The 72,089-nt window shown below is 35.4% G+C and overlaps 2 protein-coding genes across 2 annotated transcripts; one reads left to right on the top strand and one right to left on the bottom strand.

Annotated features, from left to right (window-relative positions):
* Positions 1–836: 836 nt before the first annotated feature.
* LOC107261777 lies at positions 837–1,388 on the bottom strand. Its single transcript, XM_015723372.2, has one exon. The coding sequence runs from the start codon at positions 1,386–1,388 to the stop codon at positions 837–839; it is 552 nt and encodes a 183-aa protein (XP_015578858.2).
* Positions 1,389–16,199: 14,811 nt separating this feature from the next.
* LOC8282949 (sorcin) lies at positions 16,200–21,997 on the top strand. Its single transcript, XM_002525755.4, has 10 exons — positions 16,200–16,336; positions 16,431–16,489; positions 16,590–16,630; positions 16,792–16,823; positions 19,060–19,088; positions 19,596–19,632; positions 20,775–20,831; positions 21,134–21,210; positions 21,528–21,601; positions 21,686–21,997. The coding sequence occupies exons 1-10, from the start codon at positions 16,253–16,255 to the stop codon at positions 21,703–21,705; spliced, it is 510 nt and encodes a 169-aa protein (XP_002525801.2). The 5' UTR covers positions 16,200–16,252; the 3' UTR covers positions 21,706–21,997.
* Positions 21,998–72,089: the final 50,092 nt, after the last annotated feature.

Below are 72,089 nucleotides of genomic sequence, written 5' to 3'. Positions count from 1 at the left end.
AGCAAGCTATTATCTTAATTTTCATTAAAGCCGCCCTTTTAGATTTTTAACTTAGCAGACTTTATTTTTTCTAAGCCGCCCTCTTGGGTTTTCAACTTAACTTTCCTTTTTCTTTATGTGTTTCTTTCTTTTTTTCTTTTCTCTTTTGTAGATTTGGTTATGTGAGAAGTTTTAAATATTTTCCATCCCGAGGGACATTGAGAAGTATGAGTCGAAGCATTCACTCTATTGTTGTGCCTTGAGGCCACAAGAATCGGATTTCTAGGACGAAGGGCATTCTAGACACACTCATCCACTAGACTTGCCCTTGGTGGAAGATTCGGCATGTCATCCTCCTTGTATAAGGCGACTGTGTTCCTTTGCCCCGGCTACGAGCGTCTACATTCTATACACCTTACAAGCTTTGTCGTTAATAAGGTCATAAGAAATTGATCCTAAAATATCCTTCTGACTTTGAAGGTTTCCCATTGAGGCAGGACTTCTTCATAAGAAACATGCCCTCCTAGTTAAGCCTGAACTATCCTCTCAGATTAAACGTCGTACGCCATGTGTGCTTTAATACCAAAACACTAGCTTGGATCTTTTCTAGTTTCACCCTCTTATTTCACGCCTTGGCTATCCTTTTCTAATACAACTGCATATGATATAGAGCTTTTATCCTCTTTTCATCAATCAAAGCCAGCTCACAACCCTCAGGGACTTTAATTCTAGCTTAACTGGTAGAACCGCTTCAATTCTGTAAACCATCTAATATGGCATTTTCCCTATCGATGTTCACTTAGTTGTTTGATATCCCCAAAGCACGAAGGGTAATTGAGATAACCAATCCTTTAGGTTCACATCATCTTCAAGAGTACCTTCTTTAAGTTCTTGTTGACTGCTTCAACCATGCCATTCGCTTGAGGTCTGTATGGGGAAGACCTGTGATGTTCAATCTTGTACTCTTCTAGGAAATTTGTCATCTCACCCATAAGTGGCATGCCATTGTTTGTCACAATGTGATACGGGACTCCATATCTACAAATCAGGTTCCTCTTTATAATCTGCCTTACCTCTATAGTAATGAGTGACTCAGCCTCAACCCATTTAAAGAAGTAGTCGATCACCACAACTATGGACTTATGCCCATTTGAAAGAGGCTTTATCTCTCTGATAATGTAAATTTCCCAAGCTGTAAAAAGCCATAGAGACATCAGATTATGAAGTTTAGTCGGAGGTAAATCACTTAGGTCACTGTACAATTGGCACTCACAGAACTTCCTTAACAAGGCTTCGCAATCCTTCTCCATCATCAACCAATAATATACTGGATGCATGATTTTCCTAGTCAATACTATATCGTTCATGTGACGCCTGCACGTCCCTTTGTACATTTCTTCCATTACCATTTATGCTTCTCCCTTAGTCAAACACTTGAGCTGAACACTTGAAGCGATCCTTCTACACAGTACTCCATCGTAGCTGATGTAGTTTCTAGCTTGAATTCGCAATGCATACCTATCTCACATAGATGCCTCTTCCGGATGTTCCCTATTTTCCATTAACTTTTGTAAATAAAAATCCAGGCTTCTCTTCTGGACCCATCTGAATATCTATTATCTGCTCCCCATAGTAGCAACGCACTCTAACTTTTATGATTACTAATGGTTTCATCGGGAGCTACACGGGGTTGTCCTATAAAGATGAAAAGATGGTCAACGTATCTGCCATTTAGTTCTCATCTCTAGGCAACTGTATGAATGAACACTTGGAGGAATTGCTCAGAAGTACTAACCATCGAGCCAAAATTTCCCATGAGAGATGGAGCTTCCAATAGATACTTCAACGGATCTATTTTCAAAATTGCTTGAATCTTATAAGACTAGAAATAGTGTCTCAACTTTCCCATAGCCCATATCACGACCAAGTCTTTTCTTCGAGATTGTACTTTGACTCATAGGGTAGCAACTTCTTATTGAGGTAATAGACTGCATGCTCCACATCATTGGGCCTACATTACGCCCTCATTGCTCTTATTTCTTCCTCTTCTAGAGCCAAGTAGAGGATCAACGGCTTTTTATCCTTTGGCAATTTCTGTTTGGATGGTCTAGTACCGGTTGAAGCATTAGTGAGGCATTGTTCCTCATTAGTCACCTCCATTTGAAGAGAATTTGACCTCGAATCTAGTTCTTCATAAGGTAGCTTGATATCCAGCAAGAATAATGACAAGTCAGTAATATTAAAAGTCTTGGAGATATTCAACCTATTTGGAAAATCCACCACATAAGCATTATCATTGATCTTTGTAATTTTGAAAGGACCATACTTTTTCGGCTTCAACTTATTCGAATGGCTTGTTGGTATGCGCTCATTCCTTAAGAATATCATAACTTCATCACCTGAATCAAATCCTTTATGCTTCTTATGCGTGTCAGCTACTGCTTTGTACTTTGCATTAGCTTTCTTAATCTTACGCTTCATACCCTCTTGCATTGATTAAATTGCTCTGTTAATTACTCAACTGCAACACTAACTTCAAGAACCTTAGGTAGCTTCACCAAATCTAAAGCATGATTATGAGCTTTTATATAAATAATAAAGAATGGTGATCTACCTATGGAACTATGAACAATAATGTTACAAACAAACTCTACCTGTGCAATAGCAAAGTCCCACTGCTTCGGTCTAGTATTGCAAATACTGCGAATCAAATTGCCCAAAGTCCGATCCACTATTTCATTGTTATCATTAATTTGTGGATGAACTGTGCCACTGAAGTTCAATGAAGAATTAAACAACCCCCATAATGTCTTTCAGAAGTGACTCAAGAATCAAGCATCACGATAAGATGTAATGGTCTTTGGCACTCCGTGTAGCCTATCAACCTCCTTGAAAAATATTTTGGCTCATTAGATTCGAGGTAATTCTAACACAAAATCCATGGACAAGTCCTCCCAAATAGCACTAAGCATTAGCAATGGTGTATAAATCCCTACGTTGTTTGATTGCCCCTTCGATGATTGGCATATAAAACACTTAGAAACAATAGTGTTGACATCACTGCACAACTTAGGCTGATGATACCGTCCCTTGACAGTTGCAACTATTTTATCTCTACCTAAATGCCTAGCTAATCCTCCACCATGCAAGTCTCGAATAATCTTCTCATAAAGGAATGTGCAAGGAACACACAATTAATTCCCTTTCATAAGAAAACCATCATTCAAATAGTAATATTCCAATAGAACATTAGACTTGCATTGCTTCCATACATTCTTAAAATCCACATCTCCTGTATGTAAATCCTTCAAGCACTCAAAGTCACTTATCTTCACACTAGAGTCTTGAGTAATGTCATGCGCCTGCTGGATGCATTTGCCACCTTATTTTGCTATCTTGCTTTATGCACAATCTTATATGTGAATTTATCAATAAAAGTATACCATTTAGCATGCATATCGCTCCTTATCTGCTTTTGACTACTCAAAAACTTAAGAGCTTGATGATCAGTATACATAACAAACTCTTTAGCAATTAAATAATATTTCTATATTTTTAAAGCTCGCACCACTGCATAAAAATCATTGTCATAAATAGATCACTTTCTTTTAGCCTTACACAAATTTTCATTAAAGAAGGCTATATGACGCTTCTCTTAAGGTAAAACAGCATCAACACCCATACCACTTGTATGACCCTCTACCTCAAACAACTTATCAAAATCAGATAAAGCTAATACATGTGCAATACATAACTTTTCTTTGATCAAAGCAAAACTCATCTCTTGATCATTACCCTACTAAAACTTACCGTTCTTTAACAACTCAATATAGGTGCAACAATACTACTAAAGTATTTTATGAAATGCTTATAGAAATTAGCAACCTATAAAAATTCCTCACATCACCCACATTCCTAGAAGTAGGCCACCTCTAATAGCTCTCAATTTCTCCTCGTCTACCTTAATCCCATCTTTACTAACCACAAAACCCAAGAACAATAAACTTTCGCTCATAAAAGTATATTTTTTAAATTAGCAAAGAGTTCATTCTCCCTCAACACAAATAACACTTCTATAACATGGCTAATATGCTCACTAACATATTTACTGTAAATTAAGATATCATTAACATATACTACAACAAAGCTACCAATAAAGGACATAATACATGATTCATCAACCTCATGAAAGTACTTGGAGCATTAGTTAGTCCAAATGGCATGATTAACCATTCAAACAAACCATCTCTTTTCTTGAAATTCATTTTCACTCATCTCCAACACAAATTCTAATTTGATAATAACCACTTCTAAGATTAATCTTTGTGAACAGTAGAGCTCCATTTAGCTGATCAAGCATATTATCCAATCTCAGAATTAGAAATTCATACCCTATAGTGATCTTGTTGATTGCTCTACTATCAATATATATCCTCTAACTCCCATCTTTCTTTAGTATCGATAATATTGGAACTACATATGGGCGCATGCCAACTTGGATATGTGCAATAGCTTTTCTACCTTCTCCCTCAATATCTCATTCTCCTTGGGACTCATTTGGTAGTGTGGCAAATTGGGTAGACTGGCACCTAGCACCAAGTCAATATGATATTGAATATCCCGCACAGGAGGTAACACATCTGAAAAATCACTAAATTTTTCCAAAAATTCTTGCAACTCCACTAGATTTTTCACTTATGGTGGCTCATTTACACTTTCTTCTTTTACAATCAATAAGTGAACCTCTCTTGACTCCTTACTATCTTCCACAGGCTCACCATGCATTTTTTATAAAGTCAGAATGTTTCTTTCCTTCACTTTAGAAGTTTTGGGGTGGATCTTTTCTAACATTGGCAAAAAAGTATAACGTACCCATCATTCTCTAATTAATAGGTATTTCTTCCTACCCGAATGTTTGACATCAACATCAAATTGCCAAGGCCTTCAAACAAAATATGAAAAACATCTATATTAATCACATCACAATACAACTCATTAGCATACTTTCCAATTAAGAACCACAAATAACATTGTTGATTAACTTGAATCCCACTAACTTCCTTGATCCAGCCAATATTGTATGGGTTAGAATGTTTTTCAAGTGTCAACTGCACTTGCTCTACAACTTCCCCACTTACTATATTCTCTTGATTCCCACTATCAATAATCACATCAAATTTTTTTCTAATACCATATATCTAGTGAAAAATAGCCTATGCCTTTGAGTATCATCATTACTCTTAGGTGTCAACATAAACCTTCTAACAGCACACACATAATTTTGCTCATCATCTTCTCCTTTGTCATTTCCATAATTTGGATCATAAATTACATCTTCCTCATAATATTCAGACTCCTTCTCCACCACATTCACTAATTTTCTATTTGAACACTCATTTTATCTATGCCTAGGCACAAAACGTTTAAAGCATTTAAATGGTGCAAGTTTAGCATAAGGGTTATTAGATTTTTAGCATTAGTGTTGCCTATCGGCTTAATGGTGTTGTTATCTTCTCCTTGCATTGCCTTCCCTTTGTCAACACTTGCTGTTATTCTATTATTGCCTCCACCATAATTTTTAGTTTTCGTCCTCTCTTGCAACATTAACTCAGCCTTCATTGCCAAGTTCCTTATTTCTTGCACACTAAAAATCATATGTACTCCTATCTTTTCTCGGATTGCTGGTTTCAATCAATCCAAATATCGAGCTACTTGTTGGTTTTTAGTTTCTAATAGTTGATTCTTCTCTGCCAACCTTAGGAATTCTATTATGTACTCAGTCAAACTCCTACTACCTTGAGCACACTTCTGATAAGACTGCAACATGTAGTGCTCATAATCATAAGGTAAAATTCTACCTCATACCAATTGTTTCATTCGTCTCTATGTAGCAATAGGATTTCTCCTTTCTCTTCACCTCCTCTCTTTCAACCTATCCCACCATACCGATGCACCTCCTTTCAATCAATAGCCAACCAACTTCTCTTGTCTCTCGTCACGAATTTTCATATATTCAAAAAATCTATCTACTTTCGTCATCTAATCAAGGAAACTTTCAATGTCTAATTCACCACTAAAATTAGGAAAATTTACCTTTGCTTAGAACTCATAATCTCATTGGTAATTCTGAAAATTTCTCCTAGGGCCTTTCTCCTCTTGCTCGCCTACTACAGGACCCAAGCCTATTTCATCATTACTTTCATCGTCTTATATGGGTCATTTAGGATTAATAGGAACTTGAACATCTGTTACTCTTTCGGGGTTAATTCTGCCAACTTGATTATTGGCTCCATTTAAGTTTTTATTAATGCTAACTCGCAATAAAGTGAATTGATTGACAAGTACTTTCAATTATTATTGCAAATTACGAGTTGTCTCTTATTGTTCTTCAATTGCTCTCTAAACTACATGCAAGCCTTGATCTTCATCACAGGTTTGGTTACTATTGTTACCACCAATGTTGGACATCTTGGATTAAGCGAATTCCCGCTCTGATACCACCTGACACAACGTGAATCATAGATTTAATGTGCTCTTAACACTATATTAAAACACAAAGAAAACAAGCTTTTAAATCCAAGAAATTAAAGAATAATTTAAGAGAATCCTCAAAAGAATTATTTTGTTAAAGTAATAATGAAAAGTTATTGACCAAATAAATAATAAAAGTATTTGTAGTGCCCAAATCCTAATGTCACTCTTGTAAATAATAAACTAAATAACTAAGAAATTAACGTTCTAATAGAATTAGAAAACACAATAAAATATCTTATTCTAGGCTCCAATGGTCTTTTGGACCCTAACTGGTGGTCTAAATGACTCATTAAACAACCGGTTAAATCGATGTTAAAATATCATTTGCATAGCCCCTAACTGGTTCTTCAACCAATAATTTGTGCTTAGGTGGCCTATCACTGGTTAGACATTGTTTGTCACGACCCCACCCGTAGGCCCGTGACCGGCACTAGGGAATGGGTAGGCTTAAGGCCACCGAAACCCGTAGTAAGCCTGACACTCACTGATTTAAACAAATCTCATCTCAAATTAATATTATTAAAGCCATAATTTATCTTAACAGCTACATTCTACATAAATACTTCGGTCTCCCAGAAAAATTAGGCGAGACCCGAAACTCATAAAATTTACAACTGATACATCTACTATTACTACTGCGGAGAATCTAAGATTTACCAATTTACATACCAAATCAAATACATCACCCGATGATGAAGGAGTCGGGTTACTGAATAAGAGTCGCGAGAGGACTATGAATCAGAAATGAGATCGGCTACTCGAGAGTTAGTTAAAGTCAAATAATCTGGGAACTATTGCATTCTTCTCAGAAAACATAGATTGTTCAAATCAGTATATCAAACCATGCACATAAATACCAATCATACTATAATCATACCCTATTACTTTCTTCACAGAAAATATTGATCATTCGAATCAATATATCAACCATGCACGTAAATACAATCCATATTATAATCATACCATAATAAATAAATAAATGAATAAATAAAAATATATTTTTACTTTTACGGGACGAGTGGCTCGGGTAGAACCCTAACCCCAAATTCTAACGACCATTTTGGCTCTCTTAATCCAATAAGACTGGCCAGGAGCAATGCTCGACCGGGGACCTTACCTCCGACCGGTCACTTAAGTATCCAAATAAGAAATCTAGTAGCCATTCGGCTCTCTTAATCCAATAAGATCGCCAAGAGCAATGCTCGACCGGGGACCTTACCTCCAGTCCGGTCACTTAAGTATCCAAATAAGAAATCTAGTAGCCATTCGGCTCTCTTAATCCAATAAGGCCGAGAGCAATGCTCGACCAGGGACCTTACATCGCCTTGATCTGATGTAACCCATCAAAGGCATGTTCTACGAAAGCCACATCCCCAAATCGAAATCATCACATATAATAAATATCATTGTATAATGAAATCATTCAACCATATCAAAATAACAATTAACAATTAAGAGTAAGACATCAAGCAACTCATGTGGAAAACTGATAATATTTGGTATTATCATAACATTACTATAATAATACTTATATTACCTTTAATAACGAATAATTCAGTGAAATTATTTACGTTGCGAAACTAATAACCATATTAAGCATGAACTTTCAAAATAGCATATTAAAATCAAACTTAGCAATAGCGCAATGATTAAATGACTTTAACTCATAGAATTGGGCGACCTCCTAGCTCTGCTCCGGTGCCTCGGTTGGAGCGAGCCGAACAGACAGACAATCTAGTCATGGAAAACAATTTATCAAAACGCTGAAACAATCGATCATTAATCCTAGGTCTAGACTCCTAGGACTGATTGTCTAAGAATCTCGACTCAGGAGAATTCTAATCGTGAGAACCTCCCCTACAACACGAACATTACCCCGTAAAAGCGGGTCCGGGACTGCGGAAAAACACTCCAAATATCCAACAATTTAAACAACGGCAGTCGGGTCCCCAAACTTCACTATTTCCGACCTCATACACAAAATACTGAGGGCAAACTAACATACAATTATTTTTAACTCATAAATATCATCAAATACTCAATACCATCCAATAGACACAATTAAACCAAGAATTTCTAAAATTAACGGGGCAAAGAAAATTACAGGGCGCTCGATCGGATCGGCGATCCGAACACACCATCGAACTCGAGAAGGCGATCCCCGCCCGATTTTCGATCCGACACCCGATCATCCGGAGAGATTTGCGGACGATCTCGTGGTCGATTCATAGCGAAGCCCGATCGCCACGGTGCCATTTGAAGCTTGGTGAGGAGAGTCGGGATACGTCCTCCGATCTTCCATAGCTCACGGGAGCTCACCGGAAAAATCTAAAAACCTCGGCTGCCTCCATTTTCTCTCTCCACCGGATCTTCCGTCCAAGCCACCCGGCGGCCAGCAAGGAAGCTTCGGCCATCTTCCTCCTGCTGCGTGACACTGTACTTACTTGGCCCCGGACAGACGGCCCCAGGACTCCTCTCTCTCCCCCGACATCTCTCTTCCTCTCTTCTTCTTCCTCGACTTCCATTCCTTTCAATATCGACATTAGGCCCCCGAACGTTTCCTTATTACAACTTGGTCCCTCAACTTTCTTAATTACTTACAATTTCATCCCGCAGAATTCCAATTTGACCCCCAAACTTATTTTTAGCCTTTCAATTAAGCCCCTAACTATTTAATTTGGGCCAAATCCGAATTATTGAAAATACATAATTACATAAATACCCCTGACCGACATATTTATTTACAAAAATACCAAGCTCACAAATTTCCATTAAACCCTCATAAAAATAACATTATACTGTCAATCCTTATTCCAAAATAAATTTCCAATTAAATCCTACACACAATTAAATTAAATAATCAATTTCCAACTTAAAATTTAATACTACTAATCAATTATAATACATCCCTTACAATTTCTATCATAATTTTTCAATATATAATTTTACTTATATAAATATGGATTTGGGAAAATTTGAATAACTAAATAAAAAATATAATTTATTCCTCAAATAATTTATTTAATTAACTCCTTAAAAGTCAAACTGATTGGATATGGAAAAATAATTCATTATTAAACATATAAAAATTCGGGGTATTACATTCTCCCCCCCTTAAAAAAAAATTCGTCCTCGAATTTTAAAAGAAAAGGGGCTTCACTCAAGACTGAAACTAATTAGGAACCTCTCGTCTCCACTCGGCTTCTCGGGAACTTTTCCTCGGCAGAAAATAAACTAAACCACAAGACTCATCGACAAAACCCTTAAATAAAACTGGCAAACCTGAAAATCCGTGATCCTCACTTACTACTCCTCGGAAACCAAATCTTTACTTGCTTCCACACACTGAGGGTCCAACACGAGCAAAAGATCGAAAATATACTTCCTCAACTCAGACTTACAAACAACTGGATTTGACCTCAGAGAACATTACTAATACTTGGCGGCAAGTCCAACTTACATGCCACCTCACCAACCTGCCGACAAAACCAAGGGTCCTCACAACCTTATTTTCTTACCAAACCACATCACTTATGACATAAGAGTCACCTTATTAATACATACTCTCTAACACCAATCTCCACGTGCCCCTACTCGGGTTCGCACAACCCTTCTGCTACTAAAAAGTTGTCTTCAGCTGCTCGCGAGAAAAAGAACCTCCTTTTATAGACTTGGACCAACTCTAGTCTTGCCTACAATCTACTCGCCAACTTCCTTCTAAATGACATGTCCCTTACACACGCAGAAAATTCTTAACATCCACATCACATCATCAACGACATAACATCCATCTGATCGCAACAACTGACACAACCATGCCATCCTGACACAAGATTCCTCCTTGACTGAAATCCAAAAGCCTCCCTTATAATCTAACATGGGGCCTACAGCTCCACATACTCACTCTCTCAACAACTCAACTCGTCATCCAGAGAATTCTCAAGCTAACACTATTTACTTTGAAAAATTACTTACTTTATAGCCAACACCGACAGAAATTATTATTATCTTGAAAAACACTTTTACAAAATCATAAAATCTCTAGCCATTTTTTTTCTTTATATAAAATTCTACAATATCGCGCACCAGGGTGATGATGCCCCTATCACCAAGGGTTGCAATGCACAATGTATGATGCATGCCCTAAAATGAATTTATGTATGCCTAACAGTGAAATGCCATATGCATTCTTACGGGACTGGGCGCAATATTGTATTTTAAAACACTTGTTCTACTTAGAAAAATAAATAATATTCGCTTAAGTTTCTCTGAATTTTGAGCATCCGAAAACACTCCTGCCACCTTTCTTAAGCTTCTTACAATCACCAACTCAACCATAACAGCCGACCTCCGCTCGACTTCCCAGGCACTACCTTAGGCGCTACTCAATAAGATGATGCCTGGTGCGATGACGAGGCAGTCCATGACACGACTGCAACCACGCTCTACACTAAAACTGACTGCGGTGCCCACCATCGAAACAACAATCAAAGCTTCTAAAGGCGGACTGCACTAATCACTTGAAGAAACATCACGAAGTCTATCGCGCTTCGGATCTTTCCATCGCTACAAAGCTCATTCTCAGCACAGCACCAAAAACAAGCTCACAAGAAAGGAAAGACTGACTCTCTAACAGTGAAGGCTGAGACACTGGAGTCAATGAAAGCAACAAGACAGACATGATCCTAACTCCGCAGTACCAAGAAAAATCTTAACTTAGGTCGAAGGAAATCTAAACCTAAGCTCTGATACCAACTTTGTCACGACCACACTGGGCCCGTGGACCGACTAGGAATGGGTAGGCTTAAGGCCACCGAAACCCGTAGTAAGCCCTGGCACTCACCGGATTTAAACAAATCTCATCTCAAATTAATATTATTAAAGCCACAATTTATCTTAACAGCTACATTCTACATAAATACTTCGGTCTCCCAGAAAAATTAGGCGAGACCCGAAACTCATAAAATTTATAACTGATACATCTACTATTACTACTGCGGAGAATCTAAGATTTATCAATTTACATACCAAATCAAATACATCACCCGATGATGAAGTAGTCGGATTCTTGAATAAGAGTCGCGAGAGGACTAACGATCCCGAATCAAAAGCGATAAAAATGAGGTATGGGTCTAGAGTGAGTTAAAATCAAATAATCCGGGAACTATTGCATTCTTCTCGGAAAACATAGATTGTTCAAATCAGGTATATCAAACCATGCACATAAATACCAATCATACTATAATCATACCCTATTACTTTCTTCACGGGAAAATATTGATCATTCGAATCAATATATCAACCATGCACGTAAATACAATCCATATTATAATCATACCATAATAAATAAATAAATGAATAAATAAAAATATATTTTTACTTTTATGGGACGAGTGGCTCGGTGAGAACCCTAACCCCAAATTCTATGACCATTTTGGCTCTTTTAATCCAATAAGACTCGCGCCCCGAGAGCAATGCTCGACCAGGGACCTTACCTCCAGTCTGGTCACTTAAGTATCCAAATAAGAAATCTAGTAGCCATTCGGCTCTCTTAATCCAATAAGACTGGCGCCCCGAGAGCAATGCTCGACCAGGGACCTTACCTCCGATCACAGTCACTTAAGTATCCAAATAAGAAATCTAGTAGCCATTCGGCTCTCTTAATCCAATAAGACTGTTACCCCGAGAGCAATGCTCGACCAAGGACCTTACCTCTAGTCTGGTCACTTAAGTATCCAGATAAGTCGGCACCCCGAGAGCAATGCTCGACCAGGGACCTTACCTCCGGCAATTTACACAAATCAGCCCAGAGAGCCATGCTCGACCAGGGCAAACCCATAAAAAGAAAATATGATTACATGTCCATGATCATTACCTATAAGACGCCAGTCCCTGATGTAACCCATCAGGCGGCATGTTCTACGAAAGCCACATCCCCAAATTGAAATCATCACATATAATAAATATCATTGTATAATGAAATCATTCAACCATATCAAAATAACAATTAACAATTAAGAGTAAGACATCAGGCAACTCATGTGAAAAACTGATAATATTTGGTATTATCATAACATTACTATAATAATACTTATATTACCTTTAATAACGAATAATTCAAGAAATTATTTACGCTATGAAACTAATAACCATATTAAGCATGAACTTTCAAAATAGCATATTAAAATCAAACTTAGCAATAGCGAATGATTAAATGACTTTAACTCATAGAATTGGGCGACCTCCTAGCTCTGCTCCGGTGCCTCGGTTGGGCGAGCCGAGGCATAATCTAGTCATGGAAAACAATTTATCAAAACCGAAACAATCGATCATTAATCCTAGGTCTAGACTCCTGCGTCTAAGAATCTCGACTCGGGAGAATTCTCATCCGTGAGAACCTCCCTACAACACGAACATTACCCCCGTAAAAACGGGTCCAGACCCTGCCGGAAAAACACTCCAAATATCCAACAATTTAAACAACGGTACGAGTCCCCAAACTTCACTATTCCGACTCCGCCACACAAAGACAAAATACGAGGCGTGCAACCGACAGACAATTATTTTGACTCATAAATATCATCAAATACTCAATACCATCCAATAGACACAATTAAACCAAGAATTTCTAAAATTAACGGGCCAAAGAAAATTACCGAGACGCCGATCGCTCGGTCCGACTATCTCCGGCCGGAGTCCGATCGACGATCCGAACACACCATCGAACTCACAACGACGCTACCAAGATGATCCCGCCCGATTTTCCGATCATCCGGGAGAGATTTACGGACGATCTCGACCGTCGATTCGCGAACGAAGCCCGATCGCCACGAAACCGGTGCCATTTCGAGCTTGGTGAGGAGAGTCGGGATACGCCCTCCGATCTTCCATAGCTCACGGAGCTCACCGGAAAAATACAAAACCTCGGCTGCCTCCATTTTCTCTCTCCACCGGATCTTCCGTTTCCGGCCACCACCGCCGACACCGCCAAAACAAAGCCGAAGGAGTCGATCGGCCCAAGATCGGCGACCACCGCCGGAACGCCAGTGACGGGCAAGGAAGCTTCGGCCATCTTCCTCCTCGCCCATTGCCGCCCAATGGCCATGGCCCCAGCCACTTACACTGACCGGCGAGCCACGCGCCCGGACAGACCCCTGCAGCATGACTCCTTCCTCCGCTCCTCTCTCCCCCCGACATCTCTTCTTCCTCTTCTTCTTCCTCGACTTCCATTCCTTTCAATATCGACATTAGGCCCCCGAACTTTTCCTTATTACAACTTGGTCCCTCAACTTTCTTAATTACTTACAATTTCATCCCGCAGAATTCCAATTTGACCCCCAAACTTCTTTTTAGCCTTTCAATTAAGCTCCTAACTATTTAATTTGGGCCAAATCCGAATTATTAAAAATACATAATTACATAAATACCCCTGACCGACATATTTATTTACAAAAATACCAAGCTCACAAATTTCCATTAAACCCTCATAAAAATAACATTATACTGTCAATCCTTATTCCAAAATAAATTTTCAATTAAATCCTACACACAATTAAATTAAATAATCAATTTCCAACTTAAAATTTAATACTACTAATCAATTATAATACAAATTTTCTCAAAATTCTTTTATAAAAACATCCCTTACAATTTCTATCATAATTTTTCAATATATAATTTTACTTATATAAATATGCATTTGGGAAAATTTGAATAACTAAATAAAAAATATAATTTATTCCTCAAATAATTTATTTAATTAACTCCTTAAAAATTAAACTAATTGGATATGGAAAAATAATTTATTATTAAACATATAAAAATTCGGGGTATTACATTGTCCCTCATCAGAATTGAATTCAAAATCATTTTTATTATAAATTCTTTTCTTTCAAAATTTCATGTTTTTCCCTTCAATTGAAAAAATTGAATTCTAGAAACTCTGAGATTTCTAAACATGATATTTATTGACTGAATAGAAGTAGAATTTAATTTAATTCTTACATTTTTACACTTTTCAAACTGGGTGTGTGTAGGACTAATATTAATAATCTTTTGTCTTTAGAATCAAAGCATCACTCATAGGCATACAAGATTTATTTTAGACAATTTTTATTTTTAGTACCATAAATTTTAGAAAAGAAGCAAAAATTCATGAACCTATAAAGAAGTTGCAATATGTGAAATATGATGTTTATGTATTTTAGGTGCAACCAACATGGTACATCCAGGAGTGGAAGACTCTAGGTTAAAACATTCTCTTAGTATTTATTAGCTTGTTACTGAAGTTGTGAAATGATGAAAAGATACAACGCATATATTCTCTTAGTATTAAGTTTCCTTCTAATATTATAATCCTTTTTAAGTATTGCGATTCTATTGTTATGAAAAAATTAAAATGTAGCAGTTTCATTTATATCAAATTTTTAACTTTATATTTATATTTGCTCTCTTTTATTACAATTAAAGCTAGGTATTTATCACTTTGATTTTCAGATCGCGAGCTTGCAGGTTAATTGTTGTGTTTAATCTTAACATAATTCGGTTTAGAGTCAGTTGATTTCAATTTTCTTATACTTATATTATCTTTTATTCCAATTGGTTCTGCATGACTAGGTTAGAAAAATCTTATACTAGATAGGCTGAATGTTGGCTTACAATTGCATATGAGAAGCTTGACATGCGGTTAGATGATTGCAAATGTATATTGTTTAGAAAGCTCATTTAAGCTTTCTTTTTTAATACTCACTATGGAGTGTTCATTGCAGATTCTATAGATATGAACGTCTGATTACATTTTTCATAATTGCATAGCTTGTGGCTTAGAATGTAGTTTTGAGTTTTAAAAATGACACTTATCTTCGATTCAAGATTTTGCTTGAAAATCAAATTTGAAAGAAAACAAAAAATAATAATTCTAGTCGGTAATTAACGCTTTTAATAATCTTTATTTTCTTTTAGATTCTCTTTTTTATCGCTAAATTTTATTCTTAATTAAACTTATTCTAAAATATAACCAATGTAAACGAGGACCTAATAGTTGATCCATTTATTGTTCCATCCAAAGTAGAAATTACTAATAAACCAGCTTTGCTAAAGAAGATATTCTATTGCGTGAACAAACCTTAGATCGTGCAAGCTAATGTAAGAAACTCGAGGAACTATAACATGTGGCATATCTAAGCATTAAACCATTGCCAACTGCAGGATGCCATTAAAAGAAATAAAGAGTTTCATAAATCAATTATTTGTTGCATTATAATTAATTCAATCTTTTATAAATACCGATATTATTTTAATTTTTTTAAGTAATTTTAATATTAATATAATACTGATGTTAAGTAATTATTTAAGTAATTATTCAATTTTTTAAGTAATTATTTTTAAGTAATTTTTATATTATTTTTTATAAATACTGATGTTATTTTAATTATTTTTAAGTAATTTTACTATTAATATAATTTTACTATTATAGAAATAATTCCATCTAATAGGGTGGGCACACATCCGGTCTGTTGTATAATTTTTATCTTGCAAAAATAGCTGTCTTGAGAGCAAGTAACAATGCGCTGGATCATTCACAAATGTAAGGGATGAAAATATAGCATCGTTCAAAATGAAGGTATCAATTCGTCATATCTACTAAATCTTAGGGAGTTGATTGTAATTATAATCACGGGAAAGCTTATTCCTTATTAGCAGAGACTCATTCATAGTGTGTAATATTGAATCGGTGAAAATGGAGAACACGGCCATCCTGAAAGTGTGGTTCGAGCGAGTCGACTCGGAGAAAACTGGAAGCATCACTGCTACTCAGCTCAAGGTGCCTTTCTCTGTATTTTTTAAAAAAAAAAAAATATTGGGTCTTTCTTTTCCAATTTTTTTGGTTTCTAAATTGTGAAGTTGGTAATATTCAGAGTGCTCTAGCAGTTGGTAACCTTCAATTTCCTCTGTCTATTGTCCAACAAATGATCAGGTCTTTAATTCTCAATCTTTTCTGTTTTTCTTTTTTTCTCTCTCTCTCCTTGCAATTTATATATTAACCTTTTATTTATTTATTTATTTTTGCTTAATAGGATGTATGATTTTGATAAGAATGGAACTATGAGCTTTGAAGGTATATATATATATATATACACACACACACACACACACACATATAAAGATCCCATTTTCTTACTAACTTATGCTTTGAAATTCTAGTATTTTTATTTTTGGTACTTCATGTTGAAGCTTTATTTCCAAAATTTAAGCAAAATCTTTTCATCTTTTATGCAGAATTTGTTGCCCTTAATAAGTTCCTTCTAAAGGTTTGTACTTTTGTACCTATTATTATTTTTGCTTAGAAAATACTTTAGGCATCATTTGGAATAAATCATTTTCAAAAATTCAATTATTTCAAGAATCAATAGAATTCTTGTAAAGTCATGTCAATTTTGGCTTCATTCTTTCTAGATGTTTTTTCTTTTTTTTATTTTTTTTTTTATTTTTTTATAAGTTGAAAGAACTGAATTCTGAAAACCATGAGCTTTCCAAACATGGGAATTGACTAATTAGAAATCACTTCAATTGAATGCTTGCATTTTCAGACTTTCCAAAATTCGGGTTTATGAGTAAGCACTAAAGTTGTATGTGGGACTCTACAAGTCAGTCCAGAAAAATCTGTGACTTTTTTATATTGAGAACTGATTGGTCATTCTATTATTTCATTAGCTTCAACATCATGCAATTAAGTGTTTGACAAAACTAACTGTTCTTCCCTGTGATTTTCCTATAGTGCTGTTGCCTGTTAGTAGTTGTTAATGGTTGGTGTATCCTTGTAGTATTTAGTCAGAGAGAGGAGTTCAATTATCAAATGAAATCCCACCATTGTTTTATTTTTTTGAATTGAGGACTGGGTTGATGAGGTATATATAATGGTTTAATTTTGTATCTTTTGTGAGAGAGGGATCCTCTTGGCTAAAGCAAACTCTTCTACCAGTTATTGTAAGCAAGAAAGGTGGGGCTCTGGTTGAAGTAACTCTTTCATTGCCTCATTGCCTAAAGTAAACTTCATAGGTTGTCTAATGGTCGGCATTGGTCCTACTAAAATCTAGTTGGCCATGTTGTGCTAAATGATAGTTTAGTCGAGGCAGAAGGCTATGAATAGGGGATTATTTGTCTTATACGGAGGCAACTGAAATAATATAACACCTTCCAGTATAAAAATAATGCATCAACCGAGTGCATTTTGTTAATGACTATCAATATTTTGTTGTGGTTAAGTGTGATTTTCCTAGGTGATGGAGGAATGCAATGATATGTCTGGAAATATTTGCAACCTGAGCCAGTCACATCTATTGCGGAGGAGCAAATGAAGGCATTAAAGGCAGGATCCGAATTTGGTATATGGAGGAGGTCATACCTATCAAACACTTGAGAGTTTGTCTCATTCTCACCTAACTAAAGTTGGTGCTTGGTTGGGGTGTAGGATGTGAAAAAGGCATTCATACGCTGGAAACTTATAGATAATTTATGTGCTTTCAATCTTTCAATTGAAAGCCTTGTTTGGAATTTCGGTTGGCAAAAGCCCTTTGCAAAAAAAATTTCTTGCTTGAATACTCTTTTGAGTTATGGAAATTGCTTATTGAGAGAAGCAATGAAATTGATGCTTTTTCAAAAGTAGGTTTGACAATAAGCCTTTATAAAAGAAAATCTATTAAATAAAAAAATAAATTCTAAACCTGTTCTTTTAACACCCAATAGCAACCCAAATAGGCCCAAAGTAAAATATGCTGCATTTTCAACATGAAGCATAGAAAGAATTCATGGAGACTTTATTTAGTCAGAGCCAGATCTAAGAAATGCGATCATGAAAATTGCTCGAGGAGTTTTCATTTGGTAACAAGAGGATTGATGGGGTTAAAGTGTTGGAAAGGAGTAGAGAACATAGCTTGAGCATCTTATGGTTCTAACTAAAATGCATTTTCATTAAGAGGAATGTGGGTTTCATGAAAGCTTAACATCAGGACTATAAAAGTAATCCTTCAGACAACAGCAGCTGGACTTGCCAAATTATTAAACTAACAAATTATTTGCACAGCAACGAATAGATGGGAGCATTGCAAATAGGATAACAAATAGTAGGAGCTGCATCTGATTTATAACAAACCAACCATTAGGGAATGGTGTCTTATCTACATACCCTCCCCTCATACACTCTCTATTCTACTTAGCTCGTCTTTGGGCTAGCTGAACGTATTATTTACAATTGAAATCATGTGCGGTAGCTTTACCAAACAAAGCATGACAAGTTGTGGGGTTCTGAGCTAAATCTTGGCTATACCTGGAAGCAAGTAATATGCTTACTGAAGCTTATGCATATATTTTCAAGCCTGTTAAATTCATGTTTAAACACAAGTCATTGCATATGTAGTGTAATTACCCTTTTTTTTTTCTGAAAGTTCAATTGATAATTAATTTATGACATGGAACTTTTAAATGAAAAACTAGCTTATTTTCAACATTTCAATGGGTTGAGTTCCATTTGTTATGATGTCATTGCAGGTTCAACATGTCTTCTCAGATTTAGAGAGGTAATTTGGTGCCTTTTCTTTTGTTGAAACCTATTTTTATCCTTGATCCTGCAGACCCGTTAAATTGATTTATGGCAGTTATGTACGTCCTTGTGATCTTGAGAACCATTTCTCTTCTCTTTCTATAGCTCTAAAATTTGCAGTGGTAGTACAAATTTTATATTTAGCAACTGTTTTGGTTTTGTAGTTCCTTGCCATTGGTTTTAGTCCACATATATTGTTTTTGGCTTCTGCCTTGTGGTAAGAGTCAAATCCTGTGTTTTAATGAATTGTTCTAAGTTCAAGTGTATTTCAATTTTTATTATTTCAAAGTCTTGAAGTTTCATGTTTGAGGCAGTAAAACTCTCGACTGAGGAGCAATTCTTGCTTGCTTCTAGTAATACATATAACCATATCTGGAACTTGGGAACGGAAACTATTTTCTGCTGTCTTCTGATTGACAATGGTTGAGAAAGTTGTTTAATTTTATGCTTACATTGAAACCATCTCACTTTTAACTTGTTACAGAGGCCGCGGGTATCTTCTTCCCGATGATGTATATGAGGTAGTTTCTGAAGAATCTCTATTGTATATAAATAATGAAGTTTAGATGTTATATATGATAATTGACACAATATATTCTGCTTAAGTAACTTCCTAATTTCATTTTGGTTAGTTACTAAGGTTAGGTCATAATGACTAGTCGATTCCTATTTTTTTAAAATCTTACTTGATGATCCCTGATGTTCAATTCTGTTAAGAAATTAGTCCTTTCTTTAAATCTTTTGGAAAATATGTTAGTCAAAAGTGTATTAATTTAGTCAATCACTACAACTAATCTTTATTTACAAAATAGCATTCTATACTTTCTTTCCCTTTCTTCTCTTTACATTGCTTCGGAGAAAATATTTTTTTCAGAATATATATACAGTTGAATGTTGATATAAGACAAACATTGAGAGATAACATCCGTTAAATCTTCTTAAAATACCCACCAAAATTTTCAGTGTTTCTTAATAAAATCTCAAGCATCCAACATTCTCATCTCAAAACAATTCCAATACATGCCAGCTACATCATCCCTAAATTCACAAAATGGAAGAATTCTGATACATCCAACTTCGTCATCTTGAAGAAAAGTAAGAATTCTTAAAAGCCCAAAAAAATTGCCAAACATCCAGTTATCATCTTAAAAAATAATCTTAAAATGCCAGCATACTATAGGTACCAACTTAACCTAAAAGATTTGTATAATATTTATCATTTTTATTTTGAGAGATTAATTGCATAATAAGGAGAAATGGATGGGGAAAGAAGCATCCAGAGTTTATTAAAGAGAGGGAGAGAGAGAGAGGGAGAGGGAGAGAGAGAGAGAAAGATACCAGTAGGGTTGGGTATTCCTTTGAGAAGAGTAATTCTGTCTTTTCCACAACTCTTAACGGCTTAATCAACAGTTTTTTGACATAAGGTCTACTATTAACAGAACGTGTAATTTGGTTTTAAAATAGCAGGGACTGACTAGTTATGATGAAATTCTGAGGATGATAGTCATATTATTTCTTATTAGTCTTCTTATAGCTTCTGTTCTTCACCCTAGCTTTGGCTTACTCAAAAGATATTTGTTTTGAAATAGAGGACATATTCAATTTAACTCTTCTCAACTCATATAATATTTTCTGTTTTCTCACTGTCTAACCTTGACTGCAGGGAGTGGCAAAAATTGGTTTTGCACTGGACTCTCCGGCATTTTACACAGTCTGTGAGGTAAGGCGTTTATATCTATATAATATCGATGAAAATATAGTTAAGGAGATACATCGGACATAACCTGTCACTCTTTTAACATCAGGTTTTGGTTTTATATGGCCTGCAGCATTTTTAAGATCATGCTCAATGATTCAGTGTATTTCATTAGATCAAACTAGATCATTTCCTGGTTGCCTTGCAGCATTTATAATTGCTTATATTGCATCCTTAACTTGTTGATGACAGACTGCCTTTTTCTTTCTTTTCAAAAAATCTAGATGCAGAGTGTAAATACTAAAAACTTCTTCTTTCTTATTTAGAGCTTTGACCAAAAGAAGAACGGAAGATTTCGTCTGGATGACTTCATATCTCTCTGTATCTTCTTACAATCTGCTCGGTGCGTGATCATAGATCCAACATAGTTAATTCTTTATGTTGAATGGACTACAGTAAGTTTGTTATGCACAATAACGTGACACGTTTGTGGGGTTAAATTATGGGATTTGGGTACACACCGCCAAACCAATGTTTCATCATTGTATTCAACCAAGGATCCAAATGCTAGCATGCATAATATTGTTCAGGCTTGTACCCGTTCTGCAGCACATGTAAAGTGCTTGAACAGCCTGTAACATATCAAAAATCTAAACCACAGCTTTCAATTTTTCACACTGCCCCAGAAAAGAATATAATTTATCATCCGTTTATTTGCAGGAATCTTTTCAATTCGTTCGATACGGCTAAGCAAGGAAGAATCACTCTTGATCTGAACCAGTTTGTTTATTGCAGTAAGACTAATTTGATTTAGACATGAAACTAGTTTTTTAAAAGTGGTTCCATTTGTTAATATTACTGGGTCCTGTGTCATGCAGCTGCCAATTGTAGAATATGAGGCCAACCCTGAAGCTATGAAGTTTGTTCATCTGTGTTGATATAACAATAATAAAGATTTGTAAAGTGTACCAACTCGTGTGTATAGATCTTATATATGGGCAGACAAAAGCTCTATTGAGATTCATATTTGCTGCCCATAGATTCTTACAGGGTATTAATTTCAGGTTTAATTACTAAAAAGCCCTGGAGGTTAAATCAGAATTATTAGTATGTCCTTTTGTTTGACGATTGAATTAATTAGTACCTGAATTCTATTTTTGTTAGAATAAAACGTGAATTTGTTCCTTGAATTTGGAGTGATTGGGTACTTAAAAAGGCCTACTTAGTTCGGCTATATAACTAATAGCCGGTAACTAAAAATTGGACCCTTACGGCCATTTGATTAAAATTTTTTATTAGTGGTTGGTAGTTGAAGAGACGATTTATTTTTAAATATATTTTATTTTATTATATACTATTTTTAATATAAAAATAATTTATAATAATTAAAAATATTATAATTAATTATATTTAGTTTTATTATATTTATTGTTAAAAATATTTATAAATTTTTTTTTAAAAATAAAAATAAAAATTTACGTTCTACTAATAAATTTTTTTAATTCAAATATCATAGTTATAAATATTATAATTATTTAATTATTAAGTAGAATTTGTAAATAATAATTATTTATTAGAAATTATAAAGTATTGATTATATGAGTGTGGGCGGCGGTTTCACGAGCGTATTCAAGTGTATTTAATAATACGACATTGTAAAATTTTTCGATCTAATTAGAAATACGCTAATTAGTCACAGAGACTAGCGCAGAGATGGAAGTGCTCACCCGGGTAACCGGAATACTTTTACTGAATGACGTTTCTCGATTCCATAATGAAGCTTACGTCACAAATTTAAAAATAGATCCAGAAGTCAACTTTTTTATTTGTATATTTATATTTAATTTTATTATTTAATGAGATATTTTCTATAAATGCAATAATTATATATATTACACATCAAACATTATAGCATGTGAGGTCCACCTGAATCTAGCCAATTTTATTAAAATCCAGCCCATATTTAGAGTTATTAACCTAACTTACTAGTTAATTATATACAAAGCACACATAGTTTAGCTCGTTTATAAATTATGTTTTGATTTTCAGCCTTTAAGTCTAATAGACAACTTTTTATAAAAATGCCCAATTTAGTGATCTTAAATCTAATATGACCTAATTTAACCTAACTAAACTATGGCAAAGCCCATTAAGTCTATGTTGATTTTAAAGTCCAATTACTATTTAATTAATCTAATGGACTATAGCTTTCGTGCAATGTCTAATTTTAAAGCTTATTAAACAATCACACAACAGATATTTAACATCCATCCAGATAAAGTAAAAATAAAGAGCAGAAAATAAATATAGCTATTACAACCATCTACAACTAAGAATTGAAAAAAAAATCCTAAAACTAAGTTATAGTACATAAAATTGCTAAAAATACATCAAAAACTAGGCGATCAACCTAAAAATTATGCACAACCGATCGGCTTAACGTAAAGCCGAATCGGCTCTGCATTGAGCCAATCAGCTCTAGGGGCTTTGAATGGCTTTCCTGCAGTTTTTCTCAATTTTTCGCACCTAGAACCAATTTTCACATGCACAAAAGGTGAAATTCAGTTAGAAATATGTGGAATTAACAAAAAAATGGAAATATAATCTAATTATATTTACTATTGACTAATCAAATCTAAAATCCAATCAAATTAGATTCAAAACCCTAAGTATTCTTATTATCATATTCAAAATCCAATAAAATTAGCATGTTAAATAGAAAGGAATTCCAGTCTAATCATGTGAATCATGTGGAACAAAAATTAAAAAACATTCTTAATATGTTCTTATAACAAATATATATATATATATAAGCAATTGGAGAAGAGATGTTGATGATGTGGATATAGAAAAACCCTTAAGTTGTCACTGTTGGTTGTCATTTTGCGAGTCTCGGAAGATAAGGAAATTGTTGAATCAAAGAGTGGTTGGCAATCCAGTTCTGCTTTTGGGATTTCAAAAAAGTTTATATCGTTCTTCAATGGATTTTCTAATTTGGAAGGTCTTTCTTAGTGGCTTGCTAAGGGCTAACTTTTTGTATATGTTGATCTAGCTAGAAACTTTTAGAAATTCTTACTCTGGTAATTAATTAGTGCCGCTAGCTCTAGACCTAGGCCATATTATTCTATTTATAGGAGTAGGATTAGGAAACCCTGGAAAATACTGATAATTATTCTTTTTTTTTAAAAGGACATTATCATATTAATATCAAATAAAAAGCTATTAAATTTTTTTTAAAAAAATTATCATAAAATAATATTTAATTCCAATAATTATCGTAAATACCTTCTAGAAACTTATTTTTACTAATTTTTAGCGTTTTAGGTCGAAAATATACATAAAGCGACGTCAGATTTTAAAAACAGCCAATCAACACTGTGTATAGCCGATTGGCTCTACACAAAGCTGATTTGGCTCTAAGGAGCGAAAGTTCTAAAAATATTGGCAATTTAGTCCATAACTTGTGAAAACTGTTGTTTTACCCCTCAAGCCTTATTTTGTATCAATTAGGTCCAAATTGACTCTAGAAAAATAATTTTAAGTCCAATTATTCCTATCATTCTATCAGATTTGCCCCTTTTCAATCTCTGATGCTCGAGAAAGGCAGTAACTTTCATCATTGGATTTTTCGTAATTCTCTCGATATCTAGATCCGGAAAATGGGTGCTGATAGTTGCCCCCAATTTGTCAAAATTTATAACCATGCATGAGATTACATAAATTGAGAAAAATCATGATATCAAGGATATGATAAAAAGGATATCTTAATGAGCTATAGAAGCCATGCCCTGTAAGCTCGGATTGGGAAAGGAAATTCGATTTGATGTGGGGACCATGCCTGTCTAAAGTTTTAGGACTTTGCTTGTTGATTTGGAAACCACGCTCGTCGACTTGGGAACCATTAATATGGGTACCACACCCGTCATTTTGGAGACCACGCCTGTTGATTTGGGAATCACACCCGTTGATTTAGGAAATATGCCTATCGATTTGGGAACCACTCCCATTGATATGGGAGCCACACCCTTTGATGTGGGTACCACACTCGTTGTTTTAGGGACCACGCCCGTTGATGTGGGAACCACGCTCGTTTACTTTTATAGAGACTATCCTCTTGTTATTTTCCACTTCGGATCAATTTGGTAATTTTTCACTTCTAGGTGTTTTTAGTTAGAAATCCATGCCTCGGGGTACAATATGACGTCCTTCGGAAGCTTTGTTGGTATTTGATCCGCTTAGGAACTAAGACATAATTTTAATGGGTCAAGGACCAAACTTATAATTTTTAAAAAATTTGCATCTCGGGATGCAAACTAGCCTTTCATGTGTCTTTTGGAGACTTGTATATGTACTTGGCATTTAAGGACTAAAATGTAATTTTAAATGGCTAGGAGCCTAAATAATATTTTTGCCCTCTTTAAGGCATATATATCCTCATATTCATTCACAAATCACTTCATCTCATTTTCCCATTTTGTTTTCTCTTAAATTTTCTTTTGCTCTTTCTTCAATTTCTCAACCAATTTTTAACCAAATTCCACGAAATCAGTCTTAAAATGGTGGTCTCATCTTCTAGATTCTCCGAACGTACTCTAATCGCACCCAACTAGGAGTTCTCCCCATCGATTTACTACTAGAATGACCTAGGGCTTGTAAAAGGAGAGGAAATTCCTCTCTTGGCAAAATTGAACACTCATCGGGCGATTTCGGTCGTTGAATAGGTATTTTTTCGGCTTTAAACTTTGTTTCCTATCACTTATATACTAGATACACATGTTATTGCTCAAAATTTATGAAAAGTCATGAAAATGTAAAAAAGAATTGAGTGCCCTAACCTATAGAGCCGATCAGCTCTGCAAAATTCGAATCGACTGTACATGGGCCGAAACTAGGTTTTTAGGGCATTTTAGCATAAAAAATAATAGATTAATGTTATACTTACTTGTTTAGAATCTTTTTATGTGTGAGTTGTGTTTAATACCTGTGTTTGTGCTTTTCCAGAGTGATGTCATATTGATCTGGTTTGCTGAAAATTTTTATAGGGCCCATGGGTGGTTTGATGAGCTTTTGAGCTCGGTCCATGCTATGATTAGCAACATCGGATTTTATCAATTTATAGCTATGCTTTTGTCTATTACTGGGAGGAGGATCACGCGTCCTTATACGTGTTGCTTGAGACGTGGATGAACACCACTAACACCTTCCACACCCTAGTTGGTGAGCTGACTCTTTCCCTATTTTTGGTTTGTTGCTATTACGGGGATCGATTTTACATGTAAAACTATACCTTTTGATGATACCATTCACGATCGGTGCTTTGATGTCTGAGAGCATTATATCACGGACCTGCTAGAGTTCTTACCTGCTTGCAAGAAAATCCACTGGATTGTTTACTAGAGCATTCCTTACTATTATAGAGGCTTTGTGCCTCAGAATGCTTGAGAGGTGGATCAGATGGCACGGCCTTCTTAGTGTATCCTTTTAGGACTACCTTGTCCAGTGACTTAAAAAACTCAATGAAATTCCACTATTTGGCCCCTTTGCGATATCTAAACCAGGTCTCCTCCTGCAATTGGGGGTCTACGACTCTCGCTTATCTGTATCATTAGATGGACCTCACTATTCATATGAGTAAGAGAATCTGAGGCTTCTAGCATGTCGTACATGTAATTTTTGCCTCCTTTCTCCATTTCTGGTTTCTTATATTTGCATCGTGTGGGCAGCAGTTTCAAGCACACATCCAAGTGTCTTTAGTGACTATGGCATTGTAAGACTTTTCAACCTAATTGAGAACATGCTAACTAGTCACTAAGATTAGCGCAGAGATGGGAGTCACCATCCGAGTAATCATTGGGATACTTTTACAAATGAGTGGCGTTTCTCAGATTCCAGAAGGAAGCTTTAGGCCACAAATGCAGAGATGGATCAGGAAGCCAATTTCCTCATTCTTATATATTTATCTTTAATTTTACTCATTAATAAATCATTCCCTATAAATACAACAATTCATACACATGCATACTAAAGAACACATATAATTTACCTAGGTCTATCCCATTTTATTAAACCTAGTCCATATTAAGTTTGTATATCTAGCTTACTAATTAATTATTCATATAAACCACCTAGTCTGACCTAATTACAAATTTTCCAATCTTTAAGCCTAATGGTCTGCTTATTATGATAAGACCCGTTCTTTTTAAACCTAATTCTAATGTAACCTAATCCTAATTAAAACATAGTAAGGCCCACTAAATCTATTTTGATATTAGAACTTAAGCCCAATTAATGTTGATTAACCTATTAGACTGGTAGATCCAATTTTTTAACCTAAAGTCTATGTGTCCATTTTTTAATTAGGCAGTCATGTTACAATTATTTATTATACATTAAACCATGAAACAAATAAAAATAAGGAATAGAAAGATAAATATAGCTATTACAACCCAGCCTACAACTAAAATTGCAAAGAAAAGTCATAAAAAATAAATACAGTACAGAAAACCGATGAAAATACATCAAGAACTCGCAAAACACAAAAAGAAATAGAGCAAAAGTGTAGAATCGATCGGCTATAGACATAGAGCCGATCGGCTCTGAGGCATCTAGGCTAGTTTCTTTTTTGTGTATTCCTCATGTCCTAGAGCTGAGTTTAACATGCAAAGAAGGTAAAAAAATGATTAGAATATGAAAGAAATAAAATAAAAATAGCAAATAACAATTGATTGAGCCAAAAACCTTAAAAACTAATACAAAACCCTAAAAACTGAAAACACAATGAATAGGAATGACAAATTAATCATATAACCCTAATTAACTAATTTTCTTGCAAGATCATAATAAAAATAAAAATATAATCATAGAACCTTATGCATGTGATTAATCAGATTCTAAAACCCTAATGCTGGCATATTATTAGATATCAAAACCTTTATGTTCTTATTATCAGATTTCAAAATCTAATAAATTAGTAACATGCAAATTAATAGAAGATCCTAATCTAGTCATATTAATCATAAAATAAAACAATAAAAGATCCTAATCATGTTTCTAAGGAAAAGCATAAAAAATAAAATAAAAAATCAAGGAAGCCAGTTTAAAGTGATTTTAATGATGATGGATGCATGTTGGGGAACCCTCAGGTTGTCACCGTAGTTGATGGTTCTACGAGTCACAAGTGATGAAGAAGCAGTTGAATCAAAGATTGGTTGGGAATCGAGTGCTGGATGTGGTATTAGAAAGGCTTGTGTCGATTAAAAAAAAGAAAATAGTTCTTTCTTTGTGACCTAAACCTTTTGCCTAGTGATGAACGTAAGTCTTTTTCCCCTCAAATCAGTATAGCTTATGTAACTTTTCTCTCCTCTTGTTCTCTAGTTTCTTGTTGTTCCTTATTGTTAGCCCTAACCCTAGGTATCTCTTTCTATTTATAGAGGTAAAGTTTCCTAAAAGAACAATAAATCTTAGATTTTTTAAAAATAAATTAATCAATATCCAATATTAATCCTTTAAAATTTGAATAAATATCATCAAAAAGCCATGATTATCATCAATTATCTTATAAAATCTGTATCTCGATGTAAAAGTCTCATGAAAAAAATGATGTTGAAGGAGAAAACTCTAATCAACACTGTGTAGAGCCAATGGGATCTACATATAGCTGATTGTCTCTACACATAGTCGATTGGCTCTATACAAGGGAATTTCAAAAATTTAAAATTAGGTCCCTGAATTTGTAAAATCCATTGTTTTGATCCTAAAACTTTATTTTTCTTGATAATTAACTCCAAATGGATTTTCAACAGATGATTTATTAGATTAACTTTAACCTAATCTCAGATTCGACCGCCCTTCATCTCTTGAGACCCAAGAAGGTAGTAGTAACTTTTATCATAGGATTTTCGAAGTTCCCTCGATGTCTAGATCTAGAAAATAGGTGCTGACAACTACCCTTAGTTGTTGAAATTTATAAGTATGCAATGCGTTTAAATAAATTGAGACAAATCATAAATATCAAGGATATGGCTATAGGATATCACTATGAGCTGTAGAAGCCACGCCTCATAAGCTCAAACTTTGATTGTTGATTCAATATGTGGATCACGCCCACTTGAATTTTTGAGGACTTAGCCTGCTTAGGTTGAGGGCTTCACCTGCTTAGTTTGATGCCATCGCTTGCTTAGGTTGAGGACTTCGCCTGCTGAGGTTGAGGACTTTGCTTGCTTAGGTTGAGGGCTTCGCCTGCTATTTAGGTACGGCGTCTGTTGATTTCATAACTACGGAAATTCACTCTAGCTATTTTCCATTTCAGGAATTAGTTTACTACTTTAGGTCAGTTCGGTAATTTATACTTTTTGTACTTTTTGCTAGAATTTCCCACCTTCGGGTACGATCTGATTCATTTTGATGCCTTCTGAAAGCTATACCGATGTTTTACCCACTTAGGGACTAAAGTGTGATTTTAATGGGTCGGGGACCAAACTTATAATTTTTAGAAAGCTTCTACTCCGAGATGTCAACTGGCCTTTTATGTCTTATGCAGACTTGCGTCAACCTTTTTGGACTAAAACGTAATTTTGATAGGTCGGAGACCTAAATGACATTTTTGCCATTCTCAAGACATATATATATATATATATATATATATATTCTTATATCCATCATTCATTCACTTCATCCATTTTCTTTACTTTTTATCTCTCAAACCTTTTCTTACTATTTTTGTGATTTCTCCCTCATTTCTTAACCAAATTCCACGAAATCATTTTGGAAATGACAAGCTCTTCCTCTAGGTTTGCTGGATGTACCCCAATAGCACCGAATTAGGAGTTTTCTCTTTCGATTTCTTGCCAAAACGACCTTAGGCTTGTGAAGGGAGAGGAAATCCCCCTTTTAGCAAAATTGAACACCCATCGGACATTTTTGGTCATTGGAGAGGTAATTTCTTGGCTTATACTTTGTTTCCTGCAACTTATAGACTTGATATATATGTTATTTATCCAAAACATGCAAAAAATTATGAAAAATTATTGAAAACCATGCGCCCTAGCCTATAGAGCTGATCAGTTTTGTGCAGTACGAATCGGTTATGCGCACAGCTGATCGGCTCTGTGCAGTGTCGATTGGCTCTATGCAACTGCATAGTCCAAATTGACCGTGCACAGGCTGAACAAGGGTTTTTAGGGCCTTTTTTGTGAAAAATATCAACTAATAGACATATACTTACTTGTTTAGGTCTTTTTATACGTATATGATTTTTAATACTTGTGCATTTGGCTTTCCAAGGTGATGTTGTGTCGATCTAATTCGCCCGGAACTTCTATTATGCCCATGAGTGGTTCGACGAGCTCCCTAGCTCTGTCTAGGGTAGGATTGAAGATACCAGCTTCCATCGATTCATAGCCACACTCCTGTCTGTCACCAGGAGGGTTGAACATACTTCTATTTACGCCCTGCTCGAGAGGTGGATAGAACTACTCACACCTTCCACACCCTGGTCAGTGAATTGTTGCTCTTCCCCTTTTCCTTTTCTATTATCATAAGCATTGATTTCTCGGGCATCCCTGTGCTATTTGACGATGCGATCCATAATCAACGCTCTAATATATGAGAGCGCTTCATCACTAATCTGCTCGGGCATTCAAGAACTCATGCTACATTGCTTATCAGAGCATCGCCCCACTACTAGGACTTTGTTTCTCGGAATGCTGGGAGGTTGATCAGATGGCCCGAGCCTTCTTGGTGTACCTCTTTAGTACGACTTTTTTTTAGTGATTCAGGAAATTCACTGAACTTTCACTACCTAGCCCCACTACAGCCCTAGCATACTTGTATAACCAAATGGGCGTTACTATCCGAGACAGTAAGAGGATCTGCAGTTTTTGGCACGCGATCCATGTAAGTAATGCTCTAACTTCTTCTTCTTAATTTCTTTTATAAATATAGCGAATGCTAATTCTTCTTTTGTAGGTTTGGGCCTTGGAGATCGGTCTTTGGTGGGCTCACAGCCATCTGCACCTCGTGGGCTTTCCCTCACTTGAGGTGTTGGGGCTCGAGCAGGACTGTCACTTTAGAGTGGGCTCAGGTTCATGTGCACCGCATGTGGATCAACAGAATGGGACAGGGTAAACACAATTTATTAGTCATATTCATTCTTTATTTACATAGTTACTTACCTTTCTGGTTTGTAAATTCAAGGTGGCCGGTTGGGAGAGCAATGTTAGTGGGCCCATATATGCTATCCATGGTCGACCTCGAGTAAAGGAGGATCTTGCTGACTGGACCCGCCTGTCAGGCGTGGTACTTAGGAGAGAGGATCTATGGGTGAGAGCGAGGTCTCAATAGGCGTTGAGTTTCCTTATCTCCTCCTTTTCTATGTTATGGACGACGGACCTTACTAGTGAGGAGCTAGCAGAGTGTTTAATAGGATACGACGAGCCCGAGGATCTTACCATCCGATCTCGGCGGACAAATTAATATTCCTTCATCCCTCAACTGCTAGGGGTCGTGCCCTTAGGTGATAACGTCGTATCTCAGGTATTTTTTTAGATTTATTTAGAATTCTTCTTTTTCTTTTTTATGTCCCGCTTTCCTAATTATTTCATTTACAGACCCTCAACTAGCCTCCTGCTGCTCGTTAGCTGACCGAGGGGCGATCTGCATGATGTTCTAGAGTGTTTAACAAGATACAATGAGCCCTAGGATCTCATCTTTCAATCTCGGCGGACAGATTACACTTCCTTCATCCCTCGACTACTAGGGGTCGTGTCCTTAGGTGACGACATAATAGCTTAGGCATTTTTTGGATTTATTGAGAATTCTTCTTTTTGTTGTGTTCTACTTTCCTAATTATTTCATTTATAGACCCTCAACTAGGCTCCTACTGCTCGTGAGCCAACCGAGGAGCGATCCGCATGACATTCCAAGCCTTCTCACATCATAGGTTTCTCCATTTATGTTGCCTCCAAGGCACCTCCTACAGCCACGTCTGATGTGGTTCCGAGGAGTGTTTCATTCCCTCTACATCTGATGGTCTTGTATTGGAGTCCTTACGGTGTAATAGAGCACTGACTCGCCATGCAGCATTGACTCCCTTTGGATATCACTCTGAACACTTGCACACATGTAAGTTACTCTTCTCTTTTGTATTTTCACATCTTCTTTTCCTATAAAGCTAGTGACATATTATCCATATACAAGTTCAGAGGGATCAATTCGAGTATGTATATCAGCTAGTCTGTGGCGCGAGGAGGCAACTCTTTATCCTTGGCAAGGACTATCACGTAAGAAAATGACTTATGTAATGTAGTATGTATGCATCTATGGAATGCACTAATTAATCTCCTTTTGGGTTTTCATCAGAAGAACCATGAGGACTTGCAAAGGCACGTGGACGACCGGCAGCGTCAGATCAATGCTCAGCAACATCGGATCGACACGCTGACACTTCAATTATCGGCCTTGCGGACTCAGGGAATGGACACCGACTCAGATGATAGGATGGGGGATTTAGGAGAGAACCCTGGCTTCTGATCTTACTTGCATCTTCCCTCTTTACTTGTAAAACTTATTGACTTTTAAAACTCTTATAGACTTTTGACTTTTTAAAGATATATAAAATCATGATTTTGGCTTTTGAAATAATTCCATTTTGCTCATTTCCCTTTACTATTGCATTTGTATGAGCTTACGTGCACCAAGAGCCAAATGAGCACCTGAAAATTATAAAACTGGCAAAAAAATTGTACCTGGAGGCTATACAACCAATCGGCTATGCATAGCGCCAATCGGCTCTGCGGCTACAGAGTCTGAATCGAACATTAATTTGAGGCTTATATATATCCATGAGCCCCCTCACTTCCTCACATGTGATTTCACATTTCAAAAGGCCAAAAATATGTCTCAAAAGAGCACCAAAAGCCTGCAAAATCTCCTCAAAACCCTAACAGGTGACGATTGGATTAAATTGGGAAAATTCTGTCTTTCATCTTTCAAGGCCATGCAACATACCAAACTTGATTATGAGCTCCTCCATTTTGCTGTCAAATTTTGGTGCCCAAGAGACCATGTCTTTAGATTCAATGCACAAGAATTGTGCCCCATGATTGAAGAATTCTCTACTATTCTTGGCATCCCCATGGATTCTACACATCACATTGCCCTACTAAAACTCAGTGAGGCTTTTCATGGCAAATTGGTGGAATTGTTCGACATTACCCCCAACTGAGGCACTTTCCTATTATGTTGGTGAGTACAATACCCTTACTTCGTTGATTTCTTATTATGAGAATAAAGAAAAGGGTATGCCTTTTTAGATTCAAATGCTGGACTTTTGCCTTTATGCCCAATTTCTACTAATTTCTCCTTAAGGAGAGGGAGATATCAAAATTATTGGTATCATTAATTAATGGAGCATAGAGCATATCCAATTCTAGTCATCTTTGTCATGACCCGATCTGTGGGCCCGTAACCAGCACTAGGGAATGGCTAGACTTAAGGCCACCAAATCCCGTAGTAAGCTTGATTATTCACTAACTCAAACAAATTAAAATCCAAACTCAATCTAAAGCACTATTTCCATAATTAATCTTAAATCAACGGGTACTATAAATTAATTTCGGTCCGCCAGCATAATTAAACGAGACTTGAATTTATATAAAATCACAACTGGTAAGTCTTATATTCCTATTGCAGAGAATCTAAAATTTTTTACAAGTCAAACATACCAAAATCAATTACATCAACCCGATGACGAAGGAGTCGGGTTGCTAGATAAGAACTGCGGGAAGATTAACAATCACATGAAAAACAATGAAATTAAGATTGTCAGTCTCGAGAGTGAGTTAAGATCATATATCCAAAAATAAATTCAAACAATTCAATAACACATTTATTTAATTTGAAATAAACATTAAGTCATGCAAAAATATATGTGTCATGCCATACTTAAATAAAAATAACTTTCATATACTACGGGACAGAGTACTTCAGTAGAACCCTAATCCCAACACTAACATTTCGACTCTCTCATTCCAACAGAACTAGCACCCAGAAAGCGAAGCTCGACCAGGGTCCTTGACTCCAGTCCGGTCACGTAATTATCATTATCAGTCTTAGCCTTTAGACTCTCTTACTCTAATAAGACTGGCGCCCAGAGAGCAAAGCTGGACCATGGTCCTTAACTCCAGTCAGGTCACTTAGGTTTCCAAATCGGTGGAGTGTTTATGGAAGCAATGCTCGACCAGGGACCTTTACTTCGGCAAACTCACTCTACTTAGCCCAAAGAGCAATGCTCGACCAGGGCAAGTCCTAAATTTACCTTTTAAAAATTTACAAACCTTTACCCTTTTATTTTCAGTCTCTGATTCATACCAGTGCAATTCATCAAATAGCATGTTCTACAGCCGTCATATCCCGAGTCAACACGAAAATACAAACCATAATGCAGTAAATAAAACATATATGAATAGTAATTAATTAAATAATTAAAATATTAAATTATTTAATCAGAACTATCACGTGAAAATCTTAGCATGACAGTTGAACAAATATATGACTTTAACTCACAGATCTGATGACCTCCTAGCTTTGCTCCGATGTCTCGGATGGAGCGAGCCGAACTAACGGATTATCTAATAACGGAAAACAATTTAATCAATAATATTGAAACATTTGACAATTAACCCTAGGTCTAGATTCCTAAGACTAATTGTCTAAAAATTCGACTCAGGTAAATTCTACCGAAAATTCGGCAGAACCTCCCCTAAACACGGACGTTTACCCCTTGTAAAACGGGTCCAGGACTTGCCAGAAAGCACTTCAAATATTTCAAAAATTTATTTAAACAGGAGTCAGGTCCCTAAGACTTCACTATTTTTCCCGACTCCGCTACACATCACAAATCACGACCAATGGCAGACAGTCCGACAATTAATTATTTTAACTCACAATATTTTCTAATGCTCAACAAAATTTAATAAACACATAAATTTTACCAATGAATTCTAAAATCAACAGGCCAGAGAAATTACCGAGACACTTGATCGCTCGGTCGACTCGCCTCCAGCCGTCGGAGTCCGATCGACGATCCAAACGCACCAACGGACTCGAAGTGACACACTGATGACGATCCTAGCTTCCAACCTTCCGATCCGACCCCCGATCATCCGGAAAGATTTACGGATGATCTCTACTGTCAATTTTCAAATGGAGTCCGATCGCCACGAAACCAGTGCCATTGGAAAGCTTAAGCTGACGAGAGTCCGGATATGCCCTCCGATCCGCCAAAGCTCGCTAGAAAAGCCAGAAAATGCTGGCTGCCCTAACTTTTTACCTTGTCGGATCTTGCAATTCCGGCAGCCTCAAGGGGTGGCAATTGTCAAAAAAGAAAGCCTCAAAGCTGCTGATCATTTTGAGTCCAGAATCACCGACAATGGTTGCCGGAAATGTCATGAGTGATGGCAAGAACCGGCTACCATTTCTGGTTATTCTACACCGCATGTCGTCGCCATACGCCGTCGTCGCCACCTCTAGCGCGCTCGCCGAGACTCCTCCACCTCTAGCGCGCTGCACCTCCTGCCAATGCCACCAGCCTCCGCCGAGACTCCTCCACCACTCCACCATTAAAACCGATGAAGCTTTCTCTCCCCTCCTTCTCCTTCTTCATTCTCTTTCTTTTCTTTTTGTTCTCTATCGCAAGTTGGTCCTTCAACTTTTCTTCTTCACCATCTAGTCCCTCAACTTTTTAAATTACAACAATTTTGCCCTGCAAAATTTCCGATTAATTCATAAACTTTTCTTTAGCTTTTCAATTAAGCCCCTAACTATTTAATTTGGGCAAAAATAGAATTATTAAAAATATATAATTATATTTTTACCCTTTCTAAAATTATCAAAAAGCCATTGCCGATATATTTAATTACAAAAATACCAAACATACAAATTTTCATTAAAACCCCATATTAATAAAATTATATTTTAAATCCTTATTCCAAAATAAATTTCCAATTTAATCCTAACACACAATTAATTTAATTAATCAATTTGCTAAATATTTTCCAATTAGAATTAACACCATTTTCTAATTAAAATTTATCATTCTCCAATAATTCTTTTATAAAAATACTATTTATTAATTCTTTCATAACTCACAAATATAGAATTTTAATTCATATATTCACTTTGGGAAAGATTGAATGACCAAAAATATAATTTATTTTTTAAAAAATTTACTTAATTAATTTCTTAAAAATCAAACTAGTTGGATATAGAAAATAACTCCCTTATTTGTCTAGCATTAAAATTCTATTTAAATCATTTCAATTTAAACCAAATAAAAATAAAATAAAATAGATTTAAATAAAAATTTATTTATTAATTATTATTAATATTATCATTATTAAAGGAAAATTTCAGGTATTACACTCTTGGCTGAAACCATCATTAGATTGGACCTATATAAAACCCATCAACAATTTGGTGGCAGCCTCGTTCTCTTATAGGTCCACAACCAAATCTCTTTTTTTTTTTTTACTATTCTCATTTTTTGCTTTTTTTTTCTAAGTCGCCCTTTCAAGTTTTCAACTTTATAGGCTTTTGTCTTAAATTTTGCCTAAGCTATCCTTTTGGATTTTCAACTTAGCCTATTTTCTTCTTTTTTTCTTCTTCTTTTCTATTTATTTTTCTATTTTTCTCTTTTTGTAGATTTGATTGTGGGAGAAGCTTTAGATACTGACCATCCTGAGGAATATCGACAAGTACGAGCCGAAGCACATGCAAACTCGATCTGTTGTTACCCCATGGGGTCAGGATGGCTGGATTTATTAGATGAAGAGTGTTTCGAATACAATCATTTATTGGACTTGCCCTTGGTGGAGAACCAAGCATGTCATACTCATGGTGTATGGTGAATGTGTACCTTTACCTGGACTATGGGCATCTACCTTTTACACACCTTCGAGACTTTGCTGCCAATATAGACAAAAGTAACGAATCTTGAAATTCTCATATGAATTCGAAGGCTTCCTACTCAGATAGGATTTCCTAGATAAGTTTGAGAGACTTTGGCCCCGCCAAGACATAGAGCGAAATCTTAACTTTGAGGGTGATATGACCACCGTTGATAACTTCAACGCTTGGGTTCAGCTTTAGATTTCCACTTCTCCCAAATTTTCCCGATTTAAAAGGACTCGAGAACTAGTTGTTCTATCTAAGGATGTCGACGTGAAGAAGAAATAGAAATTATGCTTCTTTTAGTTCTCATTTATTTTACTTGGAACTTTTGGCTTTGTTTTCCTTTTAGTTAGTATGTAGAATGGTAAATAGACATATATATGTTTGATAATAATTCTAAATAATTTATTTATTTAGTAATAGCCCAAATGGGTACATTTTGATTTTTCACGATATAACTCATGTTATCAGCTAGTCTTTTCAGATTTTCTAGCTGATTATTTTCTCTTTGTGCCTTGACTTTTGCCTGACTAGCCTTTTTAGGTTTTTCGATCAGCAGGCTATTTTTTCTATTTTTTATTTTTTATTTTACACACAATATTTCTTGAGACGATATAAGTTTATTGGTTCAATGAACTCATTCCCCTCAAGGTTTGAGATTTTAGCAGTACCTTTGGGCATAATCTTCTTTACCAAGTATGAGCCTTTCCAATTTGGCATGAACTTCCCTCTTGGATTGAATGCAGTAGGTCTTGTACCTTCAATACTATATCACCAGCTTTGATATTTCTCGGCTTTACTTTTTTTTTATTGAATGCCCTAGCTATCCTTTTTTGATATTGATGACCTAATTATGCAGCTACAATATAAGATAGTGAACCTATCGATACAGACTAGCACTAATGATGAGTATCATGGTCGTATTCTCGAGAAAGGGTGAGCCTATAACTACTCCAGTATCTTATGTTATCTAACCTTAAATAATAATGACGAAGCTTACAATGACCCTGGCACCATCAGTGGGAAAAGCTTGCGTCGCTGGCCACTTAGAAAAGTACTCAAGAGCCATAAGTATGTACTTATTTCCATAAGAAGAAGGAAAGGGCCCCATGAAGTTGATGCATCAAACATCAAAAATTTCAACAGCTTGTATACTAGTTTAGGGTATCTCATCATGAGAAAAGATGTTACCTGACTGCTGACATGCATCACAAACCTGGACAAAGGTTCTCGCATCCTGAAAGATCACAGGCCAGTAGAATCATGCATCTAACACCTTCCTAGCAGTATGATTGGCCGCTTAATGTCCTCCAGTTGGTTCCTCATGGCAATGCTTAAGGATTTTGAGAGTTTTCTCCCCATATACACATCGCTGAATCACTTGATTTGCACAAACACAAAACAGAAAGGAGTCTTCCCAAATGTAGTATTTCAAGTCAGCAAAGAATTTCTTCTTTTGTTGATATGTCATACCCTTTGGTAGGACCTTTGCAACAATATAATTCGCATAATCTGAAAACCAAGGAGAATCTGTGTATACCTGCAATGAACACAAATGCTCATCAGGGAAACTATCATCAATGGCTCTCTCATTAAGTGCCGCTAAATTTGGGTTCTCCAACCTCGATAAGTGATCTGCTGCCAAGTTTTCAGCGCACTTTTTATCATTGATCTCTATATATCAAACTCCTGCAAGAGTAAAATCCATCTAATCAGTCTTGGTTTAGCATCATTCTTCCCGAACAAGTACCTCAATGCTGAATGGTCCGTATAGATGATGGTCTTTGATAGCACAAGGTATGAGCAAAACTTGTCAAAGGCATAAACCACAACTAACAACTCCTTCTCAGTGGTGGTATAATGCTCTTGGGCATCTGTCAACGTCTTGCTAGCATAATAGATAGGTTGGAACTTCTTTTCAACCCGCTGTCCAAGAATAGCTCCAAATGCATAATCATTATCATCGCACATAAGTTCAAAGGGAAGCCCCCAATCAAGTGAAACCATGATAGGAGCTGTGGTTAATAGCTTTTTTCATAACTCAAAAGCCTGTAGGCAATCAGCATCAAACACAAAAGGTATATCCTTAACAAGCAATTGAGTAAGAGGCCTAGCTATCTTAGATAAATCCTTAATGAATCTCCTACAAAAGCCAGCATGCCCCAGAAAGCTCCTAACAGCCTTAACAGAACTAAAGGGTGGCAATTTCGATATGGTCTCTACTTTAGCTCTATCTACCTCCATCCCTATATGTGAAATCTTGTTCCCCAATACAATACCCTCTCTTACCATAAAAAGGCATCTTTTCCAATTAAGAACCAAGTTTGCCTCAACACAACGTGCAAGCATACGATCTAAATTAGACAAACAATGTGAAAAAGAGTTACCAAACACTAAGAAGTCGTCCATGAAAACCTCCATAGACTCCTCAATTATATCGTGGAAGATCGTCATCGTACATCTCTGCAAACTGGCAGGTGTATTGCATAGACCAAATGGTATCCTCCGATATACAAAAGTCCCATAGAAGCAAGTAAAAGTTGTCTTTTCCTAGTCCTCAAGTGCAATTGGTATCTAAAAATAACTTGAAAGGCTATCAAGAAAATAGTAAAACATATAGCCCGCTAGACGCTCAAGCATCTGATCAATGAATGGAAGGAGAAAGTGGTCCTTCCATATTGCATCATTTAGCCTCCTGTAATCGATGCAAACTTGAAAATCGGTTACCATCCTAGTTGGTATCAACTCGTCCTTCTCATTCTTTATCATAGTCATCCCTCCTTTCTTTGGCACAACCTGCACAGGACTCACCCAAGAGCCATCAGATATGGGATAAATCAAACATAAATCAAGAAGTTTAATTACCTCCTTTTTCACTACCTCATTTATGTTCGGGTTAAGTCATCTTTATGGCTGCACCACTAGCCTGAAACTATCCTTCATCAGGATCTTGTGCGAATAAAAATTGGGGTTAGTTCCAGGAATGTCCGCAATTTTATATGTAAAGGTTGTAGGGTACTTCCTGAGAGAGGATAACATCATCTCCCTCTCTTCAGGAGTCAATTTTACTACAACAATAACTGGTAGCCTCTTTGCCTCATCCAAGTAGGCATAACTCAGGTGCTTAGGTAATTCCTTCAACTCTAAGACTAGGAGTCCTCAATAGAAGGTTTCACCTTCTGCACATCTGACTTGTTAAGAGAAATAAATGGGTCAGTAGAACGGTTGGGCTCACTAGCCAGCAAACAAGCGAGTTGTTCCAACACTTGCTCGTTGGACAAATCCTTCTCATCTCCCTGCAATGCAACCTATAAAGGATCATCAAGCAAAATCTCTTGCATATGAGACTCAACAACATCATCCAAGACATCCATATAAAATACAGTATCATCAAGGTCTAAGGAATGTCTCATGGAAGTCGCTAAGTCAAAGGTGATAGTTTTGTCATCTACCCTAAGTTAGAGCTTCCCATTACAAACATCTATAACAGTCCTAGATGTAGCAAGGAAAGGTCTACCTAAAATTAATGGCACAATACTCTCACCCTCCATATCTATGACAAAGAAATCAACAGAAAATATGAACTTGTCTACCTTAACAAGTACTTCTTTAACTATACCCCTAGGAATCTTAATAGTCATATCGGCTAACTGAATACTCATCCTAGTGGGTTTAGGCTCACTCAAACTAAGTCTATCAAATAAGCTAGTGGGCATCAAGTTAATACTAGCTCCTAAGTCAGCTAAAGCACCACTAATAAGTAATTCATCAATAACACAGGGTATAGTGAAACTCCCTAGATCACGCCTCTTAACAGTTAGCTTGTTTTGCAGAATGGCGGAGCACTCCTCGTTCAGGGTCACCAATCCCAAGTGTTCCAGTTTTCTCTTGTTGCTCAATATCTCCTTCAAGAATTTCGCATACTTCGGCATCTGCGAAATAACCTCAACAAAAGGGAGGTTAATGCGCAGTTGTTTAAAAAGGTCTAGAAACTTACCAAACTGTTGGTCAATCTTTTCCTGCTTCAATCGAGCAGGATATAGGATAGGTGGCTGGTACTCTCTCACTGAACTATTCTTATTATCCTCAGATCTCACAGGTTCTATCTCCTCAGGCTCTAGCTCCTTCCTGGCAGGCCCATCCTGCACAACAATATCATCATTATCAGCTACAGGCAAAGAACTAGATAACTGCTTACCTGATCGCAAGGTGATAGCCTTGCAGTGCTCACTTGGGTTAGACTCTGTAGTGCTGGGAAGTGTCTCTGGTTGTCTCTCAGCCAACATCTTAGAAATCTAGCCTATCTGGTTCTCCAAATTCCGAATGGAGGCCTGTTGATTCTCAAGTGCACTATCCGTCTGTTGAACCTATTGTCGGTAGAGGACATAAATTTTATCACAAACTCCTCGAGATTATGCTTCTTCTCCTGAGGTGGAAGTAGTTGGGATGGACCAGCTTGCTGCTGGTGCTGTTGCTGATGCAATCTCTGAAAACTGGTGGTCCTTAGGTGTTGTTATTTCTCCAATTGAAGTTGGGATGATTGCACCAACCTGGGTTGTATGTATTGCTGTATGGATTATTCTACTGTCTAGGTGCATTACCCATATAGTCTACCTGTTCAAGGTCAATAGAAACAATAGAGGTTGGAGAAGGAGAAGAAGTGGAAGGTGAAGCAAACATACCTCCCACATTACAGTTTGCATAGCATCCTTCCAACCTTATTACTCCCACACACGATTCATGGTGAGTCTTTCTTCCATAGGATTTTGGGTCTGGACTTTCTATCAGTAAGGAATAGTAGGCCCGACGCACATGCCATAAACTCTCAAAGCAAAAACAAAATGAACAAGGTGATGTTTCCTAACACAAGTATAAAGCCTGCATATTTTAGGTTTGGGGCCTAATTCCACATGTTCTTGGGCCAAGGCTTTTCAATAAATGGGCTAAAGTACTTACAAAGAGAAACATCTCAAACAGCAAGTAGTAGGGGGTCTTAAGGGATATTGCTATTGTCATTACCGTGAGCTGAGTCTTGGGTAAGAATAAAAGGCTCCCACAAGAAAAAAGGTGTTCTTCCTTGATTAGTCTCTCATATGCATTATTTTACACATGTTTATATGCTCAATTACTTCCATTTTATGCATAGTTATCTTGTTTTATGCCAGAATCACATGTGTTTTAGTTCCTTTCATGTTTCAGGTGATCATTGATGGACATTATCAATATTTGAGGGAGATACATGCGAATACGGACCAGAATCCATCAAAATTGAGCAAAGGCTAGCATTTCAAGGTTGAGCACGGCTTGGACTCTGGCCGTGCTAAACCATTGACATTTGACCCTCAAAAGTGACCTTTCAACATGATTTCTGAGGCCACCACGGCCTGTGGTGGCTCAGCACCGGCGAGGGCACGGTCAGGGAGAAGAGGCTGATTTTTCAGGACTCGGAGATCCAACACAGGTTTGAGCACAGCCGTGCTAACCAGCACAAGCATGAGCATGGCCGTGCTGACCATCACAGGCTTGGGCACAGCTGTGCTGACCAGCATAGGCTTGAGCACATCCATGCTAAAACATTTATATAGGCAAAATTGAGTTCTTTTGTAGGGGTTCGATTTTCTGACTTGATTTCACATATACATGCATAAGCCATCTTTTCCTGGACTTCAATACTTGATTTTAGGAGACTATTTCATCTATTGAAGGAAGGATTACATTGGTTTTAACATCCAATTAAAGATTAAGAGGAGATTTTGAGGCATTCAAGAGGCAATTTAGGGTTCATCAATCAGATTTGGGGATTTTGAGTTGTTCATCCAATTCGAAGGAAAAGGGTATGCCTATTTCATTTTCTTTATTCTTTCATTGTTATTGAATTCCTAATTGTTTTAGACATGAACATGTGTAGCTAGATCGATTAAACCTATTAGGATTTCCTTACTATGTTGGCTTAGTACTACATTGTTGGATTGTTTGAGTTCCTCTTTGTATTCTTCTTGCTTTCAGTATTAATAAGATATCACATTATTCATGAGATGTTGTGAATTGTGTTCCTTAGATTGCTTTATGTAATTGAGAAATTTATTAAGTAATTGGAATTTTGAATAGCAAGAACTGGTTAATGATCACTTAGAGATAAGGGTAATTGGCTAGCCAAATTAAGAATTAATAAAGCTTAATAGAGGTGGATTAAAGCTTAATGCTAACTTAATAATTGATCGTTAGGATGAGATTCCAACTTTAGGTTCTTAGGTTTAGGAATTTGATTATCTTAAGGGGGAGGCCGAATTCAGTTGAGAATTCATCCACGGGTAGCATAATTGGATTCATCAATTTGTTATCTTTTGTTTGATTGCCAACTAATTTAGGTTCCTTTTGGGTTTGCATTTCTTGTCTTGATTGTTTCATTCATTTATTCATTCTTGCATCTCATTTAGTTTCTAGTTATTAGCAAATTTAGAATTTATCCATCATATATTTTAGGTTAGATAACAAAGAACGAAGTAGTAACTCTGGGTTTTCACTTTCCCGAGAATACGACCTTGATACTCGCTATTAGTGCTAGACTGTATTGATAGGTTCACTGCCTTAGATTATAGCTACATAAATAGCATATCAGTCTCCCCACTCAAGGGTCCATGTGATGAAAAAATTCACTCATTACTTATGAGTGATGGTTGGCCAGTGTCGCAATTCCAAGGTTTGAATGAAACCAAAGAACCACTAACTGACGTCATCGAGGCTCTGGGGACCAAAGTGCACAATGTGTGATAGTGGTGTAGTGATGCAAGAACCACTCGTTAAATAATAAAATTTAAGACAAAACATACACTAGAATCAACTTCTCTTATCCCTAGTGGAGTCGCCACCGTGGGCGATTATTTCGGGTGTGCACCCAAGTGTCTTTAGCGACTACGGCACTACAAGGCTTTTCAACCTAATCAGGAATACGCTAACTAGTCACAGAGATAGTGCGGAGATGGGAGATGCCACTCAAGTAACCGGGACACTCTACTAATGAATGATGTTTTTTGATTCCATAAAGAATCTTACGTCATAAATCCAAAGATGGATCCAAAAGCCAACTTCCTTATTTGTGTATATTTGTCTTTTATTTTATTGTTTAACGAGTTATTCTCTATAAATGCAACAACTATATATATTACACATCAAGCACTATAACATGTGAGGTCCATATGAATATAGTCCATTTTATCAAAATCCAGCCTATATTCAAAGTTATTAACCTAACTTACTAATTAATTATGCATAAAGCCCACTTAATCTAGCCTGATTATAAATTATGCTTTGCTTTCCAGCCTTTAAGCCAAATAGATTACTTTTTATGAAAAGGTCTAATTCAGTAATCTTAAATCTAATATGGTCGAATTTAACCTAACTAAAGCATGGCAAAGCCCATTAAGTCTATGGCAATTTTAAGGCCCCATTACCATTTAATAACCTGATGGACTACAGTTTTCATGCTAGGTCCAATTTTAAAGCCTATATTTATATTGTCAGTTTTAATTAGACAATCATACAATAGATTTTTAGCATCCATCCAGATAAAGCAAAAATAAAGAGCAAAAAATAAATCTAGCTATTACAACCCGTCTACAACTAAAAATTGGAAAGAAAAATCCTAAAACTACGTTACAGTATATAAAGTTTCTAAAAATACATTAGAAACTCAAAAATTAGCTAAGAATTATGCATAATTGATTGACTCATGGTATAGAGCTAATCGGCTCAGCCCAAAGCTAATCGGCTCTGTATTGAGTTGATCGGCTCTAGGGTTTTTAGGTGGCTTTCCTACATTTTTTCTCCATTTCTCATGCCAATTGAAACTAGATCTAGAAAACAGAAGGAAATATTAACCAGTGAAGATTTAGAACAGCAAGTTTCTGATGTGCAGGATCCTCAGACGAGGCAAGCATAGAGCATACGCTTGATGATGGGGAAAGAAGAAGATCTACAGAAGAAAGGTTCTAAATTCATTTTAAAATAAACCAAAATAACTTTCTAGACAAGCTCGGACCATGACTCTCGGCCTTTTTGTCCGTCGGGTCTTACTATCACAAGATAAAATGAACAGAACTTGCCTATAGGAAACCTGATGCAGTTTAAAATGAATGTAAAATCTTTATAATGAAGATATGCTTCTAGTCCCGGAACCCAATTGGCTCTGATACCAAATTGAAACTAGATCTAGAAAACAAAAGGAAATATTAAGCAGTGAAGATTTAGAACAACAAGTTTCTGATGTGTAGGATCCTCAGACGAGGCAAGCACAGAGCATACGCTTGATGATGGGGAAAGAAGAAGATAGATAAAGAAGATAAACTTTGAATTGCTTTATTAATAATAACAGACTTTGAACATGGACATATAAACAACTTTGAAAGCTTTAAACAAACATACAACTTTGTAAAACTTTGAAATAGAAGAAAATATAGACTTACAAGAGGAGTTACAAGATTTCTTTCTCTCTCTACTCACTCTTTTCACTCTTATATTTCTTCGCGTTGATGAGAACAAGATAACATAAGAGCTTATCTCTCTATGCTGTCTCTTTCAAGTTCTGTTTTGATGGTTTTAATCTCCTTCTGGAGTTCCTGAATAGTAGGAAGAGGGTTTTTCAACTTCTTCCCTTTGTCCAAAATCATAGTAAGATCATAAGTATTCTTACTAGAAGAAGGAACCAGAGATTCAGTTTTTAAAATCTCTTTTAAAACCTGTTTTTGAATAAGAGGATCACTAATATGCTTTACAGCTTCAAGAAGAGCTTCTTGTTGCCTAGTGAGCATATTAATGTTCTTTGAAGAGCTTTCTGAATCTGTCTGAGAGCAATCAGTTGAGGTTTTGATTTCATCAATTTAAAATTCTTCCTCACTATTTGAGAACTCTGATTCAGAAGAATCAACTAGAAGAGCAGAAATTTTTGCTAAAACTTCTTCTTCTATTTGGAGCTCATGGAGTTTCTTTGAAAACTTACAATACTTTGAAGTATGGCCTTTCTTACCACATTTAAAGCATGTAATTTTTGGAAAATCTTTTTTTGAATCTTTCTTTGGAAATTTCGAAAGAAATTTGGAAGAAGATGGTTTTCTATAGAAATTTTCCTTACTTTTAGAAAGCTTTCTATATTTGGAAAATCGTTTCTTTTTGAAAGATTTTGAATAAGAATCAACTTTGCATTTCCCTTTGCAACTAGACACGGGCTCTATTGGGTTGTAATCAAACTGGTTATAGAAACTACCTAGTTCCTGCCTAGTCTTTTTCATCTCCCATTTGAGCTGTCTTTGAAGCTTAAGGTCATGATAAATTTTTAAACCTTCTTTCTGGGTTAGACTAACTAACTCACCATAAGTATAGAAATCATAAGGGATCTGACCGTTATGGGCTTCTCTTATGGCATTCCTAACTCTCTCACCTAAAATCTTAGGTAAACCGGCTAAGAATTTTTCTTTCCAGAAAGGTTGGCTAGAATCTTCCCTAAGCATGACTCTGGTTAGGAAAGTGTCTTTGTAACTTTGGAAGTTGCTAAGCTTCTTACAGTTAAGGTTGCTAAGGAGCTCGGCATTTTTATCTTTGAGCAGAGAAGGGTCTCCTATGAAATGAAGGGAAATAGTGAGGATTAGAGTTGACACTGCATCCTCAATTGGATTTTCTATTTCATCTAGAATAGGAGTTCCTTCTACTGTGGTTTGGATAGCACCTAGGATTTGGAGTTACTGTGCTTGAGTAAGATGATAATCCCACCATCCCTTAAGCTGGCCAGAAAATCCAGCTATCAGGAGCTCAGCAATAGCTCTATCGGAGGTACCACTTTGGGTTTTGTATGCATTGGCTGCCATGGTCATCTGTTGTAAGAGACCAAGGATATTGTACTCAGACATTCCATCTATATTCCATTCATAGACGGAGGAGGCATTGAATCTAGACTGGGTTAGGATGTTGTTTCTATTCTCAATTCCTAGATCTGGAGCAGTACTCCTAGGAGTATTCCAGGTCAATCTAGGGGATTGGATTCCCAATCTGTTGATATTGAAGGGTTTTTGAATAGGGCTTTCAAGCTCTGAATCGTTAGACTCATCGCTTTGGGCTTGTCCTATAGCACTGATATTCCTACTACTTTGAGGAGTATCTGGTACTAGGTTTTTGGATGACTCAGAGGTTGCTAATAGACTAAGCTGCTCTCTGACTGCTTTGGCAAACTCAGTTTGCTTTTGGAAATGGTCTTGGCTTGGCTTTGTAAGCTGATATGGCTTAAAAACTGGGTTTTTAAGCTTTTCTGACTGGTTCGACTCTTTTGGTTGACCAGTATTGGGGATTGGAGAGGTCACAACTACAGGAGGCTTTTGAATCTGGTTTTCTATCCTAACCAGTTGCTTTCCTATAGTGTTTAGACAGGTATTTGAGAAATTATTCTGCTGAACAATGTTCTTGACATTCCTATCTAGGTCTTCGCCTACCAATTTGTAAGGTGTAGCCTCTATCTCACTCTCTCCATAAGGAATGGTTATCGTCCTAAGAGGAGGATGTTCCGACTGGACAGTTAGGTTTTCTCCTACCTTCCACTCAGGGGCTTTGTTCCTTACTGTGACAGGACTAATGGTCTTATCCTTAAAGGGATAAAGGATACTATTTTCTTTGCAGTAAATTTGAAACCAATCAAAAAATTTGATTTGGGCTTTGTTTTTTATGCAAAATTGATAGTATCTTTCTTGTATACTATCCTTTTCTTTTAAAAAATTCTTAAAAAACCAAAGTTTTTTAAGATGGTTTTTCTTTGAATAGAAATCTTCATGCAAGAGTTTTTTGTCAATTTCAAACTCTTTTGAAATCATGTTGATCTCTGCTTCAAGGTTTTGGGTTATGGCTGATGGTGATGGTGAAGATGGGGTAGACTTGAGTGGGTCCTACCGTGGAAGAACCAAATTTTTCCTTTCACCCTCAACATGAGTCTATTTTTTGTCTAACCTTGAGTCAATAGGGTCAACTACACAAAAGCACTTCTATCTAATAAGGAGATAAAAAATACTTAATAAAAGTTTGGGTTTATTACCTTTCTTCTAATCTTGGATGGGGGTCTATTGAGGAGGTAGCATAGGTTTGATGGGTTTAGTTTCTCAAGATTTCGATAGCTGGCTTTTCTTTATTTGTTTGATTTTTATGTACATATGTTGATGATGTAGAACCCTTAAGTTGTCATTATTGGTTGTCATTCTATGAGTCTTAAGAGACGAGAAAGCTGTTGAATCAAATGGTGGTTGGGAATTCAGTTCTGCTTTTGGCATTTTAGAAATTTTTTTATTATTTTTCAATAGGTTCCCTAATTCGGAAGCTCTGTCTTAGTGGCTTATTAAGGGCTAACTCTCTGTATATGTCGATGTAGCTAGAAAATCTTGAGAATTCTTACTCTAGTAATTAATCAGTGTTGTTAGCCCTAGACTTAGGCCATATTATTCTATTTATAGGAGTAGGGTTAGGAAGCCCTAGAAAATCCTAGATCTATGCCATATTATTCTATTTATAGGAGTAGAGTTAGGAAATCCTAAAAAATACTAACAATTATTCAATTATTTTTTAAAAATATTGTAATTACCCTCCCATTTATTATATTAATATCAAATAAAAAAGGATTAAATATTTTTATTTTCAAACAATAATCATCAAAAAATATTTAAAAGTCTCAATAATTATCGTAAATACCTTTTAAAAACTTATTTTTACCAATTTTTTGGCATTTTAGGTTGAAAATATACATAAAATGGTGTTAGATTCGAAAAACAACCAATCAGCACTGTGTAGAGCCAATCAGCTCTATGCTAAGCCAATCGATTCTATGTAGAGCCGATTGGGCTGTGCACAAAGCCGATAAGCTCGAAGAAGCAAAAGTTCTAAAATTTTTGACAATTTAGTACCTAAACTTGTGAAAACTGTTGTTTTACTCGTAAAACTTTATTTTTTCTGTCAATTGAGTCCAAATTAATTCTAGAAAAGTAATCTTAAGTCCAATTATTTCCATCTTTCTTCCAGATTTGTCCTTCTAAACCTCCGAGATTCGAGAAAGGCAGTAACTTTTATCATCTGATTTTTTGTAATTCTCTCGATATCTAGATCCGAAAAATGGATGCTGACAATGAGTTTTAATAAAGATAACTTAAAGTAAGTTATTATTAATAAGATTAAATTAGTTATTAGTTGAAATGAAAAAATAAAACTTTAAATTAGAGTTGATACAATCAGCAGCTAATTGTGACTAAATCAACTATTACTTGTTGATTCTTAATTTATTTTTTTTAACTTTTTATCTAATTTATTCAACAACTTGCCAAAAGTGGTTAGTTAAACTTAATCAAAAAATTTAATTCACTAAAAATCCAATTTAGTACTCAAATTATATATAGAGATATTTTTAATTAAGTTAGAGAAAAATTATTTAACTTTATATAATTTGATCTTAATGTCTAATAAAATTTACCATCATCAATTATAATAATTAATAACTAATAATTATAAATTGTGTACTAAATTTATAAAAATTGTTTAGCATTATACTAATTATATAAATAATAAAAATATTTCAACTAAATTTTGACATATTAAATTAATAATTTTATAAATATTAAGTGGTTAAATAACTAATTCACCAGCTAAACACCCATTATTCCAGTATTCTCATCTTATCAACACTTGAATCGAGTCTGAAACTATAATAATAAAAAAATATTAAGTTATTACTTTCATGAGAAATTAAAATTAAATATTACTAAAATATAGAAACTTTACTGTAAATTTTGTAAAAGTATAATCTTATATAGTAATATTATGTCGTTAAAATTTCAATTAAGATATTATTTAATTATTTATTATTAGGTATTAAAAATAAATTTATTAAATAAATTTATCCTGATTTAATAAAAAATTTATTTTTATATAATCCGATATTAATATGAAATTTAAGAATCCAATTGACTTCCTTTTCTAAGAGTTAAATACCTTAGTTGGAAGGAATTGGCTATTTTTAGCAAATTACTCAATAAAATTGATTAAAAGTTCTGAATCAATCGCATTATCTCTAAATTTACGAGGCAAATTTACATTTTAGCCATTTTTATCAACTAAAAAGTCCTTGCGGTAATTTATTCTCATGTTATCATTAGTGGTCTTCAGAAAAATATTAAAATATCAACATTATTATCATTCAATAATAATGATAATAATAAAGTATATTGATTTATTTACCTAAACCATGCTAATTTGTGAGTTTATAAAACTCCATTACATCCAATTATTTTCTTCTTCATTTCAACATTGAACTTACTTTCACATTGCTTTTAGTATTCTTTAGATTTAAAATTTCTTTTTGTTATTCAATATCATAGTTATTTTTATTTTTGTTTCTCACAGCTAAAAGGGAGAGAGAGAAAGAGAGAACTGCAATAGAAAATTATGAAAAGAAAAAAAAGAGGCAATTGTTGGTTCGAGATTGTTGTTAGGTTTGCTAATGGAAAGATAATTACTTTATTGAGTTTTTAATAGTAATAGTTAATGGGAGCTTACTAGGTTTGAAAGTGATGGAAGGAGAAAGCAGGAATGGTGGTGATGAAGAGGAGGAGCTGGTGGGTAATTCTGATTCTAGCTGAAAAAAGAAAATAAAATAAAAGAATGATTAATCATATATAAGAATTAGATATAAGTATTCCTATATAAATTAAACTTTTTATTTGTATGTGTAATTTTTTTTATAAATAAATATTATATTGATGTGCAATTTTTAGATTTTTTAAATAAATATTTTTGTTTAAAATATTATATAAATATACTAACCCATATATTTTCTAATTACATAATATATTTAATTTAAAAAATAGTATCTAATGAATGATTCTTAATTCTCTAATATTTTTAATACTAGTTCTTATAAAACTAATATATTCTTTTTGAGAATATAACTAATATATTAGTTAACAAATTAATAAAATTATCTATTTTATATTACTTATCAATTATTCTATTTTTTGCTAAATTATGAGATATCAGTTTAGTTACAGATAAAATATGTCATCAAACACCTTTATTTGTATGAAATAGTCAACTAACACCTCATACTTTATGATTTTTTTATTATATACCTCTATTTACTAAATTAATAACATGTAAATACTTGAATGCTGATTTGGCATGCGTATAACTCATGCACACTCAGAAAATAAAATAAAAAAAAAGCTGACGCATTCAAGCATTATTATAATAAAAATATAATTCAATCTTCATAGTTTTGCAAAATTATCTTTCAATCCCATTAAATTTCTTTATTATTCAATAATCTATATAAAATTTATTTTAATCCATAATATTTCCTAATATTTTATATTTTATGAACATTTTATTGATTCTTTGAACTTTTCCAAAAGTATATTTATTTAGACATATAAATTTGAATAAAATGTGTTTATAATTAAATAAGAAAAATAGACAAGTAGATAATATTTAGTTCTCTTATTTATTTTTTACAAATAAACATATTATTCAAAAACGGCTAAATAAATATACTTTAAAAAAAATTTAAAGATAGAAAAGATATTTCATAAAAATATAAAAATATTCAAAAAGATTATAGGAGTTAAAAAAAATATAAATTATGGAATAATAAAGATATTTAGAGAGATTTAAAAAATAATAAGAATTAAATCAAATTCTTATTATAATAATGGTGACATGTGTCAAATTTTTTTAAATTTTTTTAAGTTTGAATAAGTTATAATGTGTAAATTAACATTCAAGTATTTATATATGAACAATTTGATAAGTAGATATATCAGATAGATAAATAATGAAATATTTGATGGTAGTTAACTATTTTATATAAATATAAGTATTTAGTCATGTATCTAGTTTAATTTTATATATATAAATAAGACCTTATAAATTAAAAATATTTAAAAGTAACACAGTCACTTAGCAGACCACTAATTTTGACCTAATTTCAGAAATTTTATAATGACTAAACTTTGTTTAATAATTTGGCACAATTATTCATGCATATGCATGAATTGAGAACATAAAACTGGAAATGGTCGGCAATGGATTCATACAACATTCGAATGTGAACAAAATTAAAGGATTTAATTTAATACATTTAATACATAAGAATATTTTAAATGCCATCCACTCACTGATACAAATCTGTTTTGAGAATTTCTTTGTGAAAGTATTTTTCGAAAAATTATTTCTAAAAGCTGAAGATCACTTCTGAAATAAATTTAAATTAGTTTTATAATTACATTCTAATTCTAGAAAATAATATTTTTAATTATATTTTTAATATTAAATATATAATAAATTAATTTTTCAATTACATAATAATTTTTCAATTTTTAAGAAATAATAATATTAATTATATTTATATATTAATTTATATAATATTAAAATTAATTAATAAATAATTTTTTATTATTGCATTAATAAAATTCTAAAATTTAAAAAAAATCAAGAACGTTTAAAATAGTTAATTTGCTATTATTTAAAAAAAATATATAAATTGATATTAAATATTAAATAATATCTATCAACTTAATTTTATAATCAAAATAATAATAATGGTCGTGCACCGCACGAATAAATGACTAATTTAATAAAAATTTTAAATTACTTCCGAGATTATTCGTTATCATAACAAGACGACTACTATTGTAAATATATTCATCATATGTTCCTTTTTAATTTTGTAATTTCGAGTGACGGAGGGCACATTATTAGATTCTTTTTGCTTTTCTCCTTTCGACGTAGCTGGTGGCCAAGATCATTTATTTTGTCTAGGGGTTCATCAATTCTTGTATCGATGACAGGAAAGGTAGGTATAGCATTGCAACGCCTTGGTTTGATAGGTGATAGGATTAGTATGGGAGAGGAAAAGGATGTCTAGGAGATAATACAAAAGACACAAATTGTCTTATAACTATAGTTTAACCACGTGATGGACTCCAAGTTGTATGAAAAGCTCATGGTTGGGAAAATCTTAACTTTTAAGCATTTGTCGCAACCCATAGTCAAATCTTTACTTATCAAGTTGTGGAATTTATCTAAAAATCTTTTGATGCAATGTCATAAGCCAAACGTGTTCATTTTTCAGTTTGAATACAACATAGATAAGGACAAGGTTATGGAAGGTGCTTCCTGGTCTATCTCAGATTCCTTAACGGTACTCTCTGAATGACCTGTAAATACTTCATAGCAATGTCTGCAATTTTTGGTTTATCCTTTCTGGGTTGAAATCCACAACTTGGCCCCCAATGAAGTGAACCAAGAAAATGTTATGGCCATTAGTCGACTTATTGGCATGTTTGTAAAGTGGGAAGAAGTTCCTTCAAGTATAGGATACCATCATGTCATAAGGATCCGAGTTTTGATAGATGTTGAAGAGCCTTTGCTAGTGGGGTTTTTTAATGATAGGAGTAGGAAGAGTATGAGTTTTTACGAATCTGAGTGGATAGTATTTCGGTATAAAAGATTGCATGATTTTTGTTTTCTATATGGGAGGATCGGGCATGGATTAAGATTGTGCCCTTACCAAGATGAGGATGAATTCCAACCGATGATTGAAATGGGCAAGTTTAAGTATAAGAATTGGTTACGCAACAAACTAAATCCGAAGGGAATACAAGGGAATAGAATCATCAGCAATGAGAGTTTAAGGTCCAAAGAAAACTAGAAAGTGAATTCCATTAAAAGTATGAGTATCTCATAAGACAAAGCAAGTCTAATGGAGGATGAAGGAGCGGATCAACTGGCAGTTGTAGCCCACGCGCCATCAGATGCTATTATAGGAGGCAGGGACAAAAGGAATCCTGATAGTATCAAATCAGCAGGAGTTCATATGTCAGAAGGAGCTCGGGTAACCAGTTCTATTCTTGGCATGCAAGGATTTCAAATGATGGCGGGGAAAAGGCCTGTTGGAGGTATCATGATTTGTGAAAGGGGTACAGGGGGCTCTAGTCTTATCATTCTACAGGGAGGTTAGGGGCCCAAACCTAGGCATATGAACTCTAGAGGTAAAGGAGTTGCCAGTACAAGCACAGCTTCAAGTTCGGCTTAACTTACTCCTTTGGGCCTCACTGAACCTGATTTGAGAGATATTGGGCTGGGTATCAGGAAGCCTTATAAATTTAAGAAAATTAATATACCTCATCCACAAACTAAGGCTATGAAGAGTGTTTTGGAATGGATAATTAGAGAGCCTCTTACTGTAGGGGAATTTAAATCAAAAGAGGTTGACGTTGCTGCTCGGGAGAGGCGTGATTTTGGGGGTGGGTCCTCAAAATTTTCTACCTGTCGATCTATAGTTCTTGACATTACTTCTATTAGACTGATTAAAAAGAGGAGGCTTAAGTAATTAGCTAGAAGAGGAAAGTCATATGCATTGAAGAAATTCATGATAAAGGCCAAGTAATAAATAAGGAAGAGCGAAAGGAAGTTGGTGTGGAAGGACAAGGTAGCAATGTGTTTGATTCTGATGGCACTGGTGGCTCGCCTAAAGCCACCTGTCAGCCATGAGTTGGATAAGCTGGAACTATCAGGGTTTGGGGTCTCACCTGACAGTTCATTCTTTAAGAGAACTAGTGTTTTGTTGGAAATCCAACGTAGTGTTTTTGATGGAAACGAAGAATCATTAGAGTTTTCTAGAGAATTTAAGGTGCATATTCAAGTTTGATGAGGCTGTCTATGTGAACCGAGGAGTCAAATTAGGTCTTGCTTTATGGTGGAAAGCTGAAGTTTCGATTTAGGTTAGCAAGCTCATCTCATTTTATTCATGTTGGCTATACGGATGAACAACATATTTATTTCATACATAAATTTGTTTATGGTAGCATTTATAGAAACTTGAGAGCTGATGTTTTTGATAATCTTGCGTGCTTATGCCTGAGTAGTAGTATTGCTTGGTCTTGTATGGAAGACTTTAACTGTGTATTATTTGAACATAAAAAAGTGGGGAGCGAGGTGTAGACCTAAGCCAGGAAAGCCTTTCTGCAAACTGGGTCAACCATTGTGAATTAATTGATCTAGGCTACAAAGGTCACCCTTTCACTAGGTTAAATAAGCAATCAAGGAGACATTACATAGCTTAATGATTGGATATGGCTTTTGCAATGCTGAATGGAGATTTCTTTTTCAATATGCCTAGGTGATTCATGGGGAATTTATCAGATTTGACCATAGGCCGTTGGTTCTAGTCTTCCAACCTCCCTTTAGGAGGGCCAAACGGTGCTTTAGGTTTGAGGCTAAATGGTTAGCTCAACAAGATTTTTCCATTATAATTAGTAATTCTTGGCAAGTGTAGGTTAGGGGTTCTAATATGTACCAGCTTTGTAGGAGGTTGGACAGTTGTAGGAAAGCCCTGACTGCTTGGAATAAAGGAGGACCTAATGCTCAAAGCCAGGATTGATGAACTTTATTCCTTTCCTCCCTGAGATGATGCAAGGAATGCCCTTGCCTATCTCAATAACAAGTTAGTTGACCTATGGCAAATGGAGGAAATGCATTAGTTTCAAAAATCTAGGATTAGTTGGATGGAGCTAGGGGACATAAATACATCCTTCTTTCATGCTAGGTCGATCAAAGCCATTTATTTTCTAAACACATCATTTTTTTAAAGCCAAGAAAAGGCGTAGGCCTTCATGGGTTGGGCTAGTTTGTATGGTGTTAAGAATGTTATCACGGCAGGGGCTAGATATATCATCGAGAACAGGAATAGTGTTGATATTTAGTCTGGACCTTTGGGTCCTTGAGTTGGACGGATTCAGAGTGCATTTTGCAAAACCAGCACGATGTGGTTTGACATCCATCTCTAATCTTTTTTATCAGAATGGAGATTGGAACATTTTTTTGCTTCACTCTTTATTTTCTAAAGGTGAAATGGAAGCAATTTTTAAAATCCATATAGGCCCCATTAACAGAGCGGATAGACTAATTTGGTGCCATGAGAGGAAAGGATCCTTAACTGTTAGAGCCAGGTATAAGTTGCAACCAATTTGACAATAGTCAATACTAATGCAGGGTCGCGATGCCTAGATCACATGTGTCACGACCCCATCTTTGGGCCTGTGACCGGCACTAGGGAATGGATAGGCGTAAGGCCACCGAATCCCGTAGTAAGCCTGACACTCACTAACTCAAGTAAATCTCATCTTATATTACTGATGCCACAATTATCTTAACAACTATATTTTTACATAATTAATTCGGTCTTCCAGAAGAATTATGCGAGACCTGAAACTACAGAAAATTTCAACTGATATATCTACTATTTCTACTGCGGAGAATCTAAGAATTTACAAATTTATATACCAAATCAAATACATCACTTGATGATGAAGGAGTCAAGTTACTAGATAAGAGTTGCGAGAAGACTAATAGTCATGGATTTGAAAAACAGTAAAATTGAGACTGTCAGTCTCGAGAGTGAGTTAAAATCATATATCTAAAAACATTTACATATAATTCGATCATACATTTATTTAATTTAAAATAAGCATTAAGTCATGTAAAAACATATGTGTCATGCCATGCTTTAATAGAATAATTTTCACACATAACGAGACGGAGTACTTCAGTAGAACCCTAATCTCAATACTAACACTCAATCAATCTCAACACTGACATCTCAACTAACCTCAACTCTAATATCCCGACTCTCTCATTCCAACAGAACTAGCGTCCAGAGAGCGAAGCTCGATCAGGGACCTTACCTCCAGTTTGGTCACTTGTCCTAGCCTTTCGGCTCTCTTAATCCAACAGGTCTGGCGCCCAGAGAGCAAGCTCGATCAGGGACCTTACCTCCGGCAAACACACTCTACTAAGCCCAGAGAGCGATGCTCGACCAAGGCAAGTCCTAATATTTTCCTTTTAAATTTACCTATTTACCCTTTTTCCATCACTCTCGGATTTATATCGGAACGCTCATCAAACTAATATGTTCTACTGTCGTCCCATCCCGTGTCATCATGCAATAATAAAATCAATGATAAAGGAAATGATATATAAATGAATAGTAATCAAAAGCATGATACAAATGAATAATAATTAAATGAATAATTGTAAATAAAAAATGTATGCACGACACGTGCATAATCGATATATGACTTTAACTCACAGCTTTGGCGACCTCCTAGCTCTACTCTAGTGCCTCGGTTGGAGCGAGCCGAACATACGGATTATCCAATCACGGAAAATAATCTATCAAAACATTAAAATAATTGACCATTAATCCTATGTGTAGATTCCTAGGACTGACTGTCTAAGAATCTTGACTCCGGTAAATTCTACCGAAAATTCGGCAGAACCCCCCTAAAACATGGACGTTTACCCCCCGTAAAATGGGTCCAAGACCTGCCAGAAAAATACTTAAAATATTCAACAATTTAATACAATGGGAGTCAGGTCCCCAAGACTTCACTATTTTCCAGACTCCGCCACACAGCACAGAAATCACGACTATGGCAGGAAGTCCGACAAACTATTATTTTTGACTCATAAATATCATCTAATACTCAGAAAAAATCAATAAGCATAAATTAAATCAAATAATTCTTAAATCAACGGGCCAGAGAAAATTACCGAGACGCTTAATCGCTCAGTCGACTCGTCTCCAGTAGCCGGAGTCCGATCGACGATCCGAACACACCATCGGACTTGAAACGACGCGTTGATGACGATCCCCACTTCTGATTTCCCGATCCGACCCTGGATCATCCGGAAAGATTTGCAGACGATCTCGGCCGTCGATTTGTAAACAAAGCCCGATCGCTACAAAACCGGTGCCATTGCAAAGCTTGAGCTAAGTAGAGTCGGGATACGTCCTCCGATCGTCCATAGCTCGCTAGAAAAACCCAAAAACGCCGGCTGCCCTTATTTTCTCTCTCCACCCCGAACTTCCATTTCCGGTCACCCTAAAAGAGAGCCTTCGCCAAGAGGGAGCCGATCGCCAGGAAATAGATAAGTCTAATGGTGCGGAAGCTGCCCTTTCTTTGCGCGCCTACTGCCGCCACCGCCTCTACCGCCACCATCGTGCTCGCCGTTGACGTGCGCTCCTTCTGACGTTGACGCCGCCCTCGGCTGGGCCTCGTCCACCATGGACGTTGACGCCCCTCTCTCTCCTCCCTTTCTTCCCTTCCTTTTTCTTCCTTCTTTCTTTTCTTCTTTCTTTCCTTCCAATACCGACATTAGGTCCTTGAAATTTTCCTTTCTTACGTTTTGGTCCCTCAACTTTTTTAATTACAACAATTTCGTCTTACAAAATTTCCAATTAACCTCCAAACCTTTCTTTAGCCTTTCAATTAAGCCCCTAACTATTTAATTTGGGCCAAATTAGAATTATTGAAAATATACAATTACAAATATACCCTTGCCGACACATTTATTTACAAAAATACCAAACATACAAATTTTCATTAAATCCTCATAATAATAAAATTATACTTTTAATCCTCATCCCAAAATAAATTTCCAATTTAGTCCTAACACACAATTAAATTAACTAATCAATTTGCTAACTATTTTTCAACTTAAAATTTAATACCACTAGCTAATTAAAATATCAATTTCCCCAAGAAATTTCTTTTTATAAAAACATCATTTACAAATTCTTCCATAATTCTCTAATATATATTTTATTTATATAAATATGTATTTGGGGAAAATTTTGAATAACCAAAAATATAATTTATTTCTCAAAAGATTTACTTAATTAATTTCTTAAATATCAACTAATTGGGTATAGAAAAATAATTCCTTTAATTGTCTAACATTAAAATTTCACTTAATTCATTCCAATTTAAACTAAATAAAAAAAATAAAATTAATTTAAATAAAAACTCATTTATTAATAATTATTAATATTATCTTTATTAAAGAAAAACATTACGGGTATTACATCATGAACCTATATTGGAAGAGTATTTGGAACTCAAAGCTAGTACCAAAGAAAAAAAAAAATTCTTTGGAGAGCCTCTAGGAGAGGTTTACCTACTAGGGTCCAGTTATACAAAAGGAAAATTGTTGGTTCGCCCCTATGCTCTATCTGCAATAGGAATGATGAAACTGTTGAATATTTGATGTCTTTTTGTGATCATGCTAGGGCCTCCTAGTTGTCATCCAACCTTAGTTTTGTACCACACCTTGATAAACAGTTCTCTTTCTTTGACTGGTGGAAACAGGTAACTGAACTTGATCAAGAAGCTGGTAACCAAGGCATGTTGGTACATATAGGGGTTATCTGTTGGCACATTTGAAAGGCCAGGAATGATTTTGTGTACAATAGTATTAATTCTAACCCTCTGCATACTATTTTAACTACTAGGAAAGAAGCAGCAGAGATCTCTCAAGCTTGCCCTTAGGGCGAGAAAGTGGGGATATAATCCCAACAGCCTTTGAAATAGTTAGCCTCGGGGAGAGGTTTTTTTAAGTTCAACATTGATGCAGCTTTTGATAGCAATAGAGGCATTGCTGGAGTGGCTGCTATTTGCAGAGACTACAAAGGCGTCCTGCTAGATGGGAATTCCCGTATTGTTCAAGCCTCTTCCCCCGCTTGTTGTTGAGGCAAAGGGGCTCCTTAATGCAATTAACCTACCTTCTACCATGAAAGTCAGCAAATGTATTTTTGAATCTGACAATCTGTGTCTTATAAACTCTAGAGATTCTTGCCTTGGGAGATTTTGCTCATTGTCTAATCGATTTTGGACAAAGTTCAAGCTTTTGATTCATGTAAATCTCATTATGCTCCCGGGTTTTGTAACAAGGTAGCTGATTGGATAGTACGAACAACTTTGAAAGGTGATCTTCCTAGTTGTTAGGTTACTATCCTGCCTTGTAACCTTTTTGTCCTACTAAAGGGTGATTGTTAATGCAATCTTCTAATGGTTCAAAAAAAAGTCCATTCCAAAATCTCAATGTATTATTTTTGTTATTATGAAACTATTAAACTCGTGGCCTTGTGTAGACTGTGCAAGAAGCAAAGCAGGGATGAGTATATTATCATCCAAAAATCAGTAGCAAATAATGGGACGGATGATTGCTGTTGAAAGATTATTACTATCATTATCCAACCACATTGCAATTATGTAGCGAATTAAAGATTACAGAGACGAGTTCGTAGCTCTTTGACACAATATAATATTAATATAATAATCAATTCATCCTTTTTGACATCGTCCTAAATTAGGCAGAAATACCGGACAACGGAGTGTTCCTCAAGTTGTTCAGTGTTGAGCAGGCAGCCTGCAAGTTATCCAGCTGGCATCCATCCATTCGTACTAAAAGGAAAGAAAAGAAAAGGAGACTTTGGAAATGTAAATGCCCCATTTGATCCCCTTCTACCTGACTGGACTCACACTCAGGGAACCCTTTCTTTCTCTCTTATTTTTATTTTTAAGAGATATCATTAGTATTAATATATGCTAGTTACGACTGTGAGTGTGGAAGATATTTTCTTAGAGTTATTGTATGTAGCTCACAATTAGCTGATTACTATAGTTTCTTAACCACTCATGTACTGACACACGTGTCGCGGTAACTACAGAAAAACACAAAAAATAAAAATAAAAATACATGCACACCTTTCTTCTCACTCGAATATGAAATTCTATTAAAATGACCAAAGCTAAGGCATGGAAGCCAGTCGGACATCCACCTTTGCCTTTGGCTCAAAGACATTTAAATCAAGCAAAAATAAACAATGGGATGAGGTCGTGGCAGCATCTCTTAACACACGCAAAAGTACAAGCTAATTTATATTAAGACAAAAAAAAAAAAAAAAAAAAAGATAGTCTCATCAGATAATCTCAGCAGAATCGGAGTTTTTCTTTTTCTTCTCAATTCAAAACTCAGATATAAGAAATTGATGAAAAAAAAGTACAAAAATTATTTCACCTAAATTCTGGTACTTCTGTTACGAGGAATTAAATAATTCCGAATTATCTTTTTCTCTTGAAGAATTTTCTGTCTCTCTCTCACGTTTCCTTATTCCCTTTTCTTCTGTCTTGATTTTGATTTCATAGTCATGTTCAATACTTCATTTAGTTTTTCATCTCTCCTAAAGCTTCAAATGCAACTTTCAGATCATAATGATCTATTGTAATCTTTATGTAAATAGTTTTTGATTTTGTTCTCTCTTTTTTTTTTTTTCTTTTAATCAAGTACTTGTTAGCAAAAGAGATGAAATTCTTTCTTTTAATCTCTGACTATTAAAATATGTAAAAGTCTCAAATTTAAATTAATCTACCATTGTTTATATAAAATAATAATGTGTATGCTCAAGTAGAATATAGTAATGCTTAGATACTACCTTCTCAATTTTTATTTTGTTGATAATATGTCATCTTTTTCTCAAAAATTATTATCTTATTAGACTTTCTATTATAATTATGATATATGATTTCTTTTATTTGTTTATGTTTATATATATATATATATATATAATAGAATTTTGCGGAAGTACCATTGTTGTACTCTATTAATATAGAGTTTATTTTTTGATTATAGACAGTCAAGTATTTTAATTTATTTATTAGTTTTATATATCTTTCTATTAAGTTATATTATTGATGAACCGTATATAACTTTCAATTATTTATATAAATAAAAATTTTATAAGTCAATCTCATAATTATAAAATATTATTAATTAAGTTTTATAAATAAATAAAATATTTTAACAAATACAAATATTATATTTTATTAGTCGACAATGAAATAGTATATTTAATTAACTAATGTAGCATCTAACTATATTAATAAATTATTAAAATTAAAATATATCAATTATTATAGATCTATAAGATATTATGTATTTATGGTACATTAAAATGATTTCACATAATATATTAATAATTAACTTGCTATGAGTCCATCCATTTCATTTTATCTATGTTTTTCTCGGTGATTATTTAAATATTCAAGAAAATCATCAAGTAAATTAAAATAAAAGATAAGTTTACAATACTTCAGTAAGTATTTTTGGAGTAGAACAGAGGTGGATTTATAGATTTGAGAGAGGAAGGTTGCTAATGTAAGAAAAATTAAAAATAAATAAAAATAAATTTATTTTCTTTGGCTAAATAAAAAGAGAAGAGAAAAGTAAAAGTATGTCTCTATGTCTCATTTGCTTAAATTTGAGAAAACAATTAATAAACGACCGTCTAAATTGAGAAATGGAAGAAAAGGAAAATAAAATGAAGAGATATAAGAATCTTAAAATAAGAGAAGGACAAAGGACAATTGGTGGGAAAGGCCAAAATTATATTTAGGATTTAGCATATTTTCAACCTCAACTAAATGTGTGTGTTTTATATAAATTAGTATATGTGTATTTTTCTTGATGTATTTTTATTTGTTAGTAAGAAACGATCTCATACCAATGCAGATTATTACTGCAAAACTTAAATGCCTTGGTATGGTTTTAAGAAGGTGGAATCATATCGTCTTCGGTTTTTTTGATGAAAACATTAGCAAAGCCTTTCGTGCTCTTCAAGTTATTCAAAACCTCATTGCAGTTGTTGGCAATTTCTATGATTTGCACAAAAGAGGCTTGAGGCTCAAGCCAAGTGGAAGCTTTTTCTGAAGCAACCAGAAATCTTTCTCAAAGAAAAAAGTAGAAGTAAATGGCTTGATGAAGGGGATCGGAACACGACCTTCTTTCACCACCATTATTGCAGAAGAAAGCCATTACAAGACATTGATCATTTTAAAATTGACGGTATTGGTAATAGATGATTGTAATATCACCGAGAACCACATAGTGCAATTCTATACTGGTCTTTTTAAGGCTGATAGGAATGTGAACTCTTAGTTCTCCATGGTTCAAGAAATGGTGCCGCATTTGTTACTGATGAAGAAAATGCAACTCTTTTTTATTGTCCCTCTATGAATAAAATTAAGCAGATAGTGATGAAAATGGATGCTCATAATGTTCCTGGCCCTGATAGTTTTGGTGGAATCTCTTATCATGCTTTTTGGAATAGAGTTAGGCGTGCTGTGTGTGTTGTTGTTGTTGACAGCTGCATTTTTTCTTGGAAACTTAAAATTTTTCTTTTTATCTTTTTGCTTATTAGTTTCCTGCAACAATATGTCTTTGAAATGATGGCTTTAGTTAGTGTTTAGTTAAAAAGCAAAGGTGATCCTTATTTTAAGGCATCACCACGCTGTTGTTTTGAGGTTAGGTAGATTAACCTTGCTGCTGTCCTTAGTTTTCTTTTTATGTACACTTCCTTGTATTTAAACTTGATATCTAGATGAATCAATGTGTGAGGAAAGGAAGTTTTTGTCTTATACTTCTATTCTCGACTTCATCTCTGCTCTACCATCCAACAGTGGTATCAGAGCTAATTCTTAAAGGGACTATAAGAGTGAGTGAGAGAGTGAAATTCATTCTAAACACTTGAGTGATTGTGAGTGTAAGGCTTCAAAGGTGAACCTGCCTCCATCTCCTATTTTCACAAGAGAGAATTATGATTATTGGGCTGTTAGAATGGAGTCTTATTCCCTTGCTTATGACCTTTGGGATTCCATTGAAGTTGGTTTTGAGAAGGTTCCTTTATTTGAAAATCTAACTTTGGCACAGATCAAGCAAGAATCATAAAGTTCCATGAAGAACTTCAAAGCCTTGTCCTTTATTCATTCATCTGTCTTGGAAGATATTTTTCCAAGACTGGTGAGCTTCAAAACAGCAAAGCAAGCCTGGGATTATCTCAAGGAGGAGTATGTTGGTAGTAGTAAAGTAAGGAGAGTGAGGCTGTTGACTCTCAAAAGAGAGTTTGAGCTATTGAAAATACTTGATGGTGAGACTATTAAAGATTATTCTACTAGAGTCATGAATCTAGCAAATCAGATTAGATTGCTAGGGGGAGATTTTAAAGATCAAAGAGTTGTTGAGAAGATGATGCTCAGTCTTTCTGAGAGGTTTGAAGCTAAACTTTCAATGATCGAAGAAACATGTGATCTAGAAAAGCTAACTGTTGCAGAGCTTATAAGCAAGCTTCAAGCTCAGGAGCAAAGATCCACTATCATAAGTGAAGGCCTGATAGAAAATGCTTTTCAAGCAAAGTAAAAGGGCAAGCAAACAACATCAACTTCAAAGAACACAAATCAATCTTCCATAGATAAAGGCAAGCAACCTGAGAATGGGAAAGAAGCTAAAAAAAAAGGGAAAGTTTCCTCCTTGCAATGTGTGTAATAAAACAAATCATCCTGAGAGCAATTGTTGGAAGAATGCTCAATGTAATATTTGTAAGAGAATTGGTCATATTGACAGGTTTTGCAGACAAAAGAAAAACAAAGCTCCTCAGCAACAACCTGCACAAAAACAACAAGCCAACTTCATTAAGGATCAATCTCAACAAGAAAGTCACTTATTTATGATGTCTCAATCTCTCCAATCATCAGGAGTTAATGTTTGGTACATAGACAGTGGGTGCACTAGTCATACGACCAAAGATCAAAGCCTTTCTTGCAACTTCGACAAAAATTTCAAAACTAAAGTGAAGCTTGAAAATGGGATGATTTTGGAAGCTCAAGGCAAATGATTAATAAAAATTCAGACGAAACAAGGTATTAAGCTAATCACTTATGTGTTGTTCATACCTAGCTTAGATCAAAATCTGTTGAGTATAGCTCAAATTCAAAATAGAGGCTATTCAGTCTTGTTTAAAGGAGATTATTGCATTATCTATGATCCTTCTGATGTGGAAATAGCTAGGGTGAAAAAGATTCAAAATAGATTTATGCTTAATCTGAATTATGTTAATCAATATGCATATAATGCTAGAAGTGATGATACATTGCTTTGGCATAAAAGATTCAGTCACTATAATATCAATTCTTTAAAGTTCATGCAAGAAAATGATATGGTGAAGGAGATGCTAACTATTTTTGATGTTAATTGAGTGTGTCAAGCTTGTCAGCTTGGAAAAATGCATAGATAAAGTTTTCCTAATGTTAGAGTCAAAAGAGCTGTTGGCAAACTTGATCTAATCCACACCGATGTCTGTGGACCTATGAGTGTTTGCTCATTAAGTCAAAACAAATTTTTCATCTTGTTCATAGATGACTTCACAAGAATGAGCTGGGTTTACTTCCTCTCAAGTGAAGCTTAAGTTTTTTCTGTTTTTAAGAAATTAAAAGTATTAGTGGAAAGGCAATGTGGGTATGAAATCAAGATCTTAAGGTCATATACTTATGGCATCCAACATTAGCTTACTGTCACTTATACTCCTAAGCAAAATGGAATGTCAAAGAGGAAAAATAAAACCATTATGGAGATGGCTAGGTGTATGTTATCTGAAAAGAAACTTCCTAAGAATTTCTAGGCTGAAGCAGTTTACACTACTGTGTACCTTCTCAATAGGCCGCCAACAAGGTCTGTGAAGGGAATAACACTAATTGAGGCATGGATTGGTTCAAAACCTTCAACAAAGCACTTAAAGGTGTTCGGTTCAGTTTGTTATAGTCATGTTCCTTCAATTAAGAGAAGCAAACTTGATGATAAAGCTGAGATTGGTATTTTTTGGAATATACTGCTCAAGCAAAAGGATATAGAATTTATAATTTGCGTAAGAGTGAGCAGAGATGTTCAAATTGATGAAGATACTTTTTAGAATTGGGAAAAAGAACAAGTGGAGTTGAATTCAAGTATGGTTGTTCCTCAAAGTATTAATTCATGTTCAAAAAATGGTAATGTAGACCAAAAAATTCAAAGTGAGCAAGAATTTAAAGCCGATCCAACTACTGATATACTAGCTCTCAAAACCAAGTCACTAGTTGAGGTTTATGAGAAATGCAACTTAGCTGTCTCTGAGCCAACAGATTTTGAAGAAGCTTCAAAGTCTAAGGAGTGGAATCATGATATGAAGGAAAAGATTGACATGATAACTAAAAATGATGCACGGGAGTTAACAGATAAACCTATTAACAAGAATGTTATTAGTGTGAAATGGGTGTATATGACTAAAATCAATCTTGATGGGTCAATCTTCAAGTAGAAGGCCAGATTAGTCATGAAAGGATTTGCACAACTTCCAGGCATAGATTACAGTGACAAGTTTGCACCGGTAGCCCGACATGATACAATTAGGCTCCTGGTGGCTCTTGCAGCAAAAAATGGTTGGAAATTGTATCACCTTGATGTGAAATCAGCTTTTCTAAATGGCTTACTGCAAGAAGAAATTTATATAGATCAGCCTCAGGGGTTTCAAATTCCGAGAAAGGAAGATATGGTTTACAAGCTCAAGAAAGCCTTGTATGGCTTAAAACAAGCCCCAAGGGCTTGGTACACAAAAATTGACTCTCATTTGGTCAGTCATGGCTTCAAGAGGAGTGAAACAGAAGCCACTCTCGATGTGAAAAGCTTTGATGAAGATGAGTTGCTCATTGTTTCTATTTATGTTGATGATTTGCTTGTAACTGGTGGTAATTATTAAGTGGTGCAACAATTCAAATCAATTATGAAGGAAGTTTTCGATATGTCTGATCTTGGTGAGTTGAGTTATTTCTTAGGAATGGAAGTCTATCAATGCAGTGAAGGAATTTTTCTTTCTCAAGGAAAGTATGCTGCTGATGTGTTAAAGAAATTTAAAATGGAAAGTTTGTAAATCAGTTGCAGCTCCATTAGTTTATAATGAGAAGCTCTCAAAAAATGATGGGGCAGAACAGGTTGAAGCTAAGAATTACAAAAGTTTGATTGGTAATTTGTTGTATTTAATGGCCACCAGGCCTAATATTATGTTTCCTACAAGTTTACTTTCAAGGTTCAGTAAGCTCCTAGTCAAAAACACCTTGGTGCTGCAAAAAAATCCTAAGATACATTAAAGGGACTGATGATCTTGGAATTTGGTATTTAAGAGAAGAATCTGATGAACTTGTGGGGTATTCTGATAGTGACTGGTGTGGTAGTGCTGATGACTCTAAGTTCCACTTGGAATTCAAAGAAATAAGAGGTGGGAGCTTAGTCTACTGCAGAGGCTGAATATATTGTAGTTGCAGGTGCAACAAATCAAGCTATATGGTTAAGAAAAGTCTTGGCAGATCTTGAAATGGTCCAATCCAAGCCAACACAGATTTTTATCGACAACAAGTCAGCTATTGCCATTGCCAACAACCCTGTGCAATATGGCAGAACTAAACACATCAAAGTCAAGTTTCATTTTCTTAGAGAAGCTGAGAATGAAGAAATTCACTTAGTTCATTGTAGGTCAGATGATCAAGTGGCAGAAATCCTAACTAAAGCTTTATCAAGAGGCAAATTTGAAGAACTTAGAGCAAAGCTGGGAGTGTCCAAGAAAAAAAACTCAAGGATGAGTGTTGACAGCTGAGTTTTTCCTTGGAAACTTAAATTTTTTTTTCTTTTTGCTTGTTAGTTTCCTGCAATAATATTTCTTTGAAATGATGGCTTTAGTTAGTCTTTAGTTAAAAAGCAAAGGTGATCCTTATTTCAAGGCATCACCACGCTGTTGTACTAGGGTTAGATAGATTAACCTTGCTGCTGTACTTAGTTTTCTTTTTATGTACACTTCCTTGTATTTAAACTTGATATCTAAATGAATCAATGTGTGAGAAAAAGAAGTTTTTATCAAATTAAATTTTTACTTATGTTCTCAACTTCATCTCTACTCTACCATCCAACAGTTGTTTAGAGTTTATTTGAGTCTAGTTCCGTAACCACTAGTCTTAACTCTAGCTTTATGATTCTTTTGCCTAAGATTATGAATGCCATTTCTAATGACCAGTACAGACCTATAATTCTTAGTAATTTTTGTTTTAAAATTATTACTAAGACTATGGCTGATAGATTAGCTGTGATTGCTACTCGAATTATTTTTAGAAAATAATTTGATTTCTTGAAGAGTAAAATCATTTCTGACTGCACTGCAATGACTTCTAAGGATGTCAAGTCGCTTGATAAAAATATTTTGGTGGGAATATGGCTTTAAAAATTAACATAGAAAAGGCTTTTGATACTATGGATTGGAATTTTACTCTTGATGTTTTGGATGCTTTTGGTTTTTCTCTAAGATTCAAGACTGTGTACTTAGCATATTCGCCTCTTTTAGAATTTCTATTATGATTAATGGTGATCCAAAAGGGTATTTTTCTTGTTCTCGAGGTGTTAGGCAAGGAGACCCGCTTTCTCCTCTGTTATTTTATATTGTTAAGGATTTTATTAAGCAGATTAATTTCATTGAGTGTTGGCTCGAGGAATTTTGGCTTATTCGAGAGCTTCTTCTTTTTCCTCTCATTTGCTATGTGTTGACGATGTCTTATTGTTTGGAAAAGCGTCTCTTGTGAGTTTGGAAGCTATCAATGATATTTTTTTTTATCTTTATGGTTCATTATCCGGGTAGTTTGTTAATTGGGATAAATCTGAAATTTGTTTTGGTAAAAGTATTTCTTTTAGAAGGGCCTAAAGAATACAAGATGTGGTTAACATGAAGTGAGTTTCTCTCCCTTTAAACTATCTTTGGGGTGGCTCTTTTTGTAGGGGCACTGAAATGAAAGTGGTTAAAACCTATGGTAGATAAAATTATTAGCAAATTTACAAAATGGAAATGGTCTTCTCTTTTGATGGCTAGTCGATTAACTCTGGTTAAATTATTGATTTTAAGATTTTTTTCTTCACTCTTTTATTGTTTATAAATGGCCAAAATGATTTATCTCTGTTAAAGACCAACAGAAGAAAGAGTTACCCAGTCAAATAAACAAGAACCAAAGGGTAAAGGGACTAGCAGTATGGCCTCAGGTCTGTACAGCTCTCAGCTGTATAGACAACTCATCACAGGCCTGGCAGAAAGGAAAAAGGGAGCGACCTTTCTTCCTTCCAAGATCAGAAAAATGAATGTTGACATAGATATAGGAGCTAAACTGCTAGCTTAAGGACTGTTACAAAGCTCAACCGTGTATATAACAAAGCATACTCACATTGTAATACTTAGAATTCATATACTGTAAAGAGATCATCATTGTACAAATATATTTCACATGGTATCAAAGCAGGTTTAACCTGTCATCATCTACCCCCTCTTAAACACAGAATCAAGCATTCAAAATGGCTCACAATGACACCACAAAAATCACCAATATTGTGCTGAGAGGTAGCCAAAATTATTTTGAGTGGTCGAAGTCTATTTACATCGGTCTCAGTGGCAGAAAGAAATTGGGTTTCATAACTGGAAGTAAAAAGAAACCAAGACTAGTAAATCCAGAGGATCCAACAGAGGAAGAATCGGAAAAAATGGAGGAGTGGCAAACGACTGACCATTTGGTCATGTCAATGATCATCAACACCATGGAAACATAAATTTCCCGACTCTGTATTTTAATGGATTCATCACAAGCAATTTGGGAAAAGATGAAGGGTCTCTACGGGCACCAAAATAATTTTACCCATATTTTCAGGCTCAGACAAGAGCTTTCTCAAATCACACGAGGAACCAAAAATTCATCAGAATATGCAACAGAAGTCTTAACAAGATGGGAAGAATTGCAGAGTTACTTACCCCAAACAAACAACCCCGAAGAATTACAATGAAGGGAAGAACAATACCTTGTTTATACGTACCTGGGGGGTTTAGATTCCAGCTACGAAGGTTTGCGATCGCAGATCCTTCTGTCAAACAACCTACTAAAAATCGACTCGGTCATGGCCTCTATCCAGCAGGAAGAGACCCGATGCGCTACCATGAATAGTAACTTTACCGAAGGATCAGAAAATCGGGCCTTTCTTACTCGACACTTAAACCAAATGGGCACGCAGTGCATACGGGGAGTGCCTGCTCCTGTCAAAAGGTGCAACCACTGCCGAAGGCAGGGTCACACCCACGACAGGTGCTGGCACCTTCACCCGAACCTTCGCCCGTCTCATATCGAGGGAGTTATGTGAACAGTCGAAACGAGGGCGGAGGAAGAAGAGAAAGGGGAGAAAAGCGATTTGGGGGCGTCTGCCAGAAAAACCCTAGAAATGATGAAAAATATGAAGAAAGGGTTCGGGGCGACGTGGGAAGCCAATTGCGTGGGTCGGGTCCGTGGCTTGGAGCGGGTAAGCTTAAGCAACCTGATCCTACAGACTTCAGCCCAGCCAGTTGGCCCATACAGAGCAATTCAGCCCAGCCCACCTTGACTCAACCCGACCTGGTTCGATCTGACCCGGCTCGACCCGATCCACCCGGTTGGTCAAATTCGGATCCAACCCAGTTTTCCCAACCGATCCGACCCGACTCAACAGAAAATTTGCAACTCTCCCAGCTTATTTCTCAGCTCCAATCCCTCGTCAATCAACAGCAATCCCGTGGGTGAGGTTCAATTTCTAACTCTCAAAGTCATTTTACTAATTTTCACTCTCACGATTGGATTATTGATTCAGGAGCTACCGATCACATGACATGGGATCCTACAAAGCTTCACACTTTTGTCCCAATAGAGTCTCAGCATGTTATTGGCACCTCTACTCTGCTTCATAAAACTATTCCTGATATTTTATTACTACCTGATTTCAAATCAAATTTATTATCTGTTGGCAAAATCACACGTTATTTAAATTATAATGTCATCTTTTCATCGAATTCAGTCATGTTTCAGGATCGCATCACAGGGAAGATGATTGGTGAGGGATATTGTCAAAATGGACTCTACTACCTACAAGACCCCATCAACCATTGTCTTGCATCGACGAACCTAGTCGATCAAGGGATGCTGATGCATCGGCGGCTAGGCCATCCATCCGACCCAGTTTTAAATAAGCTTTTTCCTTCCAAATTAAATTTCAGTTGTTGTCATATTTGCAAATTTTCCAAACATACACGATTACCCTTTCCTTTATCTTGAAGTACTTCTGAAAACTTATTTGAATTAATTCACTCTGATGTTTGAGGCCCGGCCCCTGTCACTTCTTATAATCATTTTTGCTATTTTGTCACATTTATTGATGATTATTCTCGCACTACTTGGCTTTACTTATTAAAAGGAAAAAATGAAGTCTTTACCTGCTTTCAAAATTTCTTCAATTTTATTCACAATCAATATAATGCCAAAATTAAAATTTTTCGTTCTGATAATGGCATAGAATATGTTAACAAAAACTTTTCTGAATTTTTTACCAGATAGGTATTCTCCATCAGACTACATGTGTGAATACTCCCGAACAAAATGGAGTTTCAGAACGAAAAAATAGGCACCTCCTTGAAGTCACACGTACTTTACTCTTTCAACACAATGTACCTAATATTTTTTGGTCGGATGCCCTCCTAACCGCCACATACCTCATCAATCGCCTACCTAGTGTCCAGTTAAAAAACCCCAGTCCTCTTGAAATCCTCAAAAATCGCAAAAACGATCTTGGCCACCTCCGCGTCTTCAGCTGTACTAGCTTTGTTCATATTAAAAGACAGCATAAACTCGATAGAAGCACCGTTAAAACCCTATTCTTAGGATACTCTTCTGGAAAAAAGGGGTACAAGTGTTATGACCCCATCACTCACAAAACCTATTTTTCTCGGGACGTTTCCTTTGCTAAACATGAACCCTACTATCCCCATGATCCAATCAGCACCCCTACACCTCATCGTTTGTTATTTCCATCTAATATTTCCTTTTTTGACAGTTCAGCACAGGACACTTACCCCGAGGGGGAGTCTGTTCCCAACTCTCAGGCAATTTCTTCAGGGGGAGATACTGCTAATGAGCCTCAAGAAGAAATTGCCTTACGCAGATCCACTCGACCTATCAGACCTCCTATCAGGTTAAGGGACTATGTGTCATATAAGGTATCATATCCTATCCAAACTTTTGTTACTTATAAGACCATATCAAATCAGTATAAAGCTTATCTAGGAAGTATCACTAAGCATATCGAACCTACCTCCTTTTATGAAGCTAACACCAACTCCTACTGGTGTAAGGCTATGGAAGAGGAACTTCAGGCCTTAGAACGAAATGACACCTGTGATCTTACTGTCTTTCCACTTAATAAAAAACCCGTAGGATGTAAGTGGGTGTATAAAGTAAAATATAAGCATGATAGAACCATAGAGAGATTTAAGGCTAGGTTAGTGGCAAAAGGATCACCCAAACCTATGGGGTCGACTACCAGGAAACCTTTGCTCCTGTAGCAAAAATGAGTACAGTCCGTATTTTGTTATCTGTTGCCACTAATTCAGGATGGAGCCTATTCTAAATGGACGTCAAAAATGCATTTCTTCAAGGTTCTCTAGAAGAAAAAGTCTACATGACTCCTCCTCCCGGTTACAAGGCTACCGTTGATCACTCCTTGGTATGTAAGCTAAAAAAGGCA

This window comes from Ricinus communis, chromosome 8, assembly GCF_019578655.1.
Source record: "Ricinus communis isolate WT05 ecotype wild-type chromosome 8, ASM1957865v1, whole genome shotgun sequence".
Lineage (NCBI taxonomy): Eukaryota > Viridiplantae > Streptophyta > Magnoliopsida > Malpighiales > Euphorbiaceae > Ricinus > Ricinus communis.
The sequence above is the reverse complement of the archived record's forward strand: the minus strand, read 5'-3'. Positions and strand labels throughout refer to the sequence as shown.

Excerpts from the sequence above, each read along its gene's own strand:
- LOC107261777 (XM_015723372.2), bottom strand. The coding sequence starts at position 1,388 with ATGGTAATGGAAGAAATGTACAAAGGGACGTGCAGGCGTCACATGAAC.
- LOC8282949 (XM_002525755.4), top strand. The coding sequence starts at position 16,253 with ATGGAGAACACGGCCATCCTGAAAGTGTGGTTCGAGCGAGTCGACTCG. Across the intron at positions 16,337-16,430 it reads TCACTGCTACTCAGCTCAAG|AGTGCTCTAGCAGTTGGTAA; the intron begins GTGCCTTTCTCT and ends GGTAATATTCAG. Across the intron at positions 20,832-21,133 it reads CATTTTACACAGTCTGTGAG|AGCTTTGACCAAAAGAAGAA; the intron begins GTAAGGCGTTTA and ends TTTCTTATTTAG.